Here is a 71,369-nt window from a genome sequence, read left to right on the forward strand (position 1 = left end):
CCGTCCTCATATAACTAATCGTGCGAGCAATAACAAGTACATTATATATTCAAAGATTAATCTAGGATGTTTCAATTTACAAGAAATTTTACGATATATTACTACAAGATTATTCTACGTACAACTTCCGCCTAAATGTGCTTGCGGATGATTTTATCTGTTTGTATCAAATTATATATGTTCATGTTTTACGCAAAGACTTCTATATATAGAATGGGATTACTCTCACCACATATCTTATAGGGATAATCTCTAATATTAATTCATACAAGGAAAGGAACTTTAAGTACTTAACCATGTATAAATTGAAGTTATGTCCACATTGTTCTTGCGGGCCTCGTCTCAGGAGGAGTGGAGCCAATGTATTGGCAAAGAGTAATTGCACCCCTTAAACTTTGAATTTTTTTATAATTTTACTCCAAAAGTATGTTTATTTATGAGTTTTTTTAATGTAAAATTAGTATTTTATCCTCATGAAAAAAATATTTATGTACTATTTATGTCAAGTAACATTTTTGTCTCTCTGCATGAAAATCCTGATTCCGCCCATGCCTAGTCTTGATTCCCAATTTTACATGGTACAAACTAACTAGTCTTTTCCATGCTTTTCTGATCCACTGGAAATAGGGCAAATGATCGTAATTGTGATGCAACATGTTTTTCTTTTTCTTTTTTTTTTTGGGGGTGGGGGTGAGGGTGGATTTGGGGGTGGTAGGTATTGGGGGGGGTGTTCATGTCGAATGCGATGTGGCCTATTACTATATATAGCGCTTGTGCGGAGCCACATAGCTTGCATTTTCGAGAGTCGGTCCTATTGACAGATCTTGGTGGCTGCTAAGTCAAATTTAGGCCGATTCCTTCTATAAATAATGCAGGAGTTCGAATGCGATGTGGCCTATTACTATATATAGCGCTTGTGCGGAGCCACATAGCTTGCATTTTCGAGAGTCGGTCCTATTGACAGATCTCGGTAGCTGCTAAGTCGAATTTAGGCCGATTCCTTCTATAAATAATGCAGGAGTTCGAGAAAATATTCATGGATGATTTCTCAATCTAAAACCAAGCCAATGCGTCCATATACATGATCTTTGTCCCCCCTTAGTATGATGTAACATATCAACGTGTTCGTACAAAAACCATCTTTTGAACTACAAGTATGTATACGCATAAACATATATATACATTCATTGAGAACTAAAGTAACTAATTAATTAAGAATTTTCCGTGATATAGGAAAAATAGAAATAAATTCTGCTGCATGTCACGAGAAGTGAGGGGTGACTTTCTTTTTTCTTTTTTTTTTGCTGAAAGTGAGCTGTGACTTGTGATATAGGAAAATCGAATCGTTATTCTTTTTTGGGAAATAATTGAGACACACGTCGTTTCCCATTTTCTCGAGAATTGGGAAAAAGTCGAATCCGACTTTAAAGCCGGCGGGTGTTTCATTTTCCATGGGTGGGAGTGGGACCCACTGTGTACGGCGGTGCATTACAGCTCATCCACTATGAGCCGTTGTGACCTCCGCCTAGGGAAGATCTTATGGTCCCTCCAGTCCCTGTGGGCCCCGGAGCACAATGCTGGCTTGGAATCTTCTCGACTGGGAGTGGCCCACATGATGAGGACCCAGGTTGCCGCTACCCTCCGCCGGGGGACACGTGTCAAGATCAAGTGGTCCAAGATCTAGACCTGACTAGAAGGAACTGGTACGGTGTGGGACTCCACAGCGAGCCCGGGAAGCACCGCCACGGGATTGGCCGGCTTCTGTCTTCGTTAACTCCCCTGCTCCTGTATCCAGTCTGCTAAAAAAATTTCCCCTTTTTTTTATAGCTTTTCGCTTTTTTCCAATAAATATAACAATAAAAATATATTTTCCTACTTTAAAACGGGGCATTCGCTGATGTGGCATCACGTAAAATTGGAAAATTTTAATTTTCCGCTTAAGGTGGACAGTAATAATAACAACCTTGCTATTTTTTGTTATGTAATATTCGAACTCTCGTATTTAATCGCGAACATATCAAATGAATTAAACCACCAGCGTAAGCATTGATCCTATCAACGTAGTATCACGAAAGGCTTAGTAAGTTCGCATAAGCCAATGTCGCCTGAGCTCAAGTGAAGAGCTCACTCCTAGTAAATGTATACATAGGGGATTCGAACACGTTATCAAGCCATATGAGAGTAAACTTGGAATCACTAGCCCATCGCCTTTGGTGGTAATTTGATTCTTCGCTTCATCTATGGATTTAATCAATAATATCATGTCGATGGCTTGATATGCACAAGACATTGCAAGAGCACGATTCTAATTAGTTCTATTAGTTAGTTGATGTTATGATAAATCAATATATATATATATATAAGTCGGAGCGTGCTTATGAAGAATTGTCACAACTCCACTTTTTCAAAGCTCTCAACTTGTGATTTATCGACTTTTGAAGTATTCGAATAATTTAATTCACGAATAAAAAGTATTTGTTCATTGCTCCACATAGAATTGATCTTTCAATTTCGATTAAATGAACTTTTATCATATTTTTTCAGTATGAATCCTGGTATCCTGAAATCTAATTTGGGACTAATCTAGTCGAGCCGGTTCGGCTCACTAAGAGGTAAAACTCTCCCTTTTTTTACATTCACAAGGACTTTTATCACATTTTATTCATATTATATTCTACGAATCTTGGACATTTTTTTGGGTAAAACTAATCTTGGACAGTAGTCTATATTATTTGTATAGAATAATATACAATTAAAGAAATTTTTGAAAACTAAAATATTTTCTAAATAGTTGAAAAGAATTTCTTGATATATGAGATATATTTTCATGTTCGATGCACTAAATATTATATAAATATTGCATTTTTGGGTGTCATTCATGATTAGTAGAGGATTATAAAGCCAAGTTCGCATCTACAAAGAATGAGAGATGAGGAAGATATCGACACTCAAAAAGTATGAGGAATATGAAGGTTCTCGAGCCGTAGGCCTGTACAATATTGGGTGAGACTAGAAAAGGGTGAGTTAGGGTTATTTATTCATCCATAAAATTAATTTGAGTACCATATTTTTTTGGGTAATTGAGTACCATATATTTTAAATAGATTATTTTTAAAAAATAAATCTTATTAGTTAAGTTTATAAGGTAAAATAATATATTATCATTTACTTTTAATTTTATTAATTTACAATTTTTGAAAATAAGATTTGACTTTATATTCTACCAAATTTCCCGTGCAACAATAGGTTATCGCCTAGTATTTGTCAATTACAGGATCACATAGGTCATGAGTGTCCTATGTATGAAAGAGTAAAATAAATAATTAATGAGGATGTGTTTTAATGGTGAAATGAATTGTCAATGGACATATTTACCTGTAATATTGAGATTGAAACCTATTGAAATCACATTGTGGTTAGAATTAAACTGACATCTGAACATAATTAAACTCAATAAAAAACTTGAAATACTTAATTGGGCAAATTACAAAAGAAAACTCAAATTTTGTAAAAAGTCTCAGTTTTGTCCTAAATTTTGTTTTGTAACAAAAAAAATCATAAGTTTTCTAAAATGTCTCAAAAATGACATCCGTTATAACTTCCGTCAATTTTTGCTGCTGATGGTGGGTCCCTTTAACAGTCCACGTAGGTCACACGTAGGCAAAAATTGACGGAAGTTATAACGGATGTCATTTTTGAGACATTTTCGAAAACTTATGGTTTTTTTATTACAAAACAAAATTTATGACAAAATTGAGACATTTTACAAAATTTTGGCTTTTTTTTTGTAATTTACCCTACTTAATTTCACAAAATAAAAGATAAAACTAGGCGGATAGCCAATACCACTGGCTTACAGCTTGCACATCCATTGCATTAGAACATGAACTTTCTTAAGAGAGCTGAATGTCACCCTTTTGGGTCCCGAGGTTCCAAGCCGTCCCAGTGGCTCAGATCTTCTGTTTTGCTTCTCCTGCCCGCCCGACCTCCAATTACACCTGAGGGTGTATCTGCAAAACAACCTTTGACTACATATCAATGCGTTTGACATCACATGGAGGTGCAGTCCGATACTCTTTTACTGCCCCTAGGTGATGGCTGCGACCGCTGACGACTGCAGTGGCAACCACAGCAAGATTGTAGGCGACCAACCCTGTGTGCCGAGCCATATAAGGTACGATGAGGCGGGGCTCGGTTTTATCCTAAGACAGGGCCTTGACAGCCATGAGGGCCCCAATTTGATGGGGCGCATGTAAACAGAACGCCACACACATAACATGATAAGAATATATATATATATATATATACATACATACATATATATATATATATATATATGTGCGCGCGTGTATAAGGTTTACAATATGGTACTAGTGCTCATGCCATAGTTTCCTCAATAATTCCGACAGTAGCGCGTACAATTATTGTTATTGTTTTCGACATGAATTATGATATTCGGAAGCTCAATTTGGCTCCAACTAATTCAGTCGAGTCGGCTAGGTTCACTAAAGAGTAAAACTCTCCAAATATGGATTTTTTATATTCACAATGACTCGTACTCAAGACCTTACTCGGCACGTACCATCATCATCATCATCATGATTATTATTTTGCTCGGTACGTACCATTATTTCTCAATAAGTGGCGATCCTCTACATTCACTGATGATGGCATATTATGATTCAATATCCTGGTTCTCTCTTACATGAAATTCTTATAGATAACTCTCATTCTTCTAATGTGGTCGAATAGTAAAAAAATAACCAGAAACTCAATCTTTTAAATCTATGTGGGGGTAGAATCGCGGCGATAACTTGCCAAAGTTCCATTATATATGGTAAGAAGGAAGAGATACTGGTCGGATATTGGTTCTATTTGAGAACAATATAAATCTCTCATGCGGATCGAGCTGGTGGTGCAACTGCCCTTCGAGACTTGGAAATCAAAGAACCCGAAGCAATTTGCCCAATAAAAGAACCAAAGTGCCTGAAGTAAAATGGCTGAAATTTTGTTTTTCTTTTCTTTTTTTCCTTAGTGCGGTTTGGTGGATTGCTAGTAATAAGATTCCTGGCTATGCACATTATCACCACTTAGAATCTGCTTTGCCGTGTTTCGTAAGTCCAATCAACATTATCGGTAATATCCATTTTCGATATCTAATTTTACAAGTAAAAAAAAAGAGATAAAATTCTCAACGTAACCATTCCCTATATTTCTTCTTCCACCAAATAACCCTTGTTTCCAGATCCCGGGATGAAGGAGCGGCCAAACTTAGGAAAAGTGGCGGCGGCCTCCATAGTCGCCGCCCTGAAGCTTTGTCGGAGCACAGGGGACTCCAATCGGACCCACTGTGCTTCAAATCGAGGCCCCTATTCTTTGGGCAAAGTCATCGAGCCCTCTGGGGCTTCAGACAAAGCTTCATGGACAGCAGTTATATATGTCGCCGCCACTTCTTCCCGAGTTCGGGTTGATATCAGGGAGTAGCATGGAGGAGAGGAGGATTAAGATAAGAAAAGTTACGTAATTTTTCATTTTCTTGAAAATTGCCACCTAAGTAGGAATCCACTTTCTCATCCCTTTGGTGGGAATGTGGGTTACCATTTTGGGTGAGAAAGTAGTGCACAAACCATGGGGATCTTGTGGGCTCAGAGAAAATAAATTCACATTCTTGAAAATTTTAAATAGATCTTCACGAGCCAAATGCATTCAGTGTACTCATCAAATTCCACGAACTAGCCATTGGACACGGTCAATCCACAAACACTAGTTTTGAGATTTATCATCTATTATTACTACATGTGAGAAGAAAGTTAATTTGTCTATTTTTTCTTCTTCCAATTATACTAAAAAAACAATATAATTAATTATTGGCTATTAAATTAAGAACATAATAGTAATTTTAATTCTTTTTGTAACTACCAACTTCCATCTTTCTATCTCTTCCCTCTCTTTCCCACGTTCCCTCTTTATTCTCGATTCCCTCACCATTTTCTATTAATTTTATTATTCTATATTATGATTACTAATTTTTTTTATCTGTATGGAATAATATATATGTGTGTAAAAAATTATGAAGAATAATTACAATTTATCTTAAAATACACTTTCGCAAAGATTTTAAAAGAACAACAAATATTATATCAGACAGCGCGTAATATGGACAAGAATCCATAAAGAATAATGTCGAGAACAAAACAAAAAAAAAGTTTGATAAAAAAGGGTTCGAACTTGAAATTTTGGTATGTGGTCTAGAAACTTTTCAATTATATTTTATATGATCCGGAAAAAATATGAAATGATGTCATCACAAAAAGTGGTTACACACTGCGCTCAAGTATTTTACTAAAAGTTTATGTAAAATTATCTCAAAATCCTTGAATTTACTAATATGTAAGTAAAAATTCTTGCAAAATATATATATAATTATAAAATAAGTAATTTACTAAAAATATTAATAAATTACTCCAACTAATTTATGAAAATATGTGCAACTTACTCTAAATACATGTTATTTACTTAAAAATTAAGTTACATCTTTACGATTTAAAGTATTTTATTTGCAAGTAAGATGCAATCACTTTTACTCGTGAAAAATTGGTTTATCTTTTATGTGTATGTTCTTCGTTAACTCTCTTCATATACATCTCTTATGGCGTTTATTTTATTCAATTATTAGGAAGCGACCCTTGTGATGCAGCGGGTCAAACAAAGATTTCATCAATCTTTTGGTTAATGATATTAGTTTACATAATAATTAATACATAGTACAATTGAAATAACGATAAAATTACTTATGCATAAAAATTATGATCTCTTCATTCATATTTTCTAAAAAATTGAATAAATTAATATGTCATGTATAAACAACTAATATTTCTTCCATTAAACTTCACTTGAATTCTTAGTATTTCTAATTAGAAAACTATGATCACAAGGTAATAGACCTTAAGTGGTCCTGGTAATTTTTTGAGTGACAATTTTTACTTGCAGTGCACGTGTTTGAAATTCATTAAATGCATATCATGGTCATCGTCAAGTCAATGCCCACGCGAGAATTAGTCTCACTCAATATATTGGCATAACCTTGTTGCACTAAAAAAAAGGACATTTCTATTGTCACAAACAATAAGCAGCTAATTAAGTTGATGATCAATTGAAATACGTTTTTTATGTTAAAATAAAAAAATATAATTGACGTGCATTAGCTAGTTAGGTGGTTCGACTGAATTCTCATATTCAAATATTGTAAATGAAAAAAAAAATCATCGATTATGATAGTCTTCCTTAGTGGGCTAACCCGATTAGAATCCAAATTGGGGAGACTTGGGTCCAGATTTGGAGTGAGTCTAAATTGGGGAAAAGATTAATTGATTAAAAAATATTAAAATTAGAAAAGAATTAAAAAGGTGGGATGGGAAAAATGAAATTTTAATTAATAAAAATACATTAAATTTTAAAAAGAAAAAATAAAGTGAAGTGGGTCCTGCGGATGAGGAAAGCCACCTGACTCGCCATATATGGTGACAATGGGACCCACAATCACTATTTAGTTAGTTTCATACAACTTTTACCTTCCTTTTAATTTGTTTCATGCCTCTTTCTTGCTGATTTTTCAACATTTTCCGTGGTTGTGATTCACAATAGTCTCGATCAATTAGACCCCTCTTTTTCAATATTTTTGGGTACATTTTTTTGTTTTTTTATCTGCTTTTATCTATTCGTTCGTATTGTTCTCTTCATGTGCTCGTCCTTAAATCTTTTTGCCATTTCATAATTTATGTGAAATATCTATGGCAAAAGCTATGTTTTACTAAAGAGTGAGCATATTATATAAAAAGTTTATAGTGCAATCGGTTGTATGGTGCAATTAGTTTTTTGATTGTTAGGTGTTTGTACAAAAAAAATAGTGATTGTATCATGAAATTTTTCTATTTTTTGTCACCCGAAAAAAAAATATTTTGCTATTATAATATGTTCTTTTCACTTTTAATTCGTTGCTTACCTTTTCTTTTCTTTTCTTTTCATTTTCAGTTCAGTTGAGTATGTGCTTGATTAGTAATGGTAGTAATTTTGAGTATGCGCTGGATTAATATGCTCTGACGTATTCCGATGCTTAAATAAAACAAGTCATTTTGCACTTTTCTTCTAATCCTCTTCCGGTTCCTTCTCTTCATTATACCATCTACATGCTTATTATGCGTGTCTATACGGCTCATAATATTACAAAGTGAATCTTACTCACTTGATCAATTTGTCCAGTCAGACAAAATTCATGCATGGAGCAGAAACCGTACCACTTCGTCATTTTCTGTTCATGTGCTTGTAAATAAAGATAAAAATCTATAGATATAGATGTGCCGACATCAACTGTTGTAGATATGCATCATAAATCTGAATTAGATTTGGAAGAATTTATGAAGAGAAGGCAACTCGTGGACGGCACTCGATCCCATCCTTTTCGTTTGACTGCGAATCTAACGGATCCCCGCGTGGATATATCATATCATTAATAACAGATATGGGGCGCCGCAACACTTCAATTGCCACCTTTGGCTTTGGTGATGTATAATTATATGTGCTAATAACCAAAAATAAAAAAAATAAAATACGCGCACAAAATTTTTATATTTTAACAATTTTAGCACCAACTTTTTTTTTAAATCTAAAAATATACAAACTTCGTGTTAGAACTGTAAAAAGTTTGTACTTTTTAAATTATTAACCCGATAATTATTGATTTTAGACATTTGGATGAGAAAATTACTTATAATACGCACACATATATCCGACGTAATTTAAGGATATATATTTATATTTATCTTATAGTAAACAATAAAAACGAGTCTATCAGGCCTCTAGACCGAGTATGGGCTTCTTCCATACTCCAGGCACTTTTCTTTCTTTAGGCTCTTCTCTCTTAAATTTTGTCAAATAAATTTAAATTGCATTGTAAAGACAAGAAAGTGGGATTGGATGCATTGGTCAAGCGCAACTCCTTTTTCCAATTCTCCACGTCGAATCTTCTTGGCAGTGCAATATTTTTTCTCCTATTTTTCACATACCTATAAATATATAAATAGCTGAGCTTGGCAATTAAAACAAGAAGCAACATCAGTTGGGGTGGTAAGAAGCGCTCTTTTCTTTCCCTGGATGCATGGTTTGAATTCCTTTAGTTACACCTTTTTTTATGCCATTTTCTCCCCTTTTTTTTCCTTCTTTCCTTCCCCTTTTTGGCGGGCTTTTATTTTTTTTCCTCTTCTTCTTTTTCTATTAAAATGGCCCCTTTTTTTCCTTACCTTTTCCTCTTGATAGCCTTTACTATAATTCATAACCAATAATAAAGATTGCCTAACCTAAATTGATTTTCCAATTCTAAAAATATTCAAAATTGTGATATTATTCACTTAATGATATCATCTAATTGTTAGTGATATGCCATAAAATCAGTTTATGTATTCGAATAATTCCTTTTGTGGCAATGAAATTTATTATATTATTCATATATTGTCTATATTTACTAGAATAAAGTCCTTAAGATATTTTAAATGCTTCATTCTTAAGAATATGAGTGACCGGGTAATTCTGTAAGAATGTCTTTAAACTGTTCACGATCGTATGAGACTTAACTGGACATTATATCTCCGGATAGATCATCATCTCTGTCTGTATCCATAATTAGTATATAGATATTAATGAAGATGGAGTAGTGAGTCTCATACTGTATGACAATCGTTGTCAGGACATACATGTGGATGCTTATGTGATAAGTGGTCGAACATGACACTTAGATAATATTCACATGGTAATTTACTAATGTCAGTGAATATTATCTAGACCTTATTAGTGTATATAGTCCTTAGACCTAAGATGAAATGTTATCTCATGTATGGATAATTAGAATTTGCTACAGCTAATGTATTTGTACTTACCATGAGTATTCGACATATGGTGGTCCTAGTTAGTTATTCTTGATGGTCGGTGTCCGATCAAGACGGGATTCACTAACCTCAGTAAATAGGAAAAATGTCTTATGGATATGAGTTTTACTCTAAATCGAGAAATCATCGGCCATGGTAGATAGACTTGAATAGAAAAGAGTTTTTGTTTAAATATTACATATTCAAGAATGAAACCCAAGGATCCATATGATTGGCTAGGGTTTGACATTTACCGTGACCTTGGCTAGATCGAGATCTTATAGTGAAGGGACTCAGTGCATGAGGTATACAGTCACGAGTTCATTAGAATGTTTTAATTATACATTCATTGTCATTTGGATTGTCATGATGCGTCACATGAACTTTGGGAGGCGAGAGCATTTTGAGAATTATGCTTTTGGTTACGGAAAGAGTTTCCAATAATGTCAAGCGAGTTGATAGTATAATCCTATTACCATTTAGTGATGAACCAAGTTAGTCACACACATTGAATGTGTTTAAGCCGAGAAAAGAATTAATTATAATTAAGGAAGTTAATTAGTAATTAATTATCAGATGGGGCTTGCAATGTGATTGCAGGGATACTAGCACATCCCAAGCCGAATCGAATGTCAAGGTAATTCCAATTGAGGAAATACGAGAGTTTTCTTATTTGGAAAGTTTCTAAAAATGGATTGTCTATAAGTGGAAACTTGTGTCAATGACAAAAATGATCTTTCTCTCTTACTTGGAGGGCAAGTCATTGGATGACTTAAAGTGCAAGAACTTATTTATTATTTATTAATTAATATAGATTAATTAATAATTGCAATTAGATCCTTACGGTAAATCTAAAAATCTATATAAAGATATGGTGTCTTGCGATTAACTCGAGGGTGTGCCGTTTGTTCTCAAGACTGGAAATTGAGAGAGAGAGAGAGAGAGAGAGAGAGAAGGAGGCTCGACCAAGTACCCCAGCTCAGCCGCACCTCTGCCTTCATCGATCAGAGGCCATCTCAGCCTTGGTTTGATGAACCGATGTTGTTTAAGACATTCTTGACGTGGTCTTCTCCTTCCGTAGTGATTCCGTTCGAGTTTGGTGACCTAGATCGGAGTGGACAGATCGAGAGGAAGCTATCCTTAGTGGTGACATGTTCGTGTGGATGAGCTAGAGACTAGACAATTAGACGATTCCATTGATCGATCGAAACAAACCAAATTCGACAAGAGTAAGTATCAAGGTAGTAACTTTACTTGTAGATTCATTATATCTCATTATTTATTCGTTAGAAGTTAATATTCCATGTCAAGATGTGATCTTGGGTTTTGAATCGAGCATGAGATAAAAATTTTATTTTTTACCGATTTTAAAGTTTTCGCTGCGTGTATGCTCCATTTTCAAACACTAATAAATTTAAAATATCTCCTAAATTTGGTGTATTTTAATTTTGGGGTTCCATATTTGATAATATATGATCCTAAATCGAATGAAATTATGTTTAATAAACAATAAAAAGTAATACAAAAGAATAAATATCCCTGCAGCGAAGCTCAGGTTTTTGACCTAGTAAAACAATTAAAACAGGTCCATCTCCCTCATAGGCGAGTGGACCTATTTTTTAGGGCAAATTACACAAAAAAAACCTAAATTTTGTAAAACGTCTCAGTTTTGTCCTAAATTTTGTTTTGTAACAAAACCAATCATAAGTTTTTTAAATTGTCTCAAAAATGACATCCATTATAAATTCCGTCAATTTTGCATACGTGGACTGTTAACTTCAGACATAAATTAATAAACAAATAAGATACATTAAATAAAAAATTCAAATTTTTAAAAAAGTCTCAATTTCATCATAAATTTGGTATGTAATGAAAAAAAATCATATGGTTTATCAGATAATGTGTAAACTTTGTGGGTCCCGTGAAGTCCACGTAGGCAAATAGACAGCAAACTTAACAGAATGGTAACGGGAGATCAAATCTGAGATAATTCTCAAAACATGTGATTTTTTTTGTTACAAAACAAAATTTAGGACAAAACTTAGACGTTCTACAAAACCTAGGTTTTTTTGTGTAATTTGCCCTATTTTTTATACTTTTTCTTTTTTTTCTTTTGGTATTTTCCATATTAAAATATTATTTTTATTTACATGTTCTATATTTTTTCGGGTTTGAATGAAAATCCAATGTATTTTAAGTAATCCAGTTGTGCTAGGCCTACTAAGTGGAAAAACTCTCCCAATTGTTGATTTTCTTCGCACGCAATATTCGAATTCGCCTTAACTTTTTGTTTTTTTAGTTTTATCTATTGAGATAGTATTATTTGTCTATTTGCATATTCTATTTCTTTCTAGGTTTTAAAGTATTATATTCGAAAGTCTAATGAATTCCAAGTAATCCAACTCGTGCTAGGCCTACTAAATAGCAAAACTCTCCCAATTGTTAATTTTCTCCGCAAACAAAACTCGAATTTGCCTCAAATTTTTTACTTTTATCTATTAAAATAGTATTATTTGTCTATTTACATTTTCTATTTCTTTTTGGATTTTGGAGCATGATATCCAAAAGTCAAATGAACTCCGACTAATCCAACAAGTTGGGTTGGCCCACCAAGTAGTAGAACTCTCACAATCGTGAAATTTCTCCATGAACAAAACACGAATTTCTCTTATAAGAAACAAGCGTTGAAAATCACTTAAACAAACTTATATTTGTTACACTTTCTAATTGTTCCTTTGCGATTTTAGATCCTTCCAAGAAAAAATTCATAAAACAACCTCAAAGTAGTATGTATATATGTATATTTATATATATATAAATTGGTCCATAATCCTTATTTTGTCAAATCTTAATAGAGTGAATGTGCATTTTTCATAATACGGTACGCATAAAAATAAGAATATGCCTTTCACATAACAAGAATCAATTATAATTAATTTATGACATAGATTGAGTAAATCTCTTTCATATTTTAATATAAATCAAAATAGATATATGATAATTGCTTCTCAAATCCATACGAACATCTAATTTTTTTAAATCAAGAACATATTAGACACATGATAAATCACATGCTCTAAATGATGGGAGTCTAAAATAAAGTATCAAAATATCAAATTTAATAAATATATTCAAGTGTATTCTTTTTAAGCAATAAACTAGAACGAGCATTTTAAAATACACTGATGAAGGAACGGAAAACCGAGGGAGATCAAAAGAGAAGGGACGAATAAATACAAGAGAAATCAAAATAACTTTTTCTTCTTCTTTTCTTGCATACTTATATTTCTATACAATTTTGGTGTACTCAAATGTTTTACAAGTTTTAATATGTACCATAGCTTTAGAAATAAACTATTTAGAAATATATATATATATATATATATGCTAATTATATCATATCTCTATCACTATATATCATGCTCTTACTTAAAATTCATTCAATTACTTGAAATGCATAAGCTTATCACATTAGGTCTTGGATATCGTAATATATTTTTAAAAATTGGACCAAACATGTCATTTTTATTTGCCAAACAATGACCCGCGACAACTAATGTGTGTATATGTATATATATATATTAAGATTCACCTTTTCTCCTTGGATTGATGAAAATTACTTGATACTCGTATACACAAAATCTTGGACATACATAATGAATATAATCCTAGAGTGGTCGAACCCCCTAACCTTGTCGTATATTTGATTTCTTGCATATAGAAGATACAAAAATTTATTTCCCCGAAAACCTCCTTAGATATGATCGATGAAAGCATGTGCTTGCTGCTATTTGGAAATTAAAATCAATTATTGATATAGACGAATTTTCAATAAGAAGATGCAAAACCCGTGAGAAAAGGGCAAAAAGGGATCCGACTGATGTTGAACCTAATTGCCAACTTTTGGTTGAGGTTAATGGGTTTTGCACGACTCTTCCCTTGTTGGGTTTCGAGAAACATAAACGAATGCACAGCAAAAAGATAAAAATAAAAAATAAAAGTAAACCCGTTTTCTCTACCCAAAAAGGAAAAAAAGTATTTTATTTATGGTTAAGGGAAAAAACAAAGTTACCCATTCAAATACGTCACCTAAAAATTATAAATTTGCCTTGGATGGTAAAACACTTTACTCCTCTCTTAAAGGTATTGAATTCAAATCTTATTAAGTGGTCACACCGTGAAAAGAAAATATTATAAATGCATGCACTAGATTTGGTGTGAATATGGCTTGTCTGAACTGATTCAAGAGGGATTAGATTAAGTTTTTTATCTAAAAAAACTCCAACTAATTTTTTTTGACAATTAAAAACTCCAACTATTAAAAAAAAGGTGAGTATATATTTCAACCGAAAAGGTGTACATACATATATTAGATAGATTATTATGAACCCATGTACATGTTATCAAGTTATTGGCCATCCCAGAATGACAAACTTTGCAAAGGAAAAAGGAGACCATGCTGAATATGACTATTTCGGATAGATAAGTGCTTTTGTATATATACTGTTAGCACATTCTTTCATCTTATTTTAATATCTTCTGTGCCTTACATTTATCTACATACAGATATAGTCTTAGACATATATATAATTTTTTGTTTCACACGAAAGACCAATGAGTATTGCAAAAGGTGTACATATATATATCTAACCTAGCATCAAGTTGATAAATGTCAACTCAGATTTTACATTGATGGTTAATTATATATATGAACGAGCTAGCATGCAAGAGCAAAGTTACTCCTTTCTCAATTATTGTACCTTTTAGACCCGCCTCGGCCCATCCCTGTATGACTCCACAGGAGGCGTGTCGATCCATCAACAACAACATACTACAAGTCACAATCGACAGCAGTCGAGGAAGTAAAAACTCGTACATATTCCCCATGGAGATATAATTATATTGCTAGAGTAACACCATGGTAAAGAGGCGATTATATCAAATTACTGTGCATTTGATTACTACTATGCTAGATTATGCTAGTTGCATTAATAGGGTCCCTAAAAAAAATATTATATCAATTTGGTCACCGATTACATTAATTTGGTCCATGATCACATCAATTTCATCCCTAGTTACAACAATTTAGTCCTTGAGCATATCAATTTCGTCCTTGAGCACATCAATTTCGTCATTGGGCACATCAATTTAGTCATCAAGCACATTAATTTCATCCTTGATCACATTAATTTAATCCCTCCGCTTGGTCACATTAATTCAATCCTTCCTTGGTGACATCATTTTGGTCCTTGTCAAGATTAATTCTTTACATCAAAAAGATCATTATGATCTTCTCCATATTTTTACTATTTTTGTTTTCGAGCCAACTTTGGAGCATTCGCACTCGTTGCTGGGACCTTCGATTGTCGTGTTCTTGATGGCTATAGAAAGCTTATACATAGTACTACTACTTAGGATCAATTTTGTTCTTAGGCACATCAATTTCGTCATTAGTTTAGTCCTTGGGCACATCAATTTCATTTTTAATCACATCAATTTAGTCCATCCGCTTGGTTACATCAATTCAATCCTTTCTTGGTCACATCATTTTGGTTATTATCAACATCAATTCTTTATATTAAAAAGGTCCATCTGGTCTTCTCCATCCTTTTTAGTACTCATGTCTCCGAGCCGACTTTGGAGCATTCGTTCTCATTGTTCGGACCTCCAATTCTCGTGTTCTTGGTGGTTATAGAAAGCTTATACATAGTACTACTACTTAGGATCAAGTTTGAGCCAAAAGCAAAGAAACAAGTTAGAAAAATGATGTTGAAATTTAATTTTCACCCGCAAGGCAGAAACTTTGGAGAGCAATATCTCTCAAACCGTGTAACGAAATTGCGAGCCTTCAAGTGTTGTAGCTTCTTTACGATATAAGAAATCTGTGTATATAAACTTTTTGGACGAATGTTGACTCTATAAGATTTTGTTTCCGTGTTTTAGAGAGAGAAAACTTTATGGGTTATTAATGACAAATTCTTATAGAGTCAATATTAGTCCAAAAATTTATATAGATAGATTCATCATTCGTAAGGAGGCTAGTGACTCGTAATTTCGTTGCATGGTTTTGAGAGATATCGCTCTCCAAAATTCCTGCGTTGTGAGTGAAAATCGAATTTCAACAGTATTTTTCTAACTTGTTTCTTTGCTTTTTTGCTCGAAATTTGATCATAAGTAGGAGTGCCATGTAAAAGCTTTCTATAACCATGAAGAACACGAGAATCAGAGATCTAGTAAAAAGGATGGAGAAGACCAGAGAGATCTTTTTTATGTAAATAATTGATAAAAACAAGGACCAAAATGATGTGATCAAGGAAAGACTGAATTGATGTGGCCAAGCGGAGGGACTAAATTGATGTGACCAAGGACAAAATTGATATGATCAATGACGAAATTGATGTGGTTAAGGATGAAATTGATATGCCCATGGAATAAATTGATGTGATTAGGGATGAAATTAATGTGACCAAAGACCAAATTGATGTGATCGGGAATCGAATTGATATAACAATTTTCTGAGGGACCCGAGTGATACAACTTGCATAAGTTATTGACGAAATTGATCGTTTACTCATGCTAGACCAGATATAGAATAAGTTTGATATGAAAAGGCACGAATATGCAATGACGTAACTCGATCTACAAATAACTGTGCATTCATGTGAATTTTATACGTGTAAAGATACAACCTATGATTCATCAAGATTAATCTTTGTAGTATATTCTCGATTTTTTTTTCGGTTACAATATTCCCGAATCTTTGACGACGAACTTTTTACACACAAAGGAGGGGCGGGAGAATAAAAAACCCACATAAAGCAAAGATCTTTAGCAAGAAGGACAAGCCTCGCCTGCCTACGTCGATGTGTATCCATCTAATCTCAGCCGGGCAAAGCTTCCTCGTCCGTGCTGACTTTGGTCACTTTTTGATCTCTTCAGTCACATGTTTGGAGCTTCCCATCCGATCTGCCCTTTGTCTGATCAGCCCCTTCATTTCTGTTAAGAGGAGTGAGTGTTACGGTCCTTTTACGAAACTAAGGAAAATCGTGTGTATGGGTTCATTCTTTGAAAAATATGTGGGTATATACGTCAGAATTAAATTTTGCTGATGTTACTCTTTTTGTGGGGGTTAATGTTCAAATCAACTTCAACAATGGATTTGTACTCGGTCAGATCATCAGCGCAAAGCATTATGGGGGATGAATTGACAGGGATAACATCATACCACCGCACCCACAAAATCAAACCAACTTAAATGGAATATATATATCATCAATTTTGTGGTGGAATCAGAGGGCCCACGGAAACCCGTGGCCCAATATATTGCGTAAAATTGACGTAAAAGATTTATTCAGCACTTGGTTCTATTGACATACTAGAAAGAACATGCAGATAGACACAAAGATGCGGCCGATAATTGTTACTATCGGAGTAGTGTCACTGATTCCGATCGCAAGGTTCTCGTCTTGAGTACTATACCGTCCGAGTTGGGATTGATACCTTGGAAGCTTCTACACGGTTCTCGTAAATCCGGAATCGTGTTCTCGAGGGACTGGGTTAAAGAGAAAAAAAGAAGAAGAAGAAGATAAGAGCCATTCTTGATAAGGTCCATATTTTTATTCATTCCTCTTTTCGGAACGTAGAATGGGATTCCAGCAGGAGCAGAGAAATGCAATTCTTCGAAGCCCACTCAGTAGCTCAAGCAAACAGGATGAGTTTTCGCCGACTTGCGGCTCAAGATCTCTGTTTGGGCCTCTTACAAACTTTGGGCTGCAAGGAGGTGGCCCAAGAGGCTCTTGAAATTTTGAGCATATAGAGAGAGAGTAGAGGTGACCCTTTTGTACTCTTGAATTTTTTTTTAATTTAATTTTAATATTTATTTCATTACTTTAAATTTTCATTTGATTTGAATATTTATTTTAATACATTATATATTTTCATTTAATATTTAACTAATAAAAGAAGAAATTCCGTCCGTATTCGTATATCGTTTTATTAAGTGATTTAATATTTAAGTATACATATATTATTTATTTCATAAAAAATAATAAAATAGTCGGTCTTATTACCTTTTCTTTATATGCTCAATCCTCCTCTTTACTTTTTTCTTCAAAAATAAAAAAGGAATAATAGTGCCTAATAGATCTGAGATGGGACTGAAAATTAATGATTTTCTAGGTAATTTACAAGACAATATTGACAAGTATTTTCTAAAATTTTTTTGAATATTATAACAAAAAAAAACTCCATTGGTAAACTAGTGAGATAAAAAAAAATAGAGAATATAAAACACACATGTGAAGTGAAAAGATAGTGTTATACAAAACTTTTTTGCTTTTGCTTTATATTTAACAATTCAATTTAGTATGTTATATATCATATTTAGTTTGTAAGGGATAAAAAAAGAAAAAAGAAAGAAATTTTGCCAATATACTCATATTTTTTCAGCAGGCATAAATGAAAAAATAAATTATTTGATTCGTGAACAAGGAAAATGAGTGGACTTTTATTTTGTAAAAATTATTCCATTTCATCTTGATTAATTCATTGAGACAGTAATGAGAACTTCCTAAGGTGTATTATTTCCAATCTTGAGAGAATTTTTCTTTTTTTTACTTTAACATTATTTTTATCATTACTTTGATTATTGTCATTATTTCATAATATTTTGTAATAACTTAATACATTAGGTTGTGTCTTACACTCAACTTTTGTTGTCCATTAAGGCAACTCAATGGCCATTAGCACCTCTTAGGAATAAGCTTTTGATATTAAATTTTGCACAATTAATTGTATCAGACAATGTAATCTAAATTAATATACTAACATGCGAATATAGAAGTATGGGAAATGTAAGTTTATGGATGATAAGACCACCTGTGCATGCACGGGCACAATGCTAGTATAAAGAAAAGTTAACTAGAGAACAAATTTTCGATAGAGAGAAGCTAACAACGAAAAAAGAAAAACGAAATTAAATGTAGCTTCATCAAAGATAAAAGGTCCAAATGTCCAACTTCAACATGTAAATCCTAATGAACAGAGCCATTCCAACAAAGATAGTCAAGCAATTCCAAGTTATCCATCAACAGAAGAAGGCATCGCAATTGCCTATAAGTCCAGTAAGGTAATAACAATAAATGAACTCAACCGATATTCCATCGTCGACGTATTCCATGCATGCACTCTAATCCCCACCATATTAAGTTTGTACTAATATTGACGTCGACTTTATTTGGCGGTGCTTCGGGAGTATCAAATGTTGAATTTCTTGTTGAGCAAATCTTCAACCAAATTAAATGAAGTCACCTGATCGGTCTCCTCGGCTTATCGCTTTCTGGCGGAGGAAGGCTGGGAGGAACCGAACCTCCTATGGAAACTCATTTGGCATTGGAAGGGACCGCTACGAAGGAACTTTTTGTGGCTGGCGGCTCACGATAGGGGCTTGACGAATGTGCGAAGAGCAGCCTGCCACTTGTCCCCCTCGTGACTGTGCCCGAGATGTGGCTGTGAGGATGAGACAGTCACCCATTGTGCTACACGACTGTCTTGACATTCGGGAAGAACATCGTCCCCCAGGTGCACCTCCACTCCTTCTTCCCCCTTCCCTTTCGAGACTGGTTGGTCTTTAATCTTTCTAAGTCGAGCTGGTGGCCGGTGTCGGGATGTTGGGTGAGTGTGTTTGCAGTCGGTTGCTGGCTGCTATGGACTTGGTGCAATATTTGAGGAGAACTTCCATAGACCGGCTAATGAGTCGGGATGCCGGAGAGGATATGCAGAAGGTGTCCAGACCGGAGAGGATGAGGAAATGGATTAAGTGGCTTCCTCCTGATCATGGGTGAGTGAAGCTCAACACGTACAGAGCGTCTCGAGGGAATCCGGGGGTGTCTTGCTGCCGGGGCGTCATTCGTGATGCTAATGGTAAGTGGATATCGGGCTTTGTTCACAACCTTGGCTGGGCTTCCTCAGTCTCAGCCGAGCTATAGGCAATCCTATTAGGGCTTCAGCATGCTTGGGATCTTGGCGTGAGGAAACTAGTGCAGGAAATGGACTCTAAACCTTATTGTGAGAAGTGACCGGTGCAATGATGTGTTCATGTTGTTTGGGGCTAAACCTCAAAAGCGTTTACAATGGGTCAAGAATTTTCTTCAATATGATTGATAAGGGTTTGTGCTTGTTGAAGGGTGAAAGGAGCGTCATGGAGCGTTGGGAGCCATAGTATATGCTTGTTGCTTTATGGGATATGGTGGAGACACATTTTATAGTAATGCGTAAATGTTCACTAGACTGTTGGGATAATTGATACTTATTCGATATAAAGAAAAGGTAAATAAGACCGACTATTTTAAACTACCATTATTATTATTATTATTATTATTATATTATTATATGCCATTTTTTTATTTTAATTTATTATTTACTTTCTCCGTCAATTAATATTTTATTTATATTTAAAAACTAATTAACATAATATAATTTTCAAATAGTATTTGAACAGGATAATAAAATATAGTTAGTTTGTATCTAAGGGCGTTTAGGTACTTTTGATCATATCCCTAATCAATTCCATATGCTAATCATGCACGCCAAACCATGTAATAACATTTACTATTCAATTCCATTCAATGCTGTCAAACTAATTAAATCTCATTCCTTGCATCATTCTATTCTCTACTAATCCCATTCCTTATTAATTTTTATTTTTTTATGAATTCCAGTCCAAGCTACCAAACACGCCATAACTATACCGATCAATTTAGCTTGGAAACGAGGGTTGCCATAGAGAAAGGCGCCTCCCAGAGAGTGTCTTCGTCCTAGAATGAACTTGACTGCCTCCTTGCGAATCTTCTTGTGCTGATCTTGGTCCTAGAACAAACTTGCCACTCAATTGTATGAGCCTGGCAGCGGAGCTTGACATATAAAACCGCACCTGCTGGTCCTGGAACGATAATACTTGACTAGATAAAAGGAGTGAGGAAGTAAATGAAAGCCCGCGTGCATATCCATGTCGAAATACGGTTGTTGGAATCCGCCTGTGGTGTAGAGTGCACTTATTACTATGTACTAGACCCAGATATGAAGGAGTCATTCATCGGATTCATCTGCAAGTACAAACATAAAAGAGCAACATTTTAGGATCTTTGGTGAACTCCTTACACATAAAGCAAAGATCTTAGCAAAGAAGGACAAAGGCTCGTGCAGGTCGTCTGTGTCTATCCACCTAAACTCAGCCAGCCAAAGCTTCCCCTCGAAATGTTGACTTGTTGATCACTTTATCCAGCCCTTTGGTTCCTATTTATGGAGGGAATACACCAACGGGCTCACTAGCTAGCTCAGCATTCCTTCCATCTATTCTTGGAAAAGCAATTAGACGCGGTCTCTTACCCGAATCACCGACGACAAATTCAAATAACTAGGATCATTGGTTTTATTAGAGTATATATATATATATATATATATACAAACACTGTGGAATATTCCCTACTAATTATATATCTTCATACAGTTGCATCCTTTATCCAATTTACCCCCGTCTGATCTGCCCTCAAAGGAGCGAACACTAATCTTTTATAAAACTAAGGGGGGTCGATTGTGAAATTTTCCATTTCTTTTCCCTTCATGGAAAGTATCTGGATTTTGTTTCAGCGGATATAAAATTTTTTTGGGTGGATAAATGGGAGACATTGTTTTTATGGTATCGAATATTAAATTTATTTGTCCTCCCAATAAACGCTTTCCCGGGACTCAAATTTGTCTTGGATTGAATATGCTAATCGCTTAACCAACACTTTCTTGGTTATCTCAATATTTAAATCCGATATTTGCTGAAGCTCGGAAAAAACTTTAAACTTATGGATGATCAAATGGATTGAACGTTCAATCCCGTGCAACGCGCGTAGAATGCGCTCCGTTTTTAAATTGAATTTTCTCGGTTTTTTATTTTTTTATTTTTGAACTTTTTAAAATGTATAGATATAGATTTGGGCATGATAAACAATGACCCCGCTTGATGCTGGCCCCAAAGTTTTATTTATCGTTATTATTATCATTATTTTTTTATATATAAATTGGTGATCCTAGCATTACATGCATACATGGATATATGTACCTGGAAAGGAAAAAAAGCTAAAATAGGAACACACACAGAGCAAACCATCCGATTGTTCTTGCTCTACTAGGACATGAAAGACGTGGAGATGGCAACAACTATCAAGTATTTGACCATGATTTTGTGCTATAGGTAAAAGCTCGGAGATTCACTCGCAGATTAATCAGCAATAATCACCTTTCAAATAACCTAAACGTTGTACATCGAGAACGAGCTTCTGCACAAACATTAAGGACTCACACAACAATTGGGACATTAGTGTCCAGGGAGATGCTAATATTGCTTTGCCTTTAGTCAAAAGAATATCTTTTTCATATTTTGGGATGAAATGCCAAATCCGAAGCTTCAGACATACAAGATATTAGATATGTAGTTTGCCCAATCGTACACACATATATGTACATACTAGAAATGAATACAAAGAAAGCATAAAACAAGCACATCGATCACATCTCCCTTGCTTGTTTTCGATCTATTATCCTACTCCAAAAATGCACTGAAAATAAAGCACACTGACCAAACAAAATTTTCCTTCTCAGCAGAAAAGATGCGCTAAAGTTCCTTTGGTAGCACCATGGACTCATGGGTCGTTGAATATATCCATAGCATGGCAACTTTTCCCGTGAAGAATATTTCCGAAAAAGAATCAGTAATCATACCCATGCCATTTGCCATTCCAAAGAGTGCTACCTGCCAGCTTGTGTCCCAGCTTCCTCTTGGAAAATAATGTCTATTCTATTCCTTGAGTGTGAATCAGTCAGGGTCTTCCGAATTTCCCTGTTGTTCCTTAGAGGAACCATGTCTGAAGACTGAAGCATTTGCACTACGAAATCCTCCACGTGGAACGACCTAAATATCCAGAGTAATGGAGACAAGGCAGTCTCTTAGCAAGCTTTGCAAATATGTTTTCAGTTTGCACTACTTGGTGGCAAAACGAAAAATTAGAGAAGAATGATGTATAAATTACTTGATCATTTGATGACCCATCAGCTGAGCTTCTCCTGGCCCTTTTGGGAACAGGAGAATAAGCAGAATTCCTTTTTCCGTCTTCATTGACAAAGTTCTGATCTGAAACTTCTGCATAAATTGCCAAAGGAAAAGAAGGTAGAATGGCTCAGAGGTTGAAAAACATGATTCTCGAGAATACATTGTAATTCATTCACAAGAAAAGACGCTCTACAAAATCCCAGCAAAGTACTTTGTGCCATATCAAAGGGATGATTTCTTCCAGTTCTCTGGTTAAGAAAGTCATAGACTGTACGGTGGGGCAGCATACTTCAAAAATCTACCAAGGTTACTGACACAAACCATAATAAATGGCGACCCTACTCTTCTTTTCTCTGATCCTTGATTTTATTGCAAGAACCGGTGGGTCATAAGTATAACGTTGACAACATAATATATTGTTCTAGCTTCTCATAGTAACATCTTTAGATACTGGAAGTGAAGCAGCAATTACTTCATTACTTTTATCTCTCTCTCTCTCTCTCTAAATTCCCCCTCACATTTCTTTACCAAATCCTTTCAGCATTTCCATTTCTGGTGGATTGCTCATTTTTAAAAATTCCAGAAAAGGAATATAAAGCAAATAATAAGAGTTGCATAAGGAAAAGATATTCACTGCATGAATATGAGAAAGCAAGACCACAGCGGTGTCCTCAACAGATAAAACTAACTAAAACTGATACAACCCTAAATAATATGTTGAGAAAAGAAATTTAAAACACCCATTCAATTTTTTATGGCCTCCAAGTAACCCAGTTCCACAGCATATTCTAAGCCATCTCTAACTGTGAAAGGGGGGGCCATACGCTGTAGGTTTAGGGAGAGTGAATTGTTTGGTCTCACATCATCACCTATAGCAAAAACCGCAAGCTTGGACGGCCATACCATAACCTCTTTCAAACAAAGATCTCATGTAGCAAATCATTCACAATCAAATGGTCTTCAAAATGCCTGAACCAACCAAAGAAACTAATTTAAATTAAACTTCCTAGAAACGTCAAAGATGGCAAACAAAGCAGTCATTTCACATACTGAAATATCAAGGCTTCATTATCTCCCTCTCTTCAGGGGCAAACATCATTCAACATCAGAAGAATAAGCTCAAGCCCAAGTCTGCATGCTTCAATAAACATGTGAAAGTGTATGTGAAGGATGGACATTATATACATTCCAACAAAATGTACAATGATGATCAAACCACCAAACATACAAAGGGATATAAAAACCAAGAAAATTTGAATAACTACGAATAAACATTTCAATAACAAGATTCACAAAAAGAATTACCAGCAGTGCCACCAACTGGATTGTGATGGCGTACATGATGTGCATAGTGCTGTGTTGAACTGCTCGGTAATCCACTAGAGAAATTTCTATTTCCTGTCATGTGAACTTCCTCATTGTATTGTTGTGTATGAGGCTCAAGAGGGTAAACATTCCCAGTAGTGACGACGTGGCGTGTCCGTGGACTTTTAACTACATGGGAATCAGATGAATTTTTCATCCTTCGAAAGTTAATCTTCTGCCAGAGACCATCTTGCAAAACCTTGAACAGATACAATGTGGGGAAAAAGTAAGGAAACAGTGTGAAGCTGAAGACAAGATGAGGATCACCGAAGTTTCTCATGGATTCCTGACCTCATCAAAAGAAGCACAATTTTCCATTGGCAATTCCGAAGGTGGGTATGGAACCCCAACAACCTCTCGTAAGATCGCACCCCGCATCCTCTTTGAATGGTTCAGCTGGTCAACAAATGATCTTTCCAACAAATTGAGATATAGATTGTGCTTCTCATCTGTCCACTCTATTGACTGTACCTGCCAAAGAATTATCATCAAACTCTGAACAACAAATTTCATTTACTGATGAAGAAGGAGAAGGAATTACCCAACAGTGATTTAAATCAGACATATTAGAAGAGGTGAAATGAAGCCAAATACACCTCAACTACTACCGGAAGTAAAATCACCTCATGGTCCAAGGAAGCAGCTAAAACTATTGCAGTTCTACGCATCTCTCCACTCTTTGCGGTCTATTCACATATAAGTAAAGCATCAATCTCATGCAGGTAACAGAGGAACAAGCCTCTGTAATTGCATTTACAATTAAAGAAGAAACAACGAAATTGGCTTCGGCTGCCACTGCCAATCAGAGAATATCAACCGATTACAACCCGGAATTCAAGCGTGTACTCACACACCGAAATTAAAATCATCCACAATTTGATCGTCTCGGCAGCTATATTTGATTTCCAGACCACAATTCAATAAAATGATTAAAGGAAAAAAAAAGAAAAAAAAGTGAGCGCTAGGAGACGTCAATGGAAAGTAGTTAATTTTAGAAATAACGATCAAATTGTTTCTCAGGCCTCAGTACGAATCGCATCCTCGCAGCAATAGAAAACTCTTATCAGTTTAAGAATAGATAAATTCACAAAAAAAAAAAAAAATCAGAAGGAACAAAATGAGTTAAGACACACAAATCAGCCACTCGCGAAGCTCAAGATCGCCACACATCATACGAAAACCAGAGCTCAGGAAAACCAGTGTAACCTTAGAACAGAGCGTTATGCGTGGGATTACTTACCAGGGACGAGGAGTCAGCGTCGCCGAGCAGGGCGGACCTCGAGCTATCGGCGGTTACACCGGACTCCTCCGAGAGGGCGTGAGCCGGCCCGCCTCCGCAGGCCTCCTCGAGATCCGGCGCCGGGAGAATCCCCCGCCGGAGATCCGCTTCCATGGGCCCTTCACCAGAGCTCAAGCTCCCCTTCACAGGCAACACAGAAGCGAGAGAGAGAGAGAGAGAGAGAGAGAGAGAGAGAGAGATGAATGGAAACGTGATGGTGGTGATGCTCTGCAGCTTCGTTATTACTTGCTAAATATGGGAGAGAGAATTCAGCGGAGAAACCCTCGCTCGCGTTGCAGACCGATAGAGAGAGAGAGAGGAGGAGGAGAAGAAGGAGGAAGGCGGTGTGAGGGTGGTTTGTGTGTGTCGTTGGCAATTGTAAAAATGGAAAAGGGTGAGGGGGGGGGCCACATGCGCTGCGCTTTTACACGTGTCATTGGCATCGGGAGGTGCCACCTCATCAGGGGCTTAATAATATCTCCGGCCAATGTCAGCCAGATATTTTCTTGCGAAGGCGCCCGTCCAATCGGTAGGATATTCGGCTGGGCAAGTGGGCCTCACGCGCCCCCCCTTGGTTTTTATATACGCCCGGTGTATGTATGCAGCCTGGGACACGTGGGACATAGACACAATTATTATTATTTTAAGACCAGGCAAGCTGTCACAATTGATATTTCCTTTCTAGCACCGATGGAGATATAGATAGACGTACAGTAAAGAAGAATCTATCATTATTGTTACTTAGGATATGCTGCAAATCTGCTGACCAATGAAAATTTACTAGGTCAATCAATACCCAAAAGATCTTTTAAGATAAAGCTACATCAAAGATATGTGAAAAGAACTTACAATATCATACGTATGTGCTATTAGTAATTAATATGTCTAGTATACATCAAAATATCAAAATATCTAGTAGAAAATAGAGTAGGGAGCTCTTAGAGGGTACTCATTCCGTAGCATATGCTTCTCATGTAATCATGAGATCATATTGGACATTTTGCTATGATCAAGTTCAGTTGTTTGTATGTAATCTTTAAAATCCAAGTGGATATCAATAAGGTACAAAATCACCGATACTGCTTAATATAGTTCAAGTTTTTGAATTGTAATAAAATATAGTATGATAATATGGTGTTAGTGATTTAAATAGCCAATAAAAGGTTGACTCATATGTTAAGAGAGTTACTCATATCCTTAATGTTCATATCCTATCGAGAGGTTTCAAAAAGTAATTATCATTAACACGTTAAGTTTTGTCGTGAATGACGCACTTGGATAAGATCTGAAGAAGGAATGAACTAAACTTTAATAATAAAAACACAGAACATTACCCGAGAGAAAAGAAAAAGAAGAAAAATCTTAATGAGCTTAGATATATTGAAATTTAATCAATTTGTTGAAATAATTCATATTTTTATAAGATCACATGTATCCCGACATCCTCAGGCAAATGATTAAGATTAATTTCTTTTAAGTGTAACATTAGTCACGAGGTATTTTAAATGGATTTAAAATTATATATTGCAAGTAAAATTCACTCATTTGAAGTGATTGAATAGACTCACTGGATATAATATGAAAAAATACTTTAACTCCCTGAACTAAATTAAATTTTATGGCAATTTCCATTTTCGAAACTCTGTAACAGTTTTATTTAGAATCATGGGCCGACTTACTCGAATTAAATATGACCGGACATCCTAGATATTTTCTCTTTTGAATTATTGCACTATAATAATAATGATGATGATAATTTAATAAAAAGGAAGATTTGACTCTCATGATCTCATCCAATGGTCGAAGATAATTTAGGTAGTGGGCGCATCCTCGCGGGTGTACGCAGAAGTTCTTGCGGTTGTTAAGGTTATCCATTAATTACGATGGGGAGCGATTGGGGCCCCATCTTGTCGATAAAATAAAATAAAATAAAATAAATGGACGATCAGTTCAGCACCAAAAGCTTATCGCCTGGTTTTGTATCTTTCCAGAGAACAGCTGATCCGTCAAGTTTACTCTCGAACACGATTTATCGTTCCATCTTTAAAAGACCTATACGAATTCGATTCTTCCATCCAATCTCGGTGCGTTTTCTTTTCCACAGCTGGCTTATAGAGACTAACACGAGATACACTTTTACTTTGATATGACAAGAATCTACACAAACGCGTCAAACCCATCAAAGGCCACTTAAATCTCAAAATTTTAGTGAATTTATGCGTGTTTGAATATGTTTTTAATCCAAAAAATTAAATTGTTAAATAATGGAATCGAAATCAACATGTAGACCTATCTATTTTTATTTGTTTACCTCATGTGGGATTGCATTTCTTTGACTCTTAACATTCCACGTATTATTATTAAATTCTTACGGCAACGCTCTATAATTTGTTAAATAACTCACTCCTTTTAAAATTATCCACACATTACCCATCGTTCTGTTCTATTGACATGACACCAAGAGTATTAGTTTTCGCCACATGGATACCCCGTCACCAAGTCCAAGCTGAATTGAATCCGACTTGATTTTATATAATATATACTCATTGTATCTCAATCACCAAAATCAAGTCGAATTCAGGTCGGAGGGGTGGTGTGTAATTAATTTTGAAAGGAGAAAATGTCGCTGGTATTTAACAAATTACAGGAGGTGTTATCGAAATTTATCCTTATTATTATTATACATAACTTGGGACTAACGGACTGTAAAAACTAAAATTATTTAAAAAGTCACAATATTTTAGGCAACTATCCTAACATAATTGATGATCATTTTCTTAGTTACTGTAATTTTATTAGTATTTTTTCGGATCGAGTGGTATAAAATAGAATTCACCTAAGAAATTAGGACTGTCAGTATTTGACACAATACTATAACACGACGTGAATATAACAAGGAATTAAGCGCGTTTCGGTTAAGACTAAATGCGTTTGGTGTCTAAACATGTCAAACCTGTTTAGACATGATAAATAACGTGTTTAAACGGGTTCAACCCTTGTAATCCGTTTGGATACGGTTAGACCAATTTATATTATGTGTTATCGTGTTAATAAATTTATTTCACATATTGTATCAATTTATAGAAAAACACTAAAATCATTTAAATTTGTTTATATAAATAACTCGTTTATAGTGATTTTATCATGTCAATTGTGTAGTATCATATAATTAAAGTTAATAGTATCATATCATATAGGTATAATATGTATCTAAAGGTAATTGTGTCATATTGCGTAAGTAAATATACATACACATTTAGACGCGTTTAGTTAAACGGATTAGACGTGCCGTATTCGCGTTAACTCACAATTAAACGTGTCGTGTTCGTATTTGAAAATCTTGATACGTTTATTAAATGTGTCGTGTTCGAAATTAGAAATTTTTAATATGACTTGTTTAAATACGACACGACACGTATCGTGCTTGACATAAATGTGTTGGGAAGCATAAGGACACTTTTTGATAATGAAAGAAAGTTGGCGGGGCGGGCGGGCAGGCGGGCAGGCAGACTAGAGTGGGTGGGAAGATAAGTATTTAGCACTTTTTCGTAGTGTTATTACAAAGATTTAAGATATTATTCAGCAAAAAAAGAAGAAGATATTATCCTTATTTCAATTGGTCAAGCAACTTTCTTTATTCCACCAACACTACTTTAGTTTCCCCTTCTAGCATGCTTTGTCATTATTCAAAAGAAAAGCCTTCATTAATTTTCAATCAACTCAGAAAAAAAGGAAAGAAAAGAATCATCCATTTCCTATTTTGATATTTAATGAATTCATTTCTTGAGAGTTCTTAGTATTTAAACATAGCAAGATTTCGATCCATGTGCATTCACCTAACTTGTCTAGACCATGAATCCGCACGGAACCGTGTTTCCGATTTAAGTCAATTATTGTAATGTGTACTGTCTTGGAATATACTGTGCATCTAGCCTCGCATTCCATACTCTCTTCTCATTTATCTATCACGTGTATTATGTGGAGGAATAGGAAATCACCTTTTCTTCTTTTTTTTTTTTAAAAAAAATAGTCACGTCCTTTTTTATATTCCAGAAGTACAAAAATCTCCCGCTTTTTTTTGATAATAAATAATGGCTGTAATTTTTTAAGGGAAAAGGTGTCACCTTTCAATTATTGTTATGGCATATAAGATATGCAACTTGGAATTAGCCAATGATAGTCTATTGCTCCCATCCCGATAGATCTATGCACCGCGTCTTCATCGTGTTCGATCTGATAAAAGTGTTTTAAGCATGTCGAGATGCAACCGGCTTTCTTCCGTCCTATAATTTTTCTTACTTATTATTATCTTATTAGGCACCAACAACAATATGCAGATTTCTTTGGCCAAAATAAGAAGCAAGTCAACAAAAATAAAAGAAAATTGCAACTATATATATATATATATATTTATTTATTTATTTTATCGTGGTCTGGCCTGTAGAACTTCCTAGGCCCGGTCCATATTTACAAAGGGCGAGGCTTTATCAAGGTCGACAGGCCTGTCCGAATTCAGGCCTCCAGTGTGATACTGATGGAAGTCATGCTAACAGTGCTAGCAAAGCAAGAAAATTAGAGAAATTTCACTCATCTGTCCCCTGGAAAAAGGATGATTGGATATATGAATCCCCGACTTACTACAACACGTAAGGAGACCACAACCGATATACTGGTACAATTTCTTACAACATTCTAGAAGCTGTTATAGTCCTTTAAACTATAAAAAGGCACGGTTCGAACATAGATCTTGCCTTTTCAGAACAGGTCATTCTGGTGCGGGAAACCTCTAGCCATACATAAACATTCACCATCAACTGCAACTATCACACTCGACCTGCCTCTTCTTAATTAGTCGTTGGACATTCTCAAGCTTTGGACTTGCACCAATGCTAAACCTCCCTCAGCCTGATGAAGTACACAATGAACAAGCAAAAAGTGTATCTCCATCATCAGCTCTCAGCCGAACATGGAGTTTTTAACTCCTCGAATATAAAGTTTGAGATGGGCAAAATCTTCATTGTATCTCCTGAATCAGTTAACTCTTAGGGTACTCGAAGACAAGCCCTTCTGCAACACTTCTTGCCCTTCCATGGCCGAAGAGCTTGCTAATAATTGCCAACACAAAATCTGTCGCCAAAGCTAATCCTTGCCCTGTGATCACTCTCCCATCAATTACTACTCTCGCTCCTTCAATCCCTTCATTAGAAAGGTCAAGGCCACCCATGAGCGAGGGATGTGCGGTTGCTCTCTTGTCCTGTGTGTTGGACAAGTATTAGCATGTTCCATTTGTTTCAGAGTTCACAGAAAACAAAGTGCAGATAGGGGCAGTGAAGCAAAACTATATATATTTTCAATTTCCATCGAAATAATTTTCCCTGATTTACAATAATTTCTGCTGAAACGGACAGGAAACTTACTTTCAGAAGCCCATGTCTGTGCAAGACGGATAGTGAAGAGCACATAGCTCCAAAAATTCTTCCACCTGAATCTTGTTCTTTCAGCAACTTTTTTAGAACTCTGGACTTCTGTAATCGTTCTGAACCTGCTTTTCCTCCCTGCAACACATTCAACGACTAAAGATTTTACAATTTGGAAGGCAGTTTTACGGAGAAATAAGTACAGGAATCCCAACTCGAATGAGATTCTATCAAAATTCAATTTCTTTCTCACCGGAAGAATGATTAAATCGTATACTGTCTCTGAAGCATCAGAAATTAACTTGTCTGCTACAATTTTCGTGCCTTGGGATGCCAAAATTTGAAGATTCTTTTCAACCGAAGCAATTACTACATCTACTTTGGCTCTCCGTAGAATATCTACAATGGTTACCACTTCAATTTCTTCACAGCCATTGGCCATCGGAATCAAAACCTGAATCATGTCGAAAATATTTTAAACCATTACCTATAGGCCATGATCATTGCAAAAACAATAATATAATTACTCGAGCACAGATAATACGTTGTGACTACTATACAACTTACACGAGGAGTGTGGTCGATAGACCATTCAACTCTGTTTAGCTCTTCAATTCTGGGATTATTGTCAGCAGCTTGCATCAGCTAGTAAATGCAAAACAAGAACAAAAAAAAGAAAAGGAAAAACTACGTATAAGTTTCTTCAATGTACTAACAAATAAGAATACTCAAAGGAGTTGTATAATGGGGCCATTAGTTTTACCAATGATTCTCCAGTATCCCGAGCAACGGACTCCCCAAAAAGCTGCTCTACCAAGGACAATGCGAACTCAAGTGAAGTTCCTGGACCACGACTTGTGGTGAGCTCTCCGGAGACTTGAATTTTCGATTTAACAGCCCAGAAAGTAGGGAGCTTATCATGAAATGCAGGGTGGCAGGTAGTCTTGCACGACAAACTACATCAATGTCAGTTGCTGAAGGATTTATTCTTCACACAGCTCTGTCTGTTTCGCAAGAGTTGTTTTCTGGAAAAGGCCAATGAAAGATTTATCTTTTCCAGTGAGATATATGCAATGTTTTTCTTTTCATTGCTTTACTTTAGGAAACCAAGTTTTCCTTTGCCATATGCAACAATGGAAACTTAAGAGTATGTTCATGGCCGGATTTTTCTGAAAGACGAAGAAACTGATTTCAGCTCACCAACCAAACAGTACCTGTTTTCTTTTTAAAAGACCCCATGGGAGAAGTGTGACTGCAGGAGCGGCACATATAGCCCCGTATAGTCTCTTTTCCTCTGCCTGTTTGCTCGTAATTTTCTGCAGAGTCTCACAATCTCTTAAACGTGCTGAGCCAGGCATCCCGCCCTGTAAATAAGATTAATCTCTCAATGACTGACCCCCCGTAAACCAATACATAATGGAAAACAATCATTGTAATACAATGGGAAAACTTCCAAAACTTTACCACCAAGAACCACTCCAGACAGATACAGTGTTCACTTACAAATTTGCAAATTCAACCATATAAATGAAATGCTTGGACGCAATAAGGCAGGCCTCTACAAAACCTCTTTCTCCACAACCTCCCGTATGAAGGAATGGAAGTATCAGAGAACGGTATTGCCGTAGAAAACTAGATTATTTTTATGGTGATAGCATGATACAAACACTACCCACCAACTGATCTTTTCGGGCTACCATGGCTTCATATATCCTCACAGTCAACATATGCGACAAGCAAAGATGCTTTTAACAGCAGGCAGCAACAACCACAACATATCATGAAAACTACATCAAAAGCAAATCCACGGCATGATTATGACGGAAAACGTAAATTTCCACGAGAGAGAAACTAACCGGCAACACCACGAGATCAAAAATGTCGTTACAGCATTCGGAGATGCAGGTGTCAGCAACGAGTTTGACCCCACCAGAAGCCTCGACCTGGAGCTGCGGCTCCACAGAAGCCACGGCCACATCTGCGCCGGCTCGTCGAAGGACGTCGATCAGCACAACTGCTTCCATCTCTTCCGTGCCGAATGCGATAGGTACCAAAACCTGCCGACAAAAATGCCCACTTAACCCTAAATGGAATCAACAATTACATGGGGCTCTCAGCTGCATTTGAAGAATCATACAAAGTGGGCAAGCGAGGAAACACCTTCTTAGTGGGGACACGAGGAGCTGAGGTCGTGCCAGGAGCTGCAACCGTTTCGAGTTCTGTGGGGTGAGGTGAAGGCGCTTTTGGGAGCTTCGGCTTTGGAGCGGATGTTCTTGGCTTTCTCCGCTGGGGCGAGGCAGTCGACGACGACGAGGAGGAGGATGGCGCGAGTGCTAATGAACCAGCAACAGCTTTGAAGGCGGAGGTTGAAGAGGAGAACTTGCGTGGACTGAAGCTGATGGGTGGACTCGGAGAGGAGAGGAGAGACGACAGGCTCTCCATGTTTGCTGTGCTCCGAAGCTGCACAGAGTGCTGTGGACTCGCCGGCCGACCGGGAAAATATGTTTATCCATTTGTCGTCGTACTGACGTCATCCTGGGATGAGATACAAGGCGTTCTGGGCTGGGCCTCGAAGCCACGGGCCCACGGGCGATTTTCCATTTTTCTTTGGACAAAAATTTGCAAGAAGTCATCATCTCGTCTCGTCTCGTCTGACCCGAATCTTGCATCAAGTGTACCAAGTTTTTCGATCGTGATGACTTTTCCAACCACGATCATAAATTTTTAATCCGAGAAAGTAATTGGGCGGATCATTTAACGGATTTTTCAAGGAAAATCCAAAGAATACAATGAAATAAACATTTCCCAATGTGACGTTTGATTCGCTAAAATGGAATTTAGGGTGATTAGTAATGAAAAGCGGAGGAAATTTGAATAATTAGAATTAAAATTTTGATTCAAAACCTTTATTTGGTTGAGTCTCGGAATTAACATGAAATGGAATCAAAAAATTATAAAAGACTAAAATGCCCTCCCTTTCTAAAAATAAAAATATTAAATAATATAATAATAATAAATTTAAAAAAAATCATCACACCACAGCCACTGTCGATTACTGCCACTGCCAGATTTTGACTGATGGGAGGTCGTCTTCCTCATTCATGGGTCGCTGGAGCGAGGTCACCTCCGACGAGCCCATGCCTCGCCCATCCTAAGCTGATGACCCCGGGGATGGGTTCGCCGACACCGAGCAACCCCATATCGGAGGTCTCAAGCCTTGGTCTGGTTGAGCCTAAGGCTTAGGGCTAGAGAGAGAAAATATTCTCTCTAGCTCAAGGCTAGCTTATCGAGCCATGGGCTCAACCAGACCAGGCTTGAGACCCTTGGTTGGGCTCAAGACCCCTAGCTGGGGTCACCTGATGCTAGCAAACCCATCCTGGGGTCATCGAGCCTTGGTGACTCGGGAGATTAGAAGAAGAAACTTTTTCGTTAGAAGAAGAGATGAGGAATTAAGTAGGAATTTAAGAGCTTTATCCATTATTTAGTTAGTGCAATTAATGTGCTATTGAGGGTATTTTGGTACCAGGTAACAAATGGAGTGGATTAGTTAAAATGCAGGGTGGATAATAGGCACAATCCGGTAAGAATTGTACTCTTCCCTTGAGCTTAAAGGATACATATTTTTGTAAATTATACTAAGTCTTTAGTGGCTTTACGTTGACGGGGCCAGTACTTGCGCTGATTATTCAGTTCTTCTGATATATTTGTGCTTAAAAGCGAGAGTTCAAACATTGGATAGCGAGAGTGGCAATATCGCCGCTACGGCTGTCCATCATTAAATATAATATATATATATATATTTATATATCTATCGTCATCATCATCAACCAATTCTTTAGACTGGCCTTTTATTTGAGTTTCTATTTCTTAAATTAATTTTTTTACGTCTCCTTTATAATGAAAAAGTTATTGCTTTAAAAGTCTTATCCGTTACGATTATATTATATGATAATATCACAAATCGATATGATTATCTAATTGGTTGTAATTTTTGGTAATAAAAAAATTAGCATTGACAATGATAAATTTCTTTAGGAGTTTTTACTTAAAATGACCTATGATTTATCCGTTTTGTCAAATCTATCATATATTTTTTTTTGTCATATCACATGGTTTACATTTTACATCAAATCTATCCCGACGTTATCTTTTCCGTCGACATCTAACGGCCGTATTGAGGTGGCAAGTGGAGATTAGAAGAAACTTTTTCGTTAGAAGAAGAGATGAGGAATTAAGTAGGAATTTAAGAGCTTTATCCATTATTTAGTTAGTGCAATTAATGTGCTATTGAGGGTATTTTGGTACCAGGCAACAAATGGAGTGGATTAGTTAAAATGCAGGGTGGATAATAGGCACAATCCGGTAAGAATTGTACTCTTCCCTTGAGCTTAAAGGATACATATTTTTGTAAATTATACTAAGTCTTTAGTGGCTTTACGTTGACGGGGCCAGTATTTGCGCTGATTATTCAGTTCTTCTGATATATTTGTGCTTAAAAGCGAGAGTTCAAACATTGGATAGCGAGAGTGGCAATATCACCGCTACGGCTGTCCATCATTAAATATAATATATATATATATATATCTATCGTCATCATCATCAGCCAATTCTTTAGATTGGCCTTTTATTTGAGTTTCTATTTCTTTAATTAATTTTTTTACGTCTCCTTTATAATGAAAAAGTTATTGCTTTAAAAGTCTTATCCGTTACGATTATATTATATGATAATATCACAAATCGATATGATTATCTAATTGGCTGTAATTTTTGGTAATAAAAAAAAATTAGCATTGACAATGATAAATTTCTTTAGGAGTTTTTACTTAAAATGGTCCATGATTTATCCGTTTTGTCAAATCTATCATATATTTTTTTTGTCATATCACATGGTTTACATTTTACATCAAATCTATCCCGACGTTATCTTTTCCGTCGACATCTAACGGCCGTATTGAGGTGGCAAGTGGAGATTAGAAGAAACTTTTTCGTTAGAAGAAGAGATGAGGAATTAAGTAGGAATTTAAGAGCTTTATCCATTATTTAGTTAGTGCAATTAATGTGCTATTGAGGGTATTTTGGTACCAGGCAACAAATGGAGTGGATTAGTTAAAATGCAGGGTGGATATTAGGCACAATCCGGTAAGAATTGTACTCTTCCCTTGAGCTTAAAGGATACATATTTTTGTAAATTATACTAAGTCTTTAGTGGCTTTACGTTGACGGGGCCAGTATTTGCGCTGATTATTCAGTTCTTCTGATATATTTGTGCTTAAAAGCGAGAGTTCAAACATTGGATAGCGAGAGTGGCAATATCGCCGCTACGGCTGTCCATCATTAAATATAATATATATATATATATATATCTATCGTCATCATCATCAGCCAATTCTTTAGATTGGCCTTTTATTTGAGTTTCTATTTCTTTAATTAATTTTTTTACGTCTCCTTTATAATGAAAAAGTTATTGCTTTAAAAGTCTTATCCGTTACGATTATATTATATGATAATATCACAAATCGATATGATTATCTAATTGGCTGTAATTTTTGGTAATAAAAAAAATTAGCATTGACAATGATAAATTTCTTTAGGAGTTTTTACTTAAAATGATCCATGATTTATCCGTTTTATCAAATCTATCATATATTTTTTTTGTCATATCACATGGTTTACATTTTACATCAAATCTATCCCGACGTTATCTTTTCCGTCGACATCTAACGGCCGTATTGAGGTAGCAAGTGGAGGGACAGTGGGACACACTTGTCACGTGTGCACCACATCAGCACGGCCGTTAGATGTTGACGGAAAATATAACGCCGTGATAGATTTGATGTAAAAAGTAAATCATGAGATAACTTTGACAAAAAAATATATGATAAATTTGACAAAATGGATAAATTATTGGTCGTTGTAGGTAAATTTCCGAATTTTTTTTTTTGTCTGGTAGTACAGCGTTTCTTGCCGATCGGACAGGAAGATACTGCCACGTCACACTGATAATGTCCAACTTCCGTTCCCTATACAAACTGAAACGGATATGAACTCCAAATCATTTGCGCTCTGTCTGATACATAAATCCCTGAGCGAACCTCACTCGTCACCATCATCATCTTCTTCCTCCGACTGAATAACCCATAGAGGAAAATGCTGATAAGGGCTTTGGCGAAGCGAGCTTCATCCCATCGGAGCTCGATAAGTCCCGGGCGATGGGATTTGATCTCGGCACTGCAGAGACGCGGGCTGTGCCTGGCAGTGCTCCCCGACGGCGTGGACCGCCAATCGGAGGCCTACGCTCGCAACTCCGAAGCTATGGACGCTCTCATCTCCCACCTCCACTCACACATCCACAAGGTCTCTCTCTCTCTCTCTCTCTCTCTCTCTCTCTCTGTGCGTGTGTTCTCCACCTAGTCTTTGCGATTCCAGCCTTGTACTGAACTAATTACCGAATTTATTCCATGAGCAGCGCCACTTCAATCATGACTAGTATTGACATGAGTTGTGATGAAAAATAACTATCCAATTCCGATAGAGAGGCTGACCGACCAGAGGTTTTGTTGTGCTTTGGTTAAGGTATTAGGTGGAGGAGGACCGGAGGCTGTGAAGAGAAATAGGAGCAGGGATAAGCTGCTTCCTCGAGAAAGGATTGATCGGCTGATTGACCCTGGTTCTTCTTTCCTCGAGCTCTCTCAGGTTCCCGGACTGTCTTTCAACGTCCTCCTTTCTGTTGATCATTATCATAGCCCTTTTAGCTGTTTGTTTTAGTGTGATGCTAATTGAAGTAATGTTAATGCTCACTTATACAGTTCATTTCAATGCATTCTCCAGAACTCTGAGTATTTTTCCAAATTCAAGGCGTTTCTGTGTTTTGCAATTTACTCGTGATATGATCATAGCTCATGCCAAATCTGAAGGACCTTATTATCAATCACCATTGCTCCAAGTTCACTTTATCGTGGTTTTTCTGGTTCGGCTTCTTATTATATATCTTACTGGATGAAGCTTGCAGGCCACGAGCTCTATGAAGATCCCCTCCCCTCTGCAGGCATAGTCACAGGAATCGGTCCTGTCCACGGGAGGCTTTGTATGTTCATGGCCAATGATCCAACTGTAAAGGGGGGAACTTATTTTCCCATCACTGTGAAGAAGCATCTTCGTGCGCAAGAAATTGCTGCCCAGTGCAGGTTGCCATGCATATATCTTGTCGATAGTGGGGGAGCCTTCCTGCCGAAACAGGCTGAGGTCTTCCCAGACAAGGATAATTTTGGCAGAATTTTCTACAACCAAGCTGTCATGTCTTCTGAAGGCATCCCTCAGATTGCTCTTGTACTAGGTTCCTGCACTGCTGGGGGTGCTTATATTCCTGCCATGGCTGATGAAAGTGTCATGGTGAAAGGGAATGGTACTATCTTTCTCGCTGGACCTCCACTTGTGAAGGTCAGTTCAAGATCCTTGTGAGGTGATCCTGTATTCGTCATTTTACCTGGTGATAGATCTATCGTCTGTGTTTCCTCAACTGTTGGAAGAAAGTTTCTATATAATGCATTTCCTGGGTTATCATATCCATAAAGGATGCTTATTTTGGCAATGTAACATGAGCTAAAGAAAGGAGTTTTCAGTAGGCTGCAACAGGAGAAGAAGTCTCTGCAGAGGATTTAGGGGGGGCAACTGTACATTGCAAGACTTCAGGGGTTTCGGATTATTTTGCTCAAGGTATTTACTTGTTTTATCTTGAATGCTCTTGTCATTTCCTGTGTACTAAGATGTCTTCAATATATGTTCACTTGTTCAGGTTCAAGCATTTTCTTTCTACCACTAAAAGTATTTCCTAAAAATTTCTTGTAGATGAGCTGCATGGACTTGCTTTAGGGAGGAACATCATTAAGAATCTCCACATGGCTGCTAAATATGAGACAATGTCTGGATTGCCCAATGTCAAGGCTGAGGTCAAGGAGCCATTGTATGATGTAAAGGAGCTTCGGTCAATTGCACCAACCGACCACAAGCAGGCCTTTGATGTACGATCAGTTATTGCTCGCATTGCAGATGGGAGTGAATTTGATGAGTTCAAGAAACTGTATGGCACTGTAAGGACATTATGTGATCAATATTTTTCAAAACATAATCTTCCCTTTTAATATATACGGACCTCGAAACTAACCTATTTTTCCAGACTCTTGTGACGGGGTTTGCCAGGATTTACGGTCAACCTGTGGGAATCATTGGGAACAATGGGATCCTATTTAATGAATCTGCTTTAAAAGGGGCTCATTTCATTGAATTATGCTCCCAGCGTAATATTCCTCTTGTCTTCCTTCAGAACATCACGGGGTTTATGGTATGCATACTTTACACTTGACTTGTTTTTGGTTTAGAATTCAGTGAATGTGATGTCGTGTTTACATTGATTCAGGTTGGATCCAGATCAGAAGCAAATGGTATAGCTAAATCTGGGGCCAAAATGGTGATGGCGGTTTCTTGTGCAAAGGTGCATTTATGTCTCCTTTTACTTTTATTTCTCAATCGAGTTATAGTACATAGTGTTTATGGCCTTCAATATGCATTCCGGACACATATTACCGAGGTCTGTAAGAGTTCCAGATTGCATCTGACCTGAATTATTAGCTTACAAGACCATTTTAGCTGAGTTTCTTTCATATACTAAGCATATTTTCTCAATGCACCTTCCACGTAGGTTCCCAAAGTCACCATCATTGTTGGTGGAAGTTTTGGGGCTGGAAATTATGCAATGTGTGGTCGCGCATACAGTCCTAATTTCATGTTCCTTTGGCCAAATGCCAGAATTTCGGTGATGGGAGGCGCACAGGTACTCCTCTACTGGATAGCCTTTTAGGGTGTTTAATGTCAATTATCTGCTTATTGAACTTTCAAACTGTGGATAGCAAATCGAAGTTTTGTTTCTGAGTTTTGTTTTAGACACTTTATTGATATGTTTGGACCCACCTAGCTTAACTCTGTCCAGATCAATGTTTCGAAGGTCACGTTCACCTGACCTATGTAGACATTTCAGTGAGCACCAAAAGGGAAAAATTGAGATTTTAAGTACATGTCAAATCATTATCTGGACCAAAATGTGATTACCTTGAGCTTTTCTCGGTCATGGATCCTGCAGTCTCCTCCGAGTTCCCCAATTTAAATTTTGCTTTATTTTTTTTTGTAGTTTTTAACTTTGCAATTTCTGTTCTTCCTAGTTTTCGCTTGATGGTCTTACAGTTCTCAGCTTTTCTTAGATCCAAATTATTCCAGCATAGGCTAGTGTCGTAGATGCTTAAGCTTTACTTTGAAGCAACCATCCAATGTGTTCCCATTTCCATTGTTCAGGCGGCGGGAGTCCTAGCTCAGATAGAGAAGGCAAACAAGAAAAAGCAAGGAGTTCAGGTACATAATATACTATCATTTCTGTGAAGATATACAAAATGCTTGTGTTTGAAACCAGAAGCTCTAACAAGTTATTTTATTTTTTTCCATTTTTATAGTGGACGAAAGAAGAAGAGGAAGCCTTCAAAGGGAAGGTGGTGGAGGCTTATGAGAGGGAAGGGAACTCTTACTACTCCACAGCTCGGCTATGGGACGATGGAGTTATCGATCCTGTTGACACACGTAGGGTACTGGGGCACTGTCTCTCCGCTGCTTCCATGAATCGAGCTCCACAAGATACCAAGTATGGAGTGTTTAGAATGTGACACAGGTAAATTATTAGGTTCACTGAAAATTGTTTTGTGGGGGGGGGGGGGGGGGGGGGGGGGGGGGGGTGGAAATGAATGAAGAATGGAAAGCATGGAAAGGAAGTAAATCATGTTGTCAGTTTCTCTGTATTAGCATAGTTCTTGCACAGCCTTCCTGTGGAACTAAAATGAGACATGTTCTATTGAGAAGCTGATTGTATGTGTCTCATCTAGTTCAGTTGGCTTTACTTGAATCTGCTCTCTTTGATTTGAAATCGGTCCCTTATCTCGGATTATGTAAATCAATCCGAATATGCTCCTTTTGATTTGAAATCGGTCCCCTATCTCGGATTATGTAAATCAATCTGAATCGATTTGTCCTCGATTGATCTGAGAGGAAGTAAACCCTTTATTACTTCATTCGCCGTAATGCTGCCCTGAGGTCCAGGAAGGCAGAATTTTGACACCAGATGGATTTTTGGATGTATGTCGACTGTTTAGAGGCCATGCAATTTATTGGCACGAACCCATCAGGGGAGACGGGCATGAACATAAGATTCACGTGGACATTTCTGGCCAATGAAAGTTGAGAAATTGAGATAATGCGAAAATGACCAAATATCATCTTTAACAGTGTGTAAAAGGGAGCAAAGCAGGGCGCCTGTGGCCTAATGGATAAGGCGTCTGACTTCTAATCAGACGATTGTGGGTTCGAGTCCCACCAGGCGTGTCGCATTTTCTTTTATCCAATTTTTTCCCCCCATTAATTTATTTATCTTATTATTATATCATATAATACTTATTTTTTATAATAATTATTTAAGAATTATATATAAATATAAACAAGAGGAAAGAGAAATATAAATTACGAATAAATAAATAACAAAATAATAATAAATATCTGTGGCGGGACCCATCTGAGGGCAGCTCCATCTTCAGGTCGCCTCATCATCAGCTTACTTGCTTTGCTTGAAGGACTGGCATCGCTGTCAGTCAGTCACACTCACCTCCCCCCTCTCTCGTCCTCATCCCTTCCGGCCTTCCTTTTTCCCCTTTTCCTCTCTCTCTCTCTCTCTCTCTATGTGCTGAAGCTGATTCGATTCTGGTATCTGTTGAGAGACCCACAGCCAGCCATTGGACTTTCCGATACTTACCAAACCCACCATTACCAACGTGCTCTATTTATTTACTCTCTCTCTCTCTCTCTCTCTCTCTCTATATGTAGAGTCCGATATTTACTATTTATATACTCATATACATATACACAGCGCTCTCCTCTTGCCTCATTCTTCTTCACCCCCACAAGCCTTCTGCATATTTCCTCCGATCTCTCTCTCTCTGACTCGTCACTGACTCACTTGCCTCTTCAGAAATGGCGTCTCCCACTTCCCTCATCTCTCCTCCCTTCTCTCTCCAGTCACCCTCCTCCGTCACTACCTGCTCCAAGCTATGCCCTGCTTCCTCTTCCGGCGGAGTCTCCTTCCCCCTCCGACCCCCATCCCGGCCGAGGCTTAGGGTTCGCACTGCTCCTCCACGACTCCAGGTCCACGCCATGGCCACGCGCCAGCTCAGAGGTAAACTTCCTCTCTCCTCCTGTGCTTGTTGGTCCAATGCCATTCTAGCTGTTTCAGAGTTCAATTAGGACCTACTTTGTTTCCGGATTGGCCGATTGGGGTCTATCGAACTTCCTCGACATGATTCAGAACCTTCAAACTGATGATGACGATGCTCGTGACGGCCTTTCTCCAACCTGTGATATGATTTCATCAGCCTGAATGCCCATTCTACTAAACTACCCATTCCCGACTTGGAAACATGAATTTTACTTCGATGATTGTGCCTCTGATCCAATCTCCTGCTGTTCGACTAATCGCCCTCATGATAATTCGGCAACTCGCTTACTTACGGTCTGCTTCCTGTGCTTCAGCTGCCAGATTTTCACCTTGTTGGTCCACAAGTTTTACCGTCACCAATTCATAATGAAAATTCTCTGTGTGGCTTTTCCAGTCCTTGGAAATGGTGTTCGTTGCCGCTTGAATGATGCAGTTCTCTTTGATTTGATTTATGCAAATGAATGTTATGAGGAGACTTAGTGGTATAAGACGTAAATCAGTTATTGCAATAACTCCAGTTTCGCACGGAACTCGCATACTGTCCTCGTAGAGCACATTTGCTTAAAAAAGTCTCTGGAGAATTTGGATAGCAACATCACTGGAGAGTTTTGATACCGACATCCCGATATATATAGATATATGATGTGGCAATATTATCTTCAAAGTTGAATCTTAGGAAGTTTGTTCCATTCCATACAGTTCTGTTTTTGCAGTGGTGAATAGCAAAGTACATCGCAACCTCACTTATATGTGTTTTTTTCTGCTATCTGTCATTTTCAAATTCGATGTGGGGTGACCGTTCTTCCTCTTTTTCCTACCAAAAAAGTGCAGTGCCGTCGCTCTTTCAAATACTTGATGTGTCTATTTCTTTTTCTTCATCCTTTTGTATAAAATGAGCTATACAAAAGACTTGTATATGAAGGGTTCTGAATCAAGGATTGATACATCTGTATTTCATTACCGAGAAACTTTTAAGTATTGAATGGTAGTTGAATGCATCTATCTCGTCTTACATACAAATTGTCAATTTGACTTGGGGAGAGTTGTACATATTCGGGACATCTCAGTATATGCAAATAAGACGTCATGTAAAATTTCATCATACATTTTATGGTCGGACCTCCCAATTAATAGTCAATGCAATATAATTTCCTAGTCGATAGAATTTACTTGTTTTCCGTGACCACGCTAGTAAACTGTTATAACGTTAGGTTGTTCATAGTTCAAAACTGGCATCCTTCCGCTTCTTTGTTTCGGTTTCCTTTGTGCATTTAATAAATGAGATGATGACTCAAATCGACATTATGCATATCTCTCGTTCCTTATTCTCAATTTGAATTTACTGCTTTTAGCGTATGACACAATCTAGGTAATGCGTACCTAGAGGAACAGAGTAATATGCCCTCCCTGATCATACCCTTTTCCATTCGTGCAGCTTCTGTTGTCAACAAAGGCTCGTGGGACAAACTCATTCTCAATAGCGAAGTCCCTGTTCTCGTCGAATTCTACGCGAGTTGGTGCGGGCCCTGCAGGATGGTCCACAGGATCATGGACGAAATTGCAGAAGAATACGAGGGAAAAATCAAATGCTTTGTGCTCAACACGGACGTTGACTTGGAAGTTGCCGAAGACTACGAAATCAAGGCCGTGCCCGTGGTCTTGCTGTTCAAGAATGGAAAGAAATGCGAGTCCGTGGTTGGTACCATGCCTAAGGATTTCTATCTGGCCGCGATTAACAGAGTCATGGAGTCCTAAAAGAGCTGCTGACTCAACCATCTTTTTAGGTTTATTCCCTCTCATCCGCTTATCGCTTGCATCTGTATATTCGCGAGATGTGCTTGTTACTCAAAGGGATGTCAAAACTTCTGAATAGTTCTTTGCCTCCGGTCAGTTCTTCCCTCTTAAGGAAACAACCTCTAATTCGTTCTGTATATGTTTGTTCTTCCTCTGTGTTTTCCTTTCCATGGGGAAGAACAGTCTTGGATGTTGGTTCTTGATGCTCTTATGTTGAACTTAAGAAGGATAGGATCATGTATTTTTGTGGTGTCAGTTCGAAGTCTTCTGTTTCTGAAAATCCTCAAGATCGCACATATTATTTGTAAATAGCATGAGAGATCCCTTTATGATGGCGATATCAATCGGTTGGTTCACTGAAAATGAAATTTAGTGTTGGCAGGGAACTTTGTTCGTCTCAGTCATGGGCCAAAGGCCGACACGATTGGGCTTCTTACTACATGGGTTCCGTTGATTTCGTGCCAACTCAAGAACCCGTAGTTACCTATATAATCGCTTTGAGGGCTCACACTTTCCAAGGTTCCAAGAGAGATCTCTACTGCCATTGTGAAACTAGCCTTGCTGTTCTTCTGCGGGAAGACCAATTTTTCAGGCTCTACCGTGATTCTCATCCCCAGTGGAGACGTCACTGTGGCCTGGTAGCTCGAGGCGGAATCAGCCACGTTTGTGAGTACCCTCTTGAAGGTGAAGCTGGTGGCGTTCGTGTTGTTGAGAATGAGGATGAAGGAAGGGTAGTTGAGATCAAGACTGGGTGTGCACCGTGTGAAATTCGATCTCCCAGTGATGACCCTTATTTGTTTGGTGGTGTAATTCATTCCGCAGAGGAATTCGATGTAGTCCTCAGGCTCCATGTCGTAGATGAGGCCGGGGTCCATGGCTCTGTTTGGATCAATGTGGCCTGAACCATAGTCCAATGGGGTCGCTGCCACCCCTGTAGTCACGTCTATGATCGGCCCTCCTGTGTTATCAAGAATATAGGCCGTCGTCATCATTGCCGATCGGATGGCAGCAGGACTCCAATCCGGGTGGGCCGATTTCAGCAGAGCCCCGACTCCAGCCACATGGGGAGCGGACATGGAAGTACCTGATTGCAAGGCATAATCACTGAGAAGGAAATGATAGTCATCCCCAATGGGCGCTATTCCTCTGTTCGGGGTCCAAGCAGCTAAGACATCAACACCGGGTGCTATTATGTCGGGCTTTAGAACCCACAGGGCCTCGCGTCCCGGCCCTCTCGATGAAAACCACATGACTTCTGGGTTCGGCTCGACACCCAAAAATGTCACTTGGAACTTAATACTCACTACCGGATCTTTTGAGTGTTTAATGTATCTCCTGATCTTGTTTCCAAACTTCGGAATGACCGCGACATATGGAGTAGTGAAATCTTCGGGTTTGAGGATTCTTCCTTCTTCTGTACTGAATATGGCCCCCGCAGCTCCTGCTCGGATAATTTCAGATGGATTGGTGCCATCATTTTCAGCACTGTAATCACAAAAAACAATCTTCCCTTCGACTTCCTTAGGGTCAAGGGAGTAGTCCTCGCACAGCTCTTTGCTTCTGTTTCCATGGCCGAAGTAGAGAGGGAGTCTAGAGATTAACAAGTTCTCGGGAAAAATGGATTTCCCAGGAATGGTGAAGGAGCCATTGCCGATACCGAGCGTAACATGAGCCCCTAACTCTCGGTCAAAGGTCCCAGCACCGACGGTGGTCAGCCAGGGAGCTCCGTTATGCATAGTATAGGCATGAGGGCCAGCATTACCTGCCGAACAGGCGACAAAGATGCCTCTCTGCATCGCAGCAAAAGCTCCTATTGCAACTGGGTTCTGATCGAATGATGTCTCTGTGAAACTCAAAGATAGGGACAAGATATCGACCCCATCCTCTATCGCTCTGTCAATCGCTGCTAATGTGTCTGTGGCAGCTGCATCATAGGAAGTGTTCAAGAAAAGCACTTTATACATCGCCAAATGAGCCAGTGGTGCTATGCCAGAAGCTGTGCCCTCGGCATAGCCAAAGTAGTTAGTATCTTTGACGGGGCTTCCGGCAGCAGTGGAGGAAGTGTGGCTCCCATGGCCCCAGTAGTCCCTGGGCGAGTCGTAGTCATCCGTGGTTGAGATATTTAAACCTCTCCTCTTCATTCCTTGGCTGAAAGAACGAGCACCGATGAGTTTCAGATTGCACAGAGAGGAGTTGAACTCCACACCCGACTCACAGGTCCCCTTCCACCGATCAGGCACTGGGGGCATGCCTCTGTCTCGGAAGCTGTCACTCTCCGGCCATATCCCGCTGTCAACCACACCGACGATCATCCCCTCACCGAAGTTGGCTCTTGGCCAAAGCCCAGATTTCTTCTTTAGGCCGAGGAACTTCGGTGTGTGAGTTGTGTGGCCCTCCCCAAATGTTTCGGGGTAAGTGGCCAAGTGCCCTGGAAGCTCTGCTAGCTTAGCAAGCTGAGATTCGGACAAGACTGCACTGAAGCCGCTCAGAACATGATTGTAAGTGTACAGGTGGGTCGGTTCAGTTTCCTCAGGTGATGAAAGGGTCGACAGCGTCGACATGTACCAGTCATGGTGGCTAGAGAAATGACCTGGCCTCGCCGACTTGTCCATGTGGACTATGTAAGTCCGACGATCATCTTCAGCAGACACCAATGTGTAGGTGGAGACCACAATGAAGAGGATGAAGAGCCTGAGATGAGCTCGAGTTTCCATGTTTGGCCGGGTTGCTATGTACCTGGTGCCAGAATAATCCAGGATGGCGGACAGTATCCAAGCAAGGCCCTGATATATACTTGCTATCTACCGGCTGCAGGGATCTATGTCCCAGAGTTCCAATTTCTTACTTTGGTCGATAAGAACAACTGATGTGATGTGGATTGAAAAGCAATATCAGCCGGCCAAATATAAAACTTAATACTTGGAAACATAGATGGCACCGTAAAACTGTTTTTAACACGACAGCATCGACATTCTCATAACATGTAACTTATATAAGTATTTTCATCCGGCACAGACAGGTTTACTCTGGTCTCGAGCACTTCAGTGTGAATGTCAAACTATGCCCATTTGGGTATCAGACGGAAAAATCAAAGATCGGCAGATCCCATTAAATTCAACTGCTATGATCCAATAGAGTCTGCAAACTTTTACAATTTAAAAAGCAGCACGGAAAACTCAATAACATATTATCACCTTACCAGAATCAGCTGCAAGGAGCAAATTTGCTTCGGATGTTCGGTAGTAGAAATGCGGAAGTAGAAGAAATTTATCGCTCAATCTGAACAAATTTTCCAGCATAATGTGTAACTCAACCTCTTCTTTCTGTGTTTGATAACATGATTTTTCCATCGAGCAGTACTTTTACCAATCTACTACATGCTCTACAAAAGGAAAATTCAAAACACAAAATGTTGTCGGTACCAGTGAAATCTAAGAGAAAAAAAAAACCCTTTCACTCACTGGTTCTACACTAACTTACCATTCCTCGGTCTCCATACGTTTTTTATCGACAAAAGAGCCCTTACAGAGACGGTATGTTCGGGGGAGACTGTGGGGATCCAGTCTCGAGCAGGAAGCTTCGGCTGCAATACGACCTAGATGTGCTCGAAGAAGAAGCCAGACCTCTCGCATCTCCACTGTGAAATATGTCATTTCTATGCATTTTCCCTTTGCTCACCCTTCCTCTACCTTCTGAGCCTCCCTCAAACTCCTCATCTTGGAGTGACCCGCTATTTACTGGGTCTGAGCTCTCATAGAGGAGCCTCAGAACCTGCTTGATCGAGGGCCTAGCACGACCTTCACGTTGAGTGCACCAATTCACGATGCCCACTATTGTCTTGAGCTGTTCAAAGTCAAAGGAGTCTCGAATTGTTGGGTCCACGAGCTCAATGATTCTTGAGTCAGAGACCATGTAGGGTTGGGACCATTCCACCAAGTTTTTTCCATCTTGTATAGCTCGCCTAGCAGTCACCATCTCTAGCAAGAGAACACCATAGCTGTATACATCGCTCTTCTCAGTAAGCTCATGGGTGATTACATACTCAGGGTCCATGTAACCTGAAAGCCCATTGAAACTCTTAAGCTTGATTAGGTTGCAGGAAAAAGTTTTCTCATATTCTCATTTACAGTCAATAAAACCACAAGCTCTGGCAGTTAAGATCCAATTTCTCCTATACGCTCAAATTGTCGGACAATGTTGTTCAGAGAAACGAGAGGAAGACACTCAAACCCAAAGTCTATGTGCTGATACCAGGTTAATTGAGATTTTCCTAAAAGCTTAAGAGAATTTAATATGCTCGAAACATGAGCGGTTTCCCTAAAAGCTCAAGAAAATTTTAATATCCGGGAAACAAATTTACTAGGAATTTTGTTTTCATTGTTTTCAGCTAAAATTGGTTGTGGATATATTTAGAACTGTGAAATTCAAATACATCCTCAAAAAGTTGGAATTAGAAGTTCATTTTCAGGCATCATCTAGAATTGATTTTTATTCTTAACCTGGAGTTCCCCGAATGTCAGTGTTGACTGGTTCAAAGCAAATGGAACCATCTTTAGAAGCATGTGCAAGCCCAAAATCTGCAACCTGTGGAAAAAGCTTATGAGAAAAGATCTTTTACTTGAGACAACATTGGACAGTTTCTGTTGGCTGTCTGTTATTTAAGTTCTTTTACACCCAACAAGATGCCTTTTGGACCACCAAAAAGCTACTATGGAGAAGCCTGTGATAATAATTCTCAGAAAACACAACTTTTAAAACCAAACTCAGGTGTGAGAGTTACAAGTATTTTACCTTCGCCACAAAATTCTCGTCCAGCAAGATGTTGCTGGATTTTATATCTCTGTGGCACAGGGGAGGATCACAATAAAAATGGAGGTACTCCTGCAAGTGCAAGTTGTAAGCCCATGACGAATAAGGGTATATATGATGAAGCGGAAAAAACCATCACAAAAATTTGATTGAAGAAAAGTTTACCAGAGCATTAGCCACATCAATGGCAATTTGAATTCTCATCTGCCAACTCAAAGGATTGCGCCCAGGAGCTGCACGAACATGACCATTCATGCTCATAATTAATTATATTAAAAAATCAAAGACTGGGAAACAGAAACATTTGAAGCTTACAGTGAAGATGATCCTTTAAGCTCCCATTGACCATATACTCATACATAAGGAACCTGCCATGAAGCAGGTTAAGGCCTTTTTTGTTGCTAATTTTTGGGTTCTACAGAAGACCAATATCTTCAATACATAAATCCTAGAGACATCAGTGACCTACCTCTCACGCTTATCAACACAGAAACCTCTGAGAGCAACAAGATGACGATGATGAAGCCTCGCAAGAAGTTCTATCTCCCTACAGAAGTCATCCTCCCCCTGCTCTGATACTCTGTTCATTCTCTTCACGGCTGCCACAGAACCATCGCTAAATTGAGCTCTGTAAACAGTTCCAAACCCACCTTCTCCAATAACAGTGTTAAAATTCTCTGTTGCCTTCTTTGTCTCCTTGTAGCTGAATTTACGGAACATAAACGCCTGACCTACAATCAATTCATTTGACACTACAAAAATTATTATCACTTAGCATCAGCAACAGCGAGCTCAAGCAACTAGTAAGTGGTGAGGCTGGCTACAGTCCCTGATGCTTAGAATCACTGACTAGAGGGCTGAATCGGTCATTTCAAGCTTGCACTCAGCAACATGCTGCTCATGAGACTCGGAATCCTATCCTATCTTCTCCTATATAATTTCAACCTTATGCAAATCCAAGCTTACAAAAATGCCCCTATTTACAATTTATTTTGGATGTTAACCTCAGCTTATACCCCAGTTTATATCAAGGTTGAGCTCCACCACATTTTCAGACCCAAAATAAATTGAGTCAAGCTGAGTCAAGGTCCAAACTGCTCGAGTGAGTTTGCAACAAGCTTGAGACTGAAAGATACTTAATCACTGGCTGGAACCAAGTCTCAAGCTCGAGTTTAACAAGTCAAGTCGAGCACAAGCATATTTCATTGTCAGCTTGACTAGGTTTAATTCTGCCTAGATATATGCACAACTGGAGAATAGTAAATGGACAAGGAGGACTTGCACTACCTTCCTGGAGTTTCTTTATAGAATGAGGAGGAGGGAAAACTTTTGAAGATGCCTTGTCGATATCTTCTGAAACCTCTAGCTCTCTTCTTTTTCTTCGAATGAAAATTAATAAGACCGCCAATGTCAAGACTGCCAGTACTGTCACAGCTATCCCAAGACCTGGTACCAGTGTCAAGTGATATGAATGATGGGTTTGATTCAATGGTACACCTAACACAAGCTGACTTGGGCTAGCAGCAGCTGGAGGACTTGGGGAAGCATCAGGAGTTGATGGAGATTGAGATGTATTTGATGCTAGCATAAAAATCAAGTTAAAGTCATAAGTACATCAACTTATAATTAGATAGAGAAAAAAGTTGGACCAAATTCACAGGAAGTAACACAGTCGCAACTTCTAAGTGATGAGATCATTTCCCTGTTAGAACAACAAGTATTTCTGTTTGAACATGAGCCTCATTGTATGAACTCCTACCTCCACTGACATGCTAAACCATCTGAGCATCGGATGTTTCGATTTTCAAGGCACGGATTATTCTGGCATAAATTTGTCTCTTTCATGATGTGGAACAAAGTAAAGATGAAAGTAGTGAAAATTTGATGACGGCAAAATCTGGAGGATCATGGGCTGGAAAAGAAACTTGCTTCAGATAATAAGACCATCTTTGCTAATGTTTGTGTGATCAAATGCAATAGAATCGCCACAATTTTACATGGAAACTCCACTCCACTTATGTATAAATTCCATTCTTTCGTACCAAAACACGAACTAATAGTCCATACCCGAAAATATGCTGAGGCCTTCAACCCCAAAGAAGCAGTTGGCGAAGTTTGCCGCTGATGCATCATCATACTGGCTCGCGAGGGCAACGAAAGCAGCATCTCGACAAGTATTTAAAGTAACATTATCGACAGTCCCAATCAGATGATGAAGGTAAACAATCTCCGCATTCACGCACTTTCTACAATCGCTGTCCACTGAAATTGGGTCCCCACAATTCTCAGAGACATCCTTAAACCCTGGAGACTGCAGCATCTGCGTGACCGTTGTTCGCCCCACACATTCGTAATTGACTGTTATCTTCGTCCCAAGCCCACAGAAGGCCGTGGCATTTCGCGGGACTCCATACAGTGCTAGGGTTTGTGCTATTGACTGGAGGCAGATCGAGGCCGAATCAGAGGCAACCGCAAGACTGCTTGTCCTGTTTGCATATCGAGCAACCGAAACTGCAATGCATGCATTAATGTAGCGGCAACACTTTGCTCTCTCACCCTTATCAGAGCATACAGAAGCCACAAGAGTGAAGTTGGACCTGCTTAAGTCCAAGGGGCACTCTGCAACAAGCAAGGCAGGTAATTGATTAGCTGGGCAATCAAGCAATCTCTCTTCTTCCGGGAGCATATAGTTACCACTAAGAAGTAACTCATTAGCAGCCGTTAAAAGGTAATGGGTAGGAAATAAGAGATCAGAACTTGATATCGAATGTTCATGACTCAATAGTTTTGATTGTGTCAGGGTAAATTTCTAGGCTATAACTACAGGACCCTCGAAACATAAAATTCGACCGAATCGCAAAATATGAGGTTCGATGTCTTCCCTCGGCCATAAATGTTCTTTAGGACAGGGCAGATTGGTCGGAATCTTACATTCTGGAGAACCCCAAGAAATCATCTGTACAAGTAATTGATTGCGAAGCATGCAGAGCCATGATCCCCGGAAACCTCCGTGTTGGTTCAATGAATTTGAAGGCCATACTTGATTACAAATAACCACAGAAATTTTACAGAAGGGACATTTTCAATAATCATCATTGGACTCTGGACTTGCAACAAGACGAGAATAGAAAGCAGTAAAGCTAATTGTACAGCTGAGAGCACGAACAACGGAAGAATCCGGGAAGAACAAATGAGAAGCTGACTGTGTCAACTAATGGATGAGAACACGAAACCCATTTCAGCCCAAATTGATACGTCCAGCGCGAAAGGTACTTGCTATAGCAATGCTGATTACCAAGATATGCAGCTCCTAACAGAAACTGCTTCGAAACCTAGAGAGGAGAGAGAGGATTGGGTACCTGCAATTATCAGTGGCAGCTGCATTGCGAGGAATATTAGCAAGCCCAGAAAGAGGGCGGCTCCGGACCCCCCCATGGCGGCCGCGGGAGCAGGTGGCGCGGGCAGGAGCAAGCAAGCTGAGAGAGAGTGACTGAGTGAGAGTCAGCGACGGCAGCAAGAGAAGGAGCTTGCGGGCGACCTCTCCATGACTCTGCAAAGGAGTGAGTGACTGATTGCGGCTGTCTTAGTAACTCGCAGTCTCTCTCTCTCTCTCGGTTCATTCATACAAGTTGGCGATGGGAGATTCCTTCCTTTTTCTATTTCATGCATAAATTTCCACGGAAGCTCGCGGGGCCCCACAATCCTCACCATTGGAGCTATGTGTCCTTCTTAATCGGACCCCATGGATTTTATTTTTTTTCTTTTTTCAGTTACGTATAGAGGTCGGTCCAGGCCGAACTAATATAATGATATAGAGTTTTTAATAATTGATCTAATGGCATAGATGGTCCAAACAAATTATGAATTTTGAAATTTTTTAGTTATCGGATAAAAACGTGCATTGTTATACTTACCCCTCTTTGACGTCCTATTCTACTCTTGCTTGTACTTTTTACCTCAAGAAATATTTACTTCCTCATCTTCTTCACTGTAAGTTATCATGATCGTAATATTTTCTCATTCCAGGCGGAAGTATTTAACACGGGCCCTGTTTTAACCGTCGTACTACATGACCTTCCCTTTTATTCAACCCCATACTCTCGACTTTCGGCCTTAGAAGTTGGCAAGTTGCACAATTTTTGTTGGTCTCATTATAACAGGATCTTAAAGGTGGTCTAGCTAGTATACTGTTAAGATCTCGCCATTTAACCTAATGCTTCGATGACCGAAAGTCCCGATGTTTTTGTTTGAATTTAAAATTTCAGCACTTAATTTTAAGTGCTGAAATTTTAAATACTTAATATAATAAGTGCTTAATTGGTTAAATCAAAATTATTTGGTAAAATAAGTAGTCAAAAATTAAAGTTCCTTTGATAGTATATTATACAAGGTCCAATATTTTGCTTATTTGTACTTAGACTCCCTTTGATAGTATATTATTTAGGAGTCCAATATTTTGCTTATTTGTACTTAGACTCCCTTTTCTGTTTTGAAGAAAATCAAAATTTTAAAAAGAAAAGAAGAAAAGATTAAATCTGCGATATGGGGCAAGGGGCTGCGGTGGCTCGTTGGTCAGCCATCATCCCCACAAATGAGGTCTTCAGCGAGCACAGAGCCTGCTGGCAATCTCGTCAAGGGCGGTAGGCACCCATATCTCTTGGAGGAGATTTGAAATCTAGAACACAAGATCTCGATGGTGGTGGCTCGCCCCATTCTCTCTCTCTTCGAAGAGAGAGAAAAAGGATACGTTGGAAAATTCCCGGAGGTGGTGGTCATGATTGGGCCACCACGCAACCACCACCTCCCAAAATCAATAACGACAGGGGGAGGGCTGAGTCGCCTCTTCCCTCTCTCTATTGGGTCTGATTGTTGAGGGATGGACTGAATTGCAAGTAAATAAAAACTTTGAGGGCACCGGTTTAATAAATGAAGAAAAGCTTCCATGCTGAGCAAACCAGTAAAAAAATGACTGAATGATTAATTAGGTCCCCATCTACTTAATCATTTAGTACCTTTTTTAACCTAAGCCAATTTAGTTAAGTCATTTTTTAGTGTTTATCAAACCAACTCAGTTTCATTAAGTGTTGAATGATTAAATTTGAAGGTTATTTTGTATTATCAAATAAATGCTATATGTCTTTTTTATTGACGGAAAGAGATGCATGTTACTCGCACAAGTATGTTTCAGCATGCCAAAGAAAAAAGGGGACTGATCATGGATCGGTTGATAAACGAATATACTAGTAATATTTATCCAATTCACGTTATTATTTCTCCCTCTCTCTCTCTCTCTTAGTTTTGCTGGTATTGCAAGGAGATAAAGTCAAACCCCCATCTTGAATATTGAAGAAAGAGATATAAATACAAGTGCATTAAATAGTGACCTAACTATAAATATATACAATTAATTCATACTAACAGATAAATAAATAAATAATAAAGTAAATATATATTCTAGAAGTATATATACATATAAAAGTCTATTTTGATAATTGTTTAAATAATTATTGGATAAACAAGTGACCGTATATTTGTTTAGATATACAAAAAAGTCTATCTTTGTTAATTTACTTAAATTTTTTATATGATTGAAATACGATTCAATTTTTTACTTCACATAATTTTACACATTTAATGTAGTTATAATTAATAATTATAATTAATAAATAGATTTGAAAAAGATTCACTTTTAGAGTTAAATATTTTTCTTATTATATTTAGAGTCTTAATGCATAGCTGATTCCGTCAATTGTTGTCAAACTAACTAGCTCTAAAAAATAATGCAGACACACTTTGATACGTGCAGTGTTCCTTTGTGTTGTGTTGGAGGTCAAGATACAAAAGTCCCCTTCCTAGCACGTGGAAGAACGTGATATAATTTAGGAGGGTGGGAAAGTTTGCAAAATTGTTATGTGACGTATGCTTGTGTCACGGACAGACCATGCGGTATGGACATCAGGGCACATCCTGAAATTGACGCGGGCAATTTCCCTAGTTTATATAAAAGGGCTTGGTCCTATGAGACCCAATTATATATGAACTAGTTTTTGGCTCGGTGGCTTACACGATTTTTTTTAAAGAAATGTTTATTTTGATTTCTACAGTTTAATTTTAATGAATGAATATGTGAAATAATTCTAATTGATATGATTGATTCTAAAATTACATATTTTAATAATAATTATGTACTTTACAAATATTTTTAAATTATTCATTAAAATTGAAAGTTAATAGAATATGTTTTTAGAGATAAGTAATTTCCAAAAAAATAAAAAAAAATCTCTCATTAGATTTTATGAATTATTTCTCATTTTATAGATTTTTATGTATGTCCACGTCAATCCTAGTATTCAGATTACTTATTTTAGTAAACTAAAAGAATAACTAATAATAACTTTCTAATGGAGATTCTTCAACATATATATCACATAATGGACTTGTTATAAGTTTTTAAACAAAATATCATATTTATAATTAATTGTATATATATTGAAATACATATAAATATATTTATATGAATCTAGTAAGAGTTCGTTGATTAAAAGAATTTATTTATGAAACTGAAAATTATCTATTTAATATATGCTTATATTAGTTAATTGAATAGATATCATAATTCCACTTATTGTGTAGAATTAAACTATTCATAATTGATTGTGCACATATTGAAATCGTTGTAATTATGTTTATATGAATTAATTGTATAAATATTTACATTAATTTAATTTCACATATTTCATAATTAAACCATAAAATAATATTTATTTTATAATTTTATCCCTATTTATTAGTTTGTAGTCAAGTTTATATTTATACTAGGTTTTTAAGTCTGTGCAATACACTGATTTATAAAGAATAATTTATACTAAAGAATTGAATTTATGAATATAAAATAATAAATTAAAATCAACAATTATTATACAAGAAGTTATTATAGATCCTATAATGAGACTATAGAGCAAGTGGGCCACTTTTTCCCACTAGCCATGTTCTTTTTTTTTTTTAATTTAAATTTCTTTTCTTTTATAATATTTTAATTTTACTTTTTCCAATGCGCTTTTGAACTGATCAGACCAAGGTAACAGGTAATCCATTAACCCGTGAAGGCTAATAATCTAGTCATTGTAATCGGACCTTCTATTTAGGATAAATGGAATGTTTTTTCCCTCAAATTTTATGTTATGACTTATGAGTAGGGACCATTTTCTCACTCTTAGGTATCTAATTTTTTATTTCTAATTCCTACTTTTCTAAAGCTCTTCGACCACCCAAATTAGAGTATCCTACTTTCATGTAATTCAGAGATTCAATAAGCAATTGATATTTCACGATTAAATGATTAGGTGAAAAGACCAATGGTTATGATGAAATCTCTTTTTTTTTTCCAAATTTTAGATTGTGAATTAGAAACCTTTTCTTATCCCCGGGTATCTATTTTTTTTTGTTTCTAATTCCCATATTTTTTAAAGCTCTTCGACCCTCGAATTCAGAGTATCATATTTTCACATAATTTAGTAGATTCAACAAGCAATTGATATTATATTTCACGATTAAACCATCGGGTGAAAGGACCGATCGTTATGACGAGACCAGTTATTTCGAAAAGTATTAATTGCCTAAAAAAATACAAAATTTTCATATTTTATCAATTTTAGTACGAATTTTTTTCTGCACCTATAATTGCACGAACTATCAATTTGATATCAATTTTAGCACGCCTAAACTTTTTTGTTAATTTAAACGAGAATATATGGTCACACCCTTCGATCGAGATAGCCGAGGTCGCCGGCTACCTTATAAGGGTGGCGGTGGGCCCCAATGAGGCTCTCATTTCTCGACTGCCATCATCGCCCTAATTGGAGCTATCAGAGACTTTTGCCTTCATGGGCAACCCCGATTGGGCGGACGGTAGTTGTCGTTCAAGCCCACCGATCGAAAAAATGGAGGTTGTGCTAATATTAATATCAAATTGATTGTTTGTGGATTTTTAAGCCAAAAAAAAAAGTTCGAGCTAGAATTGATAAAACGTAAAAGTTTGTGTTTTTTTATGCAATTAACCATTTCGAAAAAAATAGTTCTTTCTCCAACTTTTATCTATATTTATCCCTATGTGTATAAGTTTTTCCCACTAATTTTTTTTATGATTATATCTATGTATACAAATAGTGTCACCCATGGAAACAAACCTCTAGCATTCCCAAATAAGTATAGAGTCGCGTTTTTTTCATCACTATCATGTACAAGCATTTCTAATTTTTCCCAAATATTATAAGATTCGAGACAATGTGTTCTGCTTATCCTCTGTATCTATTATCTTTTTCTAAAAAATTATACATATTTCCTACACTTTATTTTTCTTTACAAATAATTATATATTTCTTTTGATGAGTATTCTTTATTTTCATTCATTGACTGACACCTTCTATATTATATCTTTTTAAAGATTACCTTGTACCTTTATCTTTTCGCGTTATAAGTACTACTTTTTTCTCCATTTACCAATATAAGAAGACCCAATCATGAAAGTTGATTGTCATTGTTAATTTAACTTTCATAAATATATAAATTGGGAATATTCTTTTTTTAATAGAAAATATTCTCATTTAATTAATGTCATTTGTAAAATTTCAAATCATTTAATGCAGTTCTTGGACCCGCATCGAAGCGCGGACATCATGCCTAGTGATTATGAATTAGAATGTTTATTAATATCTTTTGAAATAGTTATCATTATTGATATTGTTAGTGAAAGATTGAGAAAAAATTATAAATTTTAAAAAGATTTAGAAAAAAAGTATCCATAATCAAAATCTTTGAGGTATAAATTATATAAATAAAAGTAAGAGAATATAAAAAAATTATATAATTTTGAGAGAAACAACACGATTCATTTTGGTGTTTAGAATCTTTATTCATGATGAACCATTTTTGTAGGCTTTGATGGAAATATGCCAATTGAACGATACTTAAAAAAGAGAAGTTAATTTAGAATTATAAATTAATTGAAAGAAATTATTTAATTTACCTTATAAATATTTTCCCCAATAGACACCCGAACCAAGAGCTTGCAGTGAAATTGGCGAAACAACCTCACCACATGCATATGTGCTCTAAAACAGACTTATATAAATATATCTATACAATTAAAATAATTCAAACTTGATTGCCATAATAATACCATTTCTCTTAATAGTGATTATTTCTTCGTATTTGACTTGAATCCTTCTTAGTCCTGCTTTGAATATTATTTTCATTTTCATAAATGCTATTACCAATTACAATAATAAGCGTCATTATTTAACTTTTTATTTACATAATTATAAGTATTTATAAATAAGTGATTTGAATTAGTAATTTCTTTATTTTCATATTTGCTAATATTAATTTCAATAATATGTATTATTAATTTTAATATAACATATTAATCTATACATTAGTAAGACATTTACTATTATACCCCTATTTATTATGGCTTCATCAAGTTTATATATTATATATTTCAATATATGCTACTACTAATTACAATAATAGGTGATATTATTTAATTTTTATTTATGTAATTATAAATTTTCGTAATTTTTGTCTTTAAGTGATTTGAATTAGTAATTTCTTTATTTTCATATTTGCTAGTATTAATTACAATAATATGTATTATTATTTAATTTTTATAAAACATATTAATCTATATATTAGTAAGACATTTACGATTATATCTCAGTTTATTATTGCGCAGTCAGATTTACATATTATATAGATATATAGATTATATGCTCTATTGCATGCACTGGCGCCTGCCCTTTCGTGCTGGCAATCTCACATGTCCCTCTTGTCAATGTGGGGCTCATTACCTATCGATCATTCTTCTTCCCACATAAATCCACATCCATTAGAAAATCTCTCGGTTCGATCTTAATTACATATTCTTGCATTAGATTATACCGATAGCGCTCCTACATGATATTGCACAATCTTGTACCACTTTTACGTTCACAATGGCATATCGATCGACAACACCATATATAACATCCAAACTCGAAAAATATTTAATAAATAAGCAAAAATGTGCGCGTGACTGAACTTTTTTCCGAGGGAGCAGCCGTGGGTCGTGTCTGTTCCGTGTGGGCAGGGCACCATGTGAAAGCTTAACGCCTCATTTTTTAGATCCAAAAATTATTCCAGACAAAAAGTTATTTTTATATATGTGTTGACGTTGACGGGCTTTGACCACGCGAATCGCCACTCTCCAAATAGACCGCCAGCTGGAGCCTCCTTCTCGTCACAGTTGGCCCCACCATGATCCGGAAAAGCTGAGGGGGTAAAAATGAGAGAGAGTTATATAAAATTGTCAAAAACTCTCGTGTAATTTTCTCTTTTCTCCCTTTTATTTTGTCTCCATTTTTCACGATCGGGGGTAAACCTAACAGAGGAAGCTCGATCGTGGGAGGCCCCAATACTCCATAAAAGGTAATTCAATCAGTACATAATATAATAAATAAATATGCCTATGTGTGTATACGTGTCATATACACATATTTACTAAAAAACTAAAAAAAATAAAACGCCATTTTATGATAAGTGATCACAGCGGGGCCCGGACTACTGCCTGTCGGGATTATAAATCTGGGGGGGTCATTGGAAGATAACGACATTTCTTGGACCAACTTTCTGTTCTGATGTTCATAGTCTTGTCATCACAATAATAATTATATAAGACTAAGTAGCTCGGAAAAAAGATGTCCCGAATTTCGATCGTCAACGTCATATTTACTGATGACAAAATTCTCTCGACCCAAGTTGGCTAGTATTAGCGAATCATAACCACAACGTAAACGAGATGGGAAACACAGGTCAGCATTTCGCCGACTTCGAATCGGTGTCTCCCTGCCCGTAGTCTTGCTTTTCTGTCACTAAGGTGTCATAGGCAAGGAAAATGATAAAATGATTTTACTCCATATTGATAATGAATCGGCGAGGTATAACTAATAGGACAAGACCAACATGTGTTAATACACAATACCAACGTGATTAACACGTAACTGTTTACTCATTACAATCTAATTTGATATTTTTTCATGTCACGTGTTGAGATCAGATTGTCAGAAATTTCTTAGTAAGCAATCTCTCCTTATTGATATATATCATCATTCATTGGAATATTGGGCTGATCAGAAAACCCTACATGGAGTTGACGACCTCAAATATTTGCTTAGGAGGGAAAAGTGGCCGAATGCCCTCGGTAATATTCTTCATTAATGGGCCTGAACGTAGATCTGCTTAGTTCTTCTCCTTCAAGAACATGGGGCCCAGTAAAGGCCCAAACACTGATAGCCCATAAAATATCTGGGATGATTCAACCCGTCCATTTGGGCCCAAAAACCCAAGTCAATACACCAAAGTCCAACGGCAACTGTGTTTCTGCGTGCGCGCGCGCGCGCGCGTGTATAACCCAAGCTTATTTATTCGACGAATTCAAGTTTTAGACATCATTATTCCTTCGATGTTCTATGCCATATGATTGATCGGTTTTACTCCTTAGGTTAAATCCATATAAGCCTAGAAGTGGAATCCCGAACATCCATTCGAGTGGCATGTGGCATGTTGGGAAAGAGATAAATGGCTCACCAATATTGAATTGTCCTGCTGTCTGATCGAAGAAATGGAACTCAAGTTGATGAGCTCAAATAAAAATTTGATCTTGTGGAAACCAACTGCGGTACCTCGATCTCCATAACTTACTATATCTACTGTCAACATTACGGATCTAGCAACATATAAGATTATTATGATCAGCTCGAAATGTGCAAACAAAAACGACTTAAAATTGTTGGGGCTCGTGTTGACTAGGGAAGAATCTTATTAGCTTACACACAGCTAGCATAGCATATGTAAGGATTATATGGGCGGCGAAGTAAGTGTCAGATAAGACACGGTAAAATTGTGCTCGAATCCGGGGAGCAAAAGTTTTTTCTTTATACAAAGTGTATATATATATATATATATTGAGAGTCTATTTTATTATAAGTTCAGGGCTCAAGGCAAAGTAAAGTTTCTCATCGTTTTTAATCACTCCAAGGCCATTGAAAAATCATACGAAGGGAAGGAATTTACTTGCTAAGTTCATCCTCCTGTTGATAAAATCCCCTCAAATTAATTACTAAATCAGAGACCAGAAGCTTACTTATTTATATTTTATGAGATCCACACACACACACACACACATATATATATAGATAAATAATAAATTTTAGTATATGCACCGTTTACGAGTGGAATATGCGGTTTGTAGATTGGTATCAGGGAAGAATCACCGATTACCTCCTTTTGCTGCGGGTTTGTGAAGAATCCTCATTATCGCTTGAGGGAAAAAAAAAATCATTGATCACCATATATGACCACCACGAGACCTTAAATTAATTTGGTCTTTAAGTAATTAATTTTGCAAAGTAATCGTAGCTTTGCAGGAAAAGTGTATAATTTGTATGATAAGAAAGCTCGTACAACGGATCAGCAATCTGACACTTTAGTCCATTCAGCCATATACGTAGTCATATTATTAAACTTTTTATTACAGGGTACATCTCCCTTCATATAACGTTTAACATAATAACCGGAGCATACACAAATAGACATTACTTATTTCATACGAGTCAATATCTATTTCAATTATGCGAAACAACAAAGGAGAGGATGTATTAATACTAAGACGTTTAATATATATGCTGCAGTTCCAACACGGATCAGTGATATGGGTTGTTTCTAGTTTCTTATTTGTTGAAAATATTATGTAGATAAGTTTACCTTATTATTTCGCTCAAACTTGCTTTTTCTTAGCACAAGTTAATATAATTTCTCTGAACGAATGTTTAAGCACACTACCAATCGAAAATAAAAATAAAAATTAAGCACACTTGCAAAAAGCAAGAAAATTAATCTACGGTTGGCCTTTGTCTGATCAATCTATATTGTCTTAGAGCTTAATACAACGGCACCCGTTCTTGCCTCTAAATCCTGACTAAGTTAAACTTTCTCATCATAAAAAAAAATAATATTTATTTAATATTCTCAATATCTGAAAAATTCAAACAATCACGTAATTGGAATGGTCGTACGCATACCCATGAATTCAGGACATGGGCCAAAATTATATATATTGAATTAAATACAACAATTTTGTGGCGTACGTCATGCATGGAGTTCGACTCTTGACTTGAAAAAAAGGATCTCATGCAAATTTCATGCAGATGCTTCCCATCCATGCACAAATAAATTCATACTCACTCGAATCATCCCTTCAAGAAAAATAAAATAAAATCAGTCACTTTGACTTCAAGAACAACCAAACACAATATTATGTGACATTGCCCGCAGTTGACATTATTCCAGAGTTATCACTTTAGAATTAATTGTTGAAAAAAATAATTAATCAAAACCAAGAACTTGGAAAAAGAAATATTCAACTTGAATAGAGTATATATTTAACTGTTTTTTTTTTGTCTTAAGTATAAAATGCTTCCAATAAATTTCGATCCATATACTGCAAGTCAAGTTCACCTAGATACCGATAATACAGTTTATCAATTGCATGAAATCTCGTCGTTTAATATCTAAAATTGATTACGAATATTAGCGCCACTCATAGTAAAGGATTTCATAAAACAAAGAACGAAAATCAACTTGCATTATGGCCGGAAAGATACTTATATATTTTGGCGCACCCAAAAGGAAGATGGAATATATTTTCTACGAACGGATTGAATAAATCCACATAATTTAGCATTATCTATATAATTATAAAATATTGATTTTGGAATTAAATACATGTAAATAAAGTACATGTATATGACATCATTTTTATTCTTCCTGCCCACAGAAGAATAAAATTCGACTAATAATGGAACCACTGCGACAATTATTATCAAACACTACATAGGAATATTAGATCAAACTTTAATCCAAAAGTCAGAATTTATAATCCATCAGACATGCCCATTCCTTATAGCATGAGAATATCAACTCATCTCTTTTTCTTTGCAAATCGAAGTAATAGAGAATAAATAACCTTTAATCGAAGTAATTTTATATATTCTTAATGGGAAAAAGACATTTTTAGTCCTATAAATTTAGCTTTCGATCAATTTTAATCCTCTAAGTTTTAAAAAGTACCGAATTAGTTATATACGTTTGATTCGTAAGGCAATTTTAGTCTATTTCGTGACTTATATGATAACAAATGTCTTTTTTTTTCAAAACTTACAGGACCACACTTTAATTGAAATCCAACTTATAGGACCAAAAATGCATTTTTCAAAACTTATAAGACCAAAATTATCTTACTGAGTAAACGTATAAGACTGATTTAATAGTTTTAAATCTTATAGAATCAAAATTGACTGAATACCAAGCTTATAGGACCAAAAATATCTCTTTTTCTTTTCTTAATTGCTAATAAACCGTTCTTTTTTTTCTTCTCTCATGAAATTTTAAGATCTTTACAATGTTGTGGAGTTGAGTAGGCAGTAGTATTGCTACATCCCGGAGAGCTAGCCTAGTACACACAAGATGAAAGTCGAGAAGAAAATTATGGACGTTTTGGTTTTGTTATGGACCACATCAGCATTGCGAATCGAAAACGCACGTGTCGAGAACGAGACAAGCAACGTGGAAAGTCGAATTCAATTATTTGTTTAGAGGACCACAACAGTTGATATGAAATATATCATATGGCGCTCGAATCAGCCCACCCAACTTGGGGGTGTGCCTTCTTTACTCTCCATTTACACTCCAATAAGTAGTGGAAAACACAGAATATGTCCAAACGCAACAAGATGTAGATCTTAGGGGAAAATAACTTTAAACTGTACCTTTAATTAGTAGCAACAAAATCTGACCACTTGCCGATTTAGTATATTCATTAATTTCTATAGAAAGATTTCCAATTTTTTTGCGCGAAAAGAAAATTAAAATTGATTGTGAGAGTTTTACCTCTTAGTGAGCTAAGTCGGCTCGATAAGATTAATCGGAGCATGTTGGGCTTCTGGATATATACCATGTTTCACACTAGAAAAAACAATTTAATTGAGAAAACATATGATGTTCACATGTGTTTCGTTTATTTTTATTCATTGTACGTATTCATACGGTGGTCAAATATCAACGGCCGCTCGAGGTCACTTAAGTCCTGCTCTGGTTCGGAGCAATTTCCTCCTAAGGCATGACATCAAGTCGAATCTGTTCATCAATAAACACAGACATATACATATTTATCTACAAATATATATTATATTACTTTGCATGAAGACAAATTTTCGGAAAAGCTCGAAATATACTTTATTTGTGGTGTTCTACATTTTTTTCTAAGATTTTCTTTGTGAATGCATTGGCATGGTCGGACTCAGAGCCACATTCACCGTTTCCTAATTAATATAATCCTCAAAAGAAAATGTCCATCAACCCTGTGCTCAAAAGTTCATGAGAAAACATTAAAAAAAAAGAAAAAAAAAGAGAAGTTAATTTTATACTGGGGAAAATTAAAGATTCGGAACCAAAACCGAGGAGGCACGTATCGAAGTGGACTAGAGCATCTTCAATTTATAACACAAGTCTCCTATTTAAATTGAACTATAGTAATTTGGATAAGTTAATAAAATAATAATATTGGAGGAATATTATGAGTCATATTGGGCAGTGTCATTTCGATGGCTTTTTTTGGGAGAAATTGTTTATTTATGTCTGGTTGGGTTGAAAAATATGCCAAAGTGAAAATCGCAATATAGATATATTCACATATAATATAGTCTAGTGATGATTCATCTTCTCCGTATTCCACAAAAATAAATGCAGCTCGCAAGGCTAACACAAATTGTTCTTGATTTTTTTTCATATCCCCCATGCATGTCGGCATATATGGAGTTTTCAATTCTTAGCATTATCCTCTAATAATTTTTCACCCGGCCAAGGGGATGGAATGAAAAGTTTAAAATGCAAATAGTGACCCTTTGTCATATATACTATATATATGCGTTTGATGTACGTTATATTGCATTTGTAATTTCAATAAGGTTAAACTTCATAGGATAACCGAAACAAAAGGTTTGAGACTTGAGAGCTATGGTTCCGGGTCTCCCCAAAATCGACGTTTACGTTCTCAAGTTCCATTTATCCTTGTTTTGGATCATTTCTCCTCTTGTTGCATCTCGTCAGTATTGAATCCGTTCTTGAACCGGACGTAGAGTTTTAAGTTCACAATAATGTATGGGCTGAAGCTTCTGAAAGTTTTCTCGATCTAAAAGGGGGGGAAAAAATGCTAGTCGCCACCCCCCCTCTCTCCCAAAAAAAAAAAAGTTTGTATCCAAGAAAAAAAATGAAAATTGATAATATTTTTATTCTCTCTTATATTCTTCTTCTTTTGATAGGTATTCTCTCTTATATTCTAGCTACTGCATCATATACACGCATGTGACTAAGCGTGACTCATTAATTTTAGAGGGGGAAAGAAAATCCTCCACAAGTACTCTCTTATGAATATTGACCCAGTTCTTATATTATTAACATGTAACTTCAACAATGGGAAGCATACGTTTCATTGTTAAATTATCAATCGTTGAAATTAGAAACGATCGAGGATTCACCCGAAGAGGATGAAAAAAAAAATGAAAAGGAAATGTGACGAATCCTTGGACTACTTTTATGGGTTCCTTTGCCCCCAACACATGTCACTAGCCACCCTAAATTAATAATGAAATGGAATTATTAAAAATCAAGAAATCATTCGAAACTCACGAATAAGCGTCGGTCTAATTAGATTAGAAGACCTTCAACAACCTCCACTAGCTAGTAATTATAACTCATCGTAATCAAAACTGACCTTTGCTCACATTCCACACACCTTACGTACCTTAAGCTACTTATAGTTTTTCTTTTTTTTTTTGGTATATTAAGCTACTTATAGTTTGTTTAAATTAATTAGGATAACGTCAAGGTATTTAGCTTTGTATCTCCTACAACTCACCGCATCGATTCTATGAGTGCAATAGAGAATTAAAAGTACAAATGGTTTCATACGAAAAGAGCGAAAGCAATTTTATTGATAAGAATTCTTTATCTTATGACCTACTATTCTTCTTTTCCCTACCGCGGGTTCAACCCAGATGACGCCGCCGTAAAAGGAACTTGAAATAATTAATGCAGGATATTCATAACCTGTATTTCATCAAAATAATTTCATTAAAAATTAATATAATAGAGAATTAATGTGAATTGATTCAAAATGTTTAGTGTTTATTTCGTTTAAGTAAGATATTGAGTTTGAGTTTTTATAAATGTAAAAAATTTATGCTGGAAGAATTTTATCACTTAATGAATTGATTCGGTTCAATTAAATTAATCAGGATGTAAATGAATTTTCAAATATCAAAATTGAGGTTTAAAAATTAGTAGAAGAGAGAAAAAAAAAACACGGAGAGAATAGACTAGAAGGGAGAATTTAGTCAAACAGGACACGCAAAGCAATGGTCACACGGAACTCGATGTGGCTCTCGGCAGACCAGACCCCATTGGATAATGTTTTGTTTTCTATTTTGAAAAACTCTGAAACATTGTACTCGCTAGCGCACAAATCGAAGGCACTCGTGTCTTACAAAAACAAACCATATTATAATAATACAATTAATTAAAAAAAACTTTAAAGATATTGTTCATATGTCTTTTTCAAATAATAATTTTATATATGCGTAGCATCTGAATTATGAAGTGTAAGCCAGCCCGTGTATACATGAAGAATTCTTGGACCCAATATGCGTGGAAGTCGAGCAACATGAAGGCTACTGCATACTGTGTGGGACGTGTATACTTTCGTAATGGAAGACTTATTAGAAAGCTATCAGATTATCGTTTTTTTTGGGCAAAAAATGAAGCTGATATCACCTAAGAATGAATTGCAAATCACTGAGCTGAAAAATATACATTTGAGGATGAAAGTAGGATGCCAAAATTTACTTGGAATTTCCAGGAAAAGAGTAAGTTTTTTTTTTTTTTTGGGGTGCCCATTTCTTATTTGGGGCCGAGATTGTAGGGGGTGAAAAGGGCAAAAACAGAAGTGCAATTTCTTTTTTAATTGTGGAGACAGCTGGGAACACGTGCGATGGAGGGGGCAAGCACGTGAAGGGGCTTTTCCCAGTGGGTTTGCTGCTCTGTTCCGGCAAATACTGCCCGGTTGACCGGAGACATTTTGGTCACATTGCGGTAACGCTTGGCTCGTGGGATGCACTGTCCCATCCCATCCCACGTTCTCCGCTCCTTCCCCTCCCCACGCGTGCAATAGCATTGGCATCCCCTCCTTAATCCATTCCGCCCACCCTTTAATTATACAATCAGTATTGATAATTTGACACGATAAAATAATACAATTGAAATACGTATGAGAGTGGAATTGTAAGGACATAGTCATAACGAGGTGCGACTAAATTCACATAAATATGGTTATACACCCTTCCAAAATAAGTACGAGATCAGTGACATAGGATACAGGACATATCGAGTAACATGAGTATGAATATATATTGAGGAGATGCTTGCTCATATAGAGTAGTAGCAAGGGAGGGCTATATATTGTATAATAAGCTCATAAGTTCTTCGATACATCTTATATTGTACTCTTTGTCGTCTGTCTTTTTCCCTCTCCATGCATGCATCTATTCTTATTTCCCACCCCCAACAATACAAATTCCTCAAGAACATCCGTCCTTTGTGAAGTGGCCTATATTTGCATACTTCAGACAGCTATGTTTAATTTTGTCTATCAACAGGGATGAAACTGTTCAGCTTATTATTGTACTATATTCGTAAGATTAAATCTTATGCCAAAATCACTGAAAGGAACCCTTATGATGATTAATTAGGGGAGATATGTTCGTATAACGGGTACACATCTTGTGGTCTGAATCTGTTTAGTCGATCGATATTTAGCAAAGTAGCTTTAACGTTGATTCATATCCTCCACACTTGAGTAGCAATTTGGTTGCATAGAGTGAGTTTCCGAATTCTTCTTTTGCAAGTTGAGCAAATTGACGAAAATATATAGTTACTTCTATCCAACATTTGTTTCGAGAAAGAAAAAAAGCCCACCACATTCGTTGTCGATATATTACAGATAGAGAACAAAAAAAATTCATTTCAAGCAAGCGTAAGTTTACTATATCTTTTCCCTCCATTATCTTTTCAAGTATAACGAATTATCTAACTTACTTTTAAACACTCCAATATATTAATTAGCTTCGAACAATTCGCACAATTTAATGAGTTTGCATTGATACATACATGGGATAGATGTAAATCGGGTTCGATATTTATACATACATAACATTATAGACTTGGGGGCATGCGTTATCAAACAAAAATGTTCTAATTATCACTTTTCATTTTATCTTAAACAGGAATTCACTTATTAATATTATGTGTAATGAAACAAAGAAACGTACATGTGACATTTGGAACTTGTCTGGTAATAAGGACTTGACAACACAAATAAAAATTAATAAATAAAATAAAAAGGGGAAAAGGAAAAACAATTGGATGAGTTGAGAGGGACTCTTGAGAGAGATAGGGAGAAAAAAGTGGATGGTGATGGAAATTGGAGAGCTATCTACTAAACTAATGACTTTTTACTTGCAAATTGATTTGCTTTTGTTAAAGAAAATTTAAAATAACAGCTAAATTTTTAACTTTATAAACAATAATACACTAGTTACCAAAAGAATCTAAAACGAAATTAGCATCAAAATAATAATTGTCACGGAACAAAAGACGAATGAGCTAGAACGACCTAATTTATTATAGTTATCTAGCCACCCAAGCTAAAACAGTTCTATGCATTTTTTTTTTTGCTTTATTAGTTGGCACTACTGATATTCATAAATTCAACACATCCCGCTAATTCAAGTTCCAACTAAGCCCACTCATTAAGAGGTATACTTCTCCAAAGCTGTGGTTATTTTATTTTATTTTATATTTACACAAGATTTTAATTTGAAACCTTATAAAAAAAGGTGTTATGGAGTTATTTGCAACAACCCACATTGTGATCTATGATGCTAATTGCCTCTAATTAAAAGGATTAATTTTATGCATGCATGCAAGTGGATTTTCTCGTATACAAAACTCGAATCCGAGATATTATCTAAGACACGGTGGTGTAGAGTTTTCTAAATCAACTCACATTGGTGATCTATGATACTAATTATCTTTGGGAGAACTATTACTACTAGGTATAAGCCTATGCGTTGTATGGGTGAATAAAAAATTAATTGAGTTTTAATTTGATCAAAATTTCCTAAGAAATTTTAAATTTATCGAGAAAAAACTTTTATTTTTAAGAAAATTTTCTCTCTGTTTCTTTTTTGCAATTTCATTTTACAGTAAGTGACATAAACCACTTTAATAAAACTAAGCAAAAAATAAGATCCAAATAATTTAGAGAGATGAGAATTATCAAATTAGAATTACCACATTGCAGCTCTTGGAAACACATAAGAACTCTTGAATGGAAATGGAAAAGAAATGTAACTCCAGTTCCTTCGGAAATGGTAAGATCTTTGGCGCAAGAAGAAGGCGTTGATCCATATCATCGTGACTTGGTAGAAATTACATATGATAGTTAATAATTGATTAATCGATTGATTTAAAAAAAAAGTGAAAATATGATTTATCACGCTATACTTTGAGAGTTATGTTTCCTACTATATCTCTATATACAATATAATACCTATAAGGTAAAAAAATTGTGAATATATTCTAAAAAAAATGAGATTTATCAAATTAGAATTACCACCTTCCCACTTCACAAAAAAAGTAACATTTTGTCTAATGCGAAATCACATATTTCTTAAGCAAAGTCTCGAGTTTAAGTCTTGCAAATGAAAAAAATTCACGTTGGAAGAGTTTACATCATAATGGGCTAATTCGACTTGACTAGATTAGTCATGGCCCAATTGAACTTTCGGATATTATAGTTCACATTGAAAAAAAAATCACATATTTCTCAAAATTCAATTTTTTTCCTCAGTTATTTTTTTGGTTACAAATAGTTTAATTTCGAAATTATCATATACTTTCATATGGAACTTGATACTTCATTTTCTTAAGAATTATTATTAATTGTTTTATTGTTATTAATATTTTTTAATATTATATCTTAATTACATTTTAAAAGGTAAATGTTTATTTATCTTAAAGTTGAGAAGTAAATATTTATAAAATAGAAAGCAATATATAATATGCTATATTATAAGAAACTAAATCTATATACTAAAATGTAAATAGATATGATAGTAATATAATAAAAATATTGAGATACCAATCATCAATTATAATATATAAAAGCCGAGCTACAAGATGAGATCGCACCACTTAAGTTAGATTTGTAAACTCTCAACTCAATGTAAGTTGACCTTCCAATTTCAATTAGATGAATCTTAATGATATTTTGTTCGGTTTGTATTCAACGAATTTTAGATAAATATATCCACATTATTTGTATATACTCATATAAAATTAAAAAATTAGGAAAAACTAAAAGTTTTCTCGATACTTGAAAGAACTTCTCGAAATAAGTAAATTTTTTCAAGTTCAATTTGTCAAATATTCTATATATAAAAGACGGAAACGTTCATTTTGGGCGTGATCATTATTACATCCTAATACCAATGCGATATCTTCCACTCCTTGTATGCAATCAACTATACACATATTAAATGATTATTGTATCTAAACACATATATTATTCACATTCTCATGAGAGTAAAGTATCTTTTATCATTATGGTTTTCACTCTTTTGCTCTCACTTAAAATTTGTAGTGTTTGTTATGTCTAATTGGTAAAATATATAATTTTGATATACCTGTTTTACTATCGGTATTCATTGGTATGCATATAATGTGTTGATTACCCACTTTTTTATCATATAAAAATTGATTAAAAAACCGGGCCGGGGTATCCGCTAGTCTTATAATAATGATGAGAATTTCTGTATTTCAAAGTGTACTTAATATTAACATGGTAATAAAAAAGTTTTTAAAATTTCTTACCCTTTTACATTTTCAACCAGCAATTAATTACTTAGAAAATAAACATTAAAAAAATGATAAATTGACTGTTTGAATTTTGAGCATACGTGGCGCTTTCTTCTCGCGTCCTTAGTTTTTTTTTTTATGTATTATAATTGATAACTAGATTTAGACATGCACAAATACAAAAAATAATAAAACTTAGTTCAACGTTTATGAAGATATTTTTAAATTTATTTAGAGAACTTTTTGTAAGATTGCTTTTAATATTTATCCGTGATTGTAAAATTTATATATTTTTAAAAATATTTAATATGTATTGAAAATCAAGAAA

General features: G+C 36.4%; 6 protein-coding genes and 1 non-coding gene across 12 annotated transcripts; 3 read left to right on the top strand and 4 right to left on the bottom strand.

Annotated features, from left to right (window-relative positions):
- Positions 1-22,315: 22,315 nt before the first annotated feature.
- LOC116205543 (cold-regulated protein 27-like) lies at positions 22,316-26,024 on the bottom strand. Of its 5 annotated transcripts, XR_004156525.1 has the most exons (6): positions 25,619-26,024; positions 24,670-24,849; positions 24,319-24,577; positions 24,064-24,151; positions 23,838-23,982; positions 22,994-23,103 (listed from the first exon to the last, which is right to left on the bottom strand). XR_004156525.1 is itself a non-coding variant. In XM_031538169.1 (5 exons), exons 1-5 carry the CDS (start codon positions 25,769-25,771, stop codon positions 22,780-22,782), a joined length of 792 nt encoding a protein of 263 aa, XP_031394029.1. In that variant the 5' UTR covers positions 25,772-26,023; the 3' UTR covers positions 22,316-22,779. The 5 variants fall into 5 exon arrangements, 4 of the variants coding, with proteins under 4 accessions (XP_031394029.1, XP_031394028.1, XP_031394030.1 ...); XM_031538169.1 differs by lacking the exons at positions 23,838-23,982; positions 24,064-24,151 and adding an exon at positions 22,316-22,875 and having other exon boundaries at positions 24,670-24,843; positions 25,619-26,023; XM_031538168.1 differs by lacking the exons at positions 23,838-23,982; positions 24,064-24,151 and adding an exon at positions 22,316-22,875 and having other exon boundaries at positions 25,619-26,021.
- Positions 26,025-30,249: 4,225 nt separating this feature from the next.
- LOC116206239 (protein DJ-1 homolog C) lies at positions 30,250-33,577 on the bottom strand. The gene is made up of 8 exons (XM_031539054.1): positions 33,235-33,577; positions 32,931-33,131; positions 32,289-32,438; positions 31,838-32,017; positions 31,642-31,719; positions 31,328-31,528; positions 31,075-31,212; positions 30,250-30,911 (listed from the first exon to the last, which is right to left on the bottom strand). The coding sequence occupies exons 1-8, from the start codon at positions 33,514-33,516 to the stop codon at positions 30,693-30,695; spliced, it is 1,449 nt and encodes a 482-aa protein (XP_031394914.1). The 5' UTR covers positions 33,517-33,577; the 3' UTR covers positions 30,250-30,692.
- A 3,539-nt stretch (positions 33,578-37,116) lies between these two features.
- LOC116206071 (methylcrotonoyl-CoA carboxylase beta chain, mitochondrial) lies at positions 37,117-41,093 on the top strand. Its single transcript, XM_031538810.1, has 10 exons — positions 37,117-37,428; positions 37,648-37,767; positions 38,077-38,511; positions 38,697-38,787; positions 38,920-39,161; positions 39,248-39,412; positions 39,488-39,562; positions 39,770-39,901; positions 40,417-40,473; positions 40,572-41,093. The coding sequence occupies exons 1-10, from the start codon at positions 37,222-37,224 to the stop codon at positions 40,776-40,778; spliced, it is 1,731 nt and encodes a 576-aa protein (XP_031394670.1). The 5' UTR covers positions 37,117-37,221; the 3' UTR covers positions 40,779-41,093.
- A 324-nt stretch (positions 41,094-41,417) lies between these two features.
- Positions 41,418-41,490, top strand: TRNAR-UCU. The gene has a single exon. It is a non-coding gene; the product is annotated as a tRNA-Arg (tRNA).
- Positions 41,491-41,797: 307 nt separating this feature from the next.
- LOC116202706 (thioredoxin M3, chloroplastic) lies at positions 41,798-44,447 on the top strand. The gene is made up of 2 exons (XM_031534311.1): positions 41,798-42,334; positions 43,809-44,447. Exons 1-2 carry the CDS (start codon positions 42,133-42,135, stop codon positions 44,126-44,128), a joined length of 522 nt encoding a protein of 173 aa, XP_031390171.1. The 5' UTR covers positions 41,798-42,132; the 3' UTR covers positions 44,129-44,447.
- Positions 44,448-44,547: 100 nt separating this feature from the next.
- On the bottom strand, positions 44,548-47,179 carry LOC116202704 (subtilisin-like protease SBT3). Its single transcript, XM_031534307.1, has one exon. It carries the CDS (start codon positions 46,879-46,881, stop codon positions 44,569-44,571), a length of 2,313 nt encoding a protein of 770 aa, XP_031390167.1. The 5' UTR covers positions 46,882-47,179; the 3' UTR covers positions 44,548-44,568.
- A 254-nt stretch (positions 47,180-47,433) lies between these two features.
- LOC116202705 (probable receptor-like protein kinase At1g49730) lies at positions 47,434-52,605 on the bottom strand. 2 transcript variants are annotated; one of them, XM_031534309.1, is made up of 10 exons: positions 52,336-52,411; positions 51,044-51,595; positions 50,264-50,557; positions 49,446-49,707; positions 49,292-49,344; positions 49,142-49,209; positions 48,959-49,048; positions 48,667-48,751; positions 47,648-48,225; positions 47,434-47,549 (listed from the first exon to the last, which is right to left on the bottom strand). In XM_031534309.1, the coding sequence occupies exons 1-9, from the start codon at positions 52,409-52,411 to the stop codon at positions 47,690-47,692; spliced, it is 2,016 nt and encodes a 671-aa protein (XP_031390169.1). In that variant the 3' UTR covers positions 47,434-47,549; positions 47,648-47,689. The 2 variants fall into 2 exon arrangements, with proteins under 2 accessions (XP_031390169.1, XP_031390168.1); XM_031534308.1 differs by having other exon boundaries at positions 47,448-48,225; positions 52,336-52,605.
- Between the last annotated feature and the right edge of the window lie 18,764 nt (positions 52,606-71,369).

The sequence above is a fragment of the Punica granatum genome, chromosome 4 (assembly GCF_007655135.1).
Source record: "Punica granatum isolate Tunisia-2019 chromosome 4, ASM765513v2, whole genome shotgun sequence".
Classification (NCBI taxonomy): Eukaryota; Viridiplantae; Streptophyta; class Magnoliopsida; order Myrtales; family Lythraceae; genus Punica; species Punica granatum.

Excerpts from the sequence above, each read along its gene's own strand:
- LOC116205543 (XM_031538168.1), bottom strand. The coding sequence starts at position 25,771 with ATGGAAGCGGATCTCCGGCGGGGGATTCTCCCGGCGCCGGATCTCGAG. Across the intron at positions 24,850-25,618 it reads ACGCTGACTCCTCGTCCCTG|GTACAGTCAATAGAGTGGAC; the intron begins GTAAGTAATCCC and ends ATTCTTTGGCAG. Across the intron at positions 22,876-22,993 it reads ATGGGTCATCAAATGATCAA|GTCGTTCCACGTGGAGGATT; the intron begins GTAATTTATACA and ends CTGGATATTTAG.
- LOC116206071 (XM_031538810.1), top strand. The coding sequence starts at position 37,222 with ATGCTGATAAGGGCTTTGGCGAAGCGAGCTTCATCCCATCGGAGCTCG. Across the intron at positions 39,413-39,487 it reads AGAACATCACGGGGTTTATG|GTTGGATCCAGATCAGAAGC; the intron begins GTATGCATACTT and ends ACATTGATTCAG. Across the intron at positions 39,563-39,769 it reads TGGCGGTTTCTTGTGCAAAG|GTTCCCAAAGTCACCATCAT; the intron begins GTGCATTTATGT and ends CCTTCCACGTAG.
- LOC116202706 (XM_031534311.1), top strand. The coding sequence starts at position 42,133 with ATGGCGTCTCCCACTTCCCTCATCTCTCCTCCCTTCTCTCTCCAGTCA. Across the intron at positions 42,335-43,808 it reads GGCCACGCGCCAGCTCAGAG|CTTCTGTTGTCAACAAAGGC; the intron begins GTAAACTTCCTC and ends CCATTCGTGCAG.
- LOC116202705 (XM_031534309.1), bottom strand. The coding sequence starts at position 52,411 with ATGGGGGGGTCCGGAGCCGCCCTCTTTCTGGGCTTGCTAATATTCCTC. Across the intron at positions 49,708-50,263 it reads TATAAAGAAACTCCAGGAAG|GTCAGGCGTTTATGTTCCGT; the intron begins GTAGTGCAAGTC and ends AATTGATTGTAG. Across the intron at positions 49,210-49,291 it reads CTTAAAGGATCATCTTCACT|CTCCTGGGCGCAATCCTTTG; the intron begins GTAAGCTTCAAA and ends ATGTTCGTGCAG.
- LOC116206239 (XM_031539054.1), bottom strand. The coding sequence starts at position 33,516 with ATGGAGAGCCTGTCGTCTCTCCTCTCCTCTCCGAGTCCACCCATCAGC. Across the intron at positions 33,132-33,234 it reads CTCGTGTCCCCACTAAGAAG|GTTTTGGTACCTATCGCATT; the intron begins GTGTTTCCTCGC and ends TTTTGTCGGCAG. Across the intron at positions 31,213-31,327 it reads ACGATTTAATCATTCTTCCG|GGAGGAAAAGCAGGTTCAGA; the intron begins GTGAGAAAGAAA and ends AATGTGTTGCAG.
- LOC116202704 (XM_031534307.1), bottom strand. The coding sequence starts at position 46,881 with ATGGAAACTCGAGCTCATCTCAGGCTCTTCATCCTCTTCATTGTGGTC.